This window comes from Eretmochelys imbricata, chromosome 1 (assembly GCF_965152235.1).
Source record: "Eretmochelys imbricata isolate rEreImb1 chromosome 1, rEreImb1.hap1, whole genome shotgun sequence".
Classification (NCBI taxonomy): Eukaryota; Metazoa; Chordata; order Testudines; family Cheloniidae; genus Eretmochelys; species Eretmochelys imbricata.
In genome coordinates, this window is record NC_135572.1 from 214,099,869 (window position 1) to 214,170,302 (window position 70,434).

General features: G+C 54.4%; 1 protein-coding gene across 1 annotated transcript; it reads right to left on the minus strand.

Annotated features, from left to right (window-relative positions):
* Positions 1–14,739: 14,739 nt before the first annotated feature.
* LOC144267128 (syntaxin-binding protein 2-like) lies at positions 14,740–34,382 on the minus strand. Its single transcript, XM_077820873.1, has 19 exons — positions 34,346–34,382; positions 31,806–31,855; positions 30,778–30,859; positions 30,101–30,177; positions 29,052–29,130; positions 28,214–28,317; positions 26,922–27,070; positions 26,505–26,589; positions 23,461–23,591; positions 23,210–23,317; positions 22,155–22,212; positions 21,581–21,646; positions 20,774–20,854; positions 20,299–20,437; positions 18,858–18,964; positions 18,238–18,327; positions 15,919–16,004; positions 15,356–15,513; positions 14,740–14,819 (listed from the first exon to the last, which is right to left on the minus strand). Exons 1-19 carry the CDS (start codon positions 34,380–34,382, stop codon positions 14,740–14,742), a joined length of 1,767 nt encoding a protein of 588 aa, XP_077676999.1.
* Between the last annotated feature and the right edge of the window lie 36,052 nt (positions 34,383–70,434).

Below are 70,434 nucleotides of genomic sequence, written 5' to 3' on the forward strand. Positions count from 1 at the left end.
GGCTTTGCTGCTGAAGTTTGAACTGACCTCCGAGGCGTACAGGAAACAATTCCGGGGTGTACGCAAGACCCCAGGTGTCACTTACAAGGAGGTCACCAATCTGCTGGGGGAATATCTCCGTAGGTGGGGGAAGGGCACAGGGTCCACTACCGCAGCGGAGGTGTGTAACCTGGTGGAGTTGGGGCAGCTGTATGACATCTGCCCTCCAGACCTTAAGATGTGGTTAGTAGATCGGAAGGCTAAAGATCTGCGCAGTGCAGGGGCACTAGTGGATGAGTTTGTGAACAGCAGATAGGGGGCAGGAGGGAGACTGGATGGAGCTGCAGGAGGATCCCTCCTTAGAGAAGCTGAGGGCCCTTGCTGGCCACAATGGTGCAGGATCCCAGGGGGAGGACCGCTGGGAGAGATTCCTGTGGGAGAAGGGATTCCTGTACCGGGAATGGGCTGGTTCAGGGCCAACTGAACCTTGGAAAGCCAGGAGGCAATTGGTGGTCCTCCCCCAGAGGTATCACCACAGACTGTTGTACTTGGCCCACAACATTCCCCTTTCAGGGCATCTGGCGCACCAGGCAGAGGCTGCTGCAGAACTTTTGGTGGCCCGGGGCCTTTGACGCCGTCCAACAGTATTGCAGGGCCTGGGACTCCTGCCAGAGAGTGGGGAAGGCCCAGGATAAGTTTAAAGCAGCTCTGAGACCTCTGCCCATCATAGAGGAGCCTTTCCAGAGGGTGGCCATGGACATAGTGGGGCCCCTCAGCAGCGCAACCCGGTCGGGGAAGAAATACATTCTGGTGGTGGTAGATTTCGCTATGCGCTACCCCGAGGCAGTGGCCATGTCGTCTACAGAGGCAGACACCGTGGCAGATGCGCTGCTCACCATTTTCAGCAGAGTGGGGTTCCCCAAGGAGGTCCTTACAGACCAGAGGTCCAACTTCATGTCAACCCTGCTCCAGTGCTTGTGGGAGAAGTGTGGGGTCCGACACACCTGGGCCTCAGCGTGTCACCCTCAGTCCAACGGGCTGGGGGAGAGGTTCAACGGGACCCTAAAGATGATGCTGAAAACCTTTATGGACCAGCACCCACAGGACTGGGAGAAGTATTTACCCCACCTGCTGTTCACATACAGGGAAGTGCCCCAGGAATCCACAGGGTTTTCCCCTTTCAAGTTGTTGTATAGGAGGAGGGTGAGGGGATCCCTCGACTTGATGAGGGACGAGTGCGGGGGGAAGGCCTCCCCCGATGGAGTATATACTGACCTTTCTGGAAAAGCTCGTGGAGCTCATGGGCTTGGCCAGGGGAAACCTAGCCAGGGCACAGAGGAAGCAGAAGGTCTGGTACGACCGCTCAGCACGTGCCTGCTTCTAGGCTACCAGGGAGCAGGGGATGCTTCTCATCCCCATGAGGAAGCACAAGCTGCAAGCTGCCTGGGACGGCCCCTTCAAGGTCATCAGACAGGTAAATGAAGTGAAATATGTAGTGGAACTGTCCATCCGGGCACAGCGCCACTGGGTGCATCATGTCAACATGATGAAGCCATACTGGGCCAGGGAGAAGTTGGGGCTGGCTGGGTGTGGGCAGTGGGAGGAGAAGGGAGAGGATCCCCTGGTGGGACTCCTCCCTGAGGTGGGGGCTGACCCCTCGCTGGAATCAATTCTCCTCTCAGACCAGCTAACCCCTACTCAGCAGGCAGAGATCAGAGAGGTGCTGCCTTCACACCAGCAGCTGTTCTCCATCCGGCCTGGGCTCACTAACCTGGCTGTTCACAAGGCGGAAACAGGAGCCAATCTTCCCATCAGGTGTTCCCCATTCAGGGTCACTAGGAAAACAGCCCAGGACCTGGAGAGAGAGGTTGGAGACATGCTGGCTTTAGGGGTGATCCAGCCGTCCTCCAGCCCCTGGGCCTCTCCCATGGTGCTGGTCCCCAAGAAGGACGGGTCGATCCGGTTCTGTGTGGATATGGGAAGTTCAGTGCCATCACCGTGTCCGATGCCTAGCACCGATAAAATCTCTAGACAAGTTGGGGGGGCGCTGATGTGACGAAGTGGGACTGTTCTTAATGGTTCCTCTGAATAGTGTGGGTGTGCCTCAGTTTCCCTATGCAGTTCTTAAGTATCTAGGTGGTGGGATAAGGGTGTATGATCACTGCAGAGCCCTAGAGGGGAGCTGTGTGCAGGAGTCTGGACACAGAGAATGGCCGACACCCTGTTTCCTGGCCACTGATGGCCTGGGCCCTTCTCCCCTGCAAGGTGAGAGCTAAAGGATTGGAGAACAAGGGAATCAGGTGACCTCCTGGCCCGGGAAAGGAACAAAGCCCAGAAGAGGAGGGGCTGGAGGCAGTTTCAGTTTGAGGCTGGCTGGGACATGGAGTGAAGGGCAGACGTGGTTGTCTGGCTCACTGCCCCCCAAAATGGACCCAGCTGAGGGGTCCTGTTCTCTGCACCTACAAGCTCTGTTTTAGACCATGTTCCTCTCGTTTAATAAACCTCTGTTTTACTGGCTGGCTGAGAGTCACATCTGACTGCAAAGTTGGGGTGCAGGACCCTCTGGCTTCCCCAGGAGCCCCACCTGAGCAGACTCACTGTGGGAAGCGCACGGAGGGGCAGAGGATGCTGAATGCTCCGAGGTCAGACCCAGGAAGCTGTGTGAGCTGTGTGTCCTGCAGACAGTCTGCTCACAGACAGGAGACTTCCGCAGAGTCCTGACTGGCTTCATGGGGAGCAGTTCCAGAGCATCGTCCGGGGACTCCATGACAGCTATCAAATCCCCCCTCACTCTTCTCTTCTGCAGACAAAATAACCACAGTTCCCTCAGCCTCTCCCCATAAGTCACATGCCCCAGCTCCCTACTCATTTTCATTGCCCTCCACTGGACTCTCTCCAATTTGTCCGCATCCTTTCTGTAGTGGGGGCCCAAAACTGGATGCAATACTCCAGATGAGGCTCACCAGTGCTGAATAGAGGGGAATAATCCCTTCCCTCGATCTGTGGGCAATGCTCCTACTAATGCAGCCCAATATGCTGTTAGCCTTCTTGGCAACACGGGCACACTGCTGACTCACATCCAGCTTCTCATCTGCTGTAACCCCAGGTCCTTTTCTGCAGGTCCTTTGCACCAGTTCCTTATCCATCTTTCAATTCTCAGATTAAAGCCCATCTTCTCCAATTGAACTAATAATTTCCCAATTGTATCAAATGCCTCACTGACATCCAGGTAGATTAGATCATTGGTTCTCAAACTGGGGGTCACAACCCGGTTAAGCGGGGGGTCACAAGCCCCGACCCCAGCACGCGGCTGTAAGTTGCGAGCCCCGACCCCTGCGCCAGGCTGTCAGCCCCGACCCCTGTGTGGAGCTGCGGGGCTACGAGCCCCAACCCGGGCACACGGCTGTGGGTCCCGACCCCTGTGCTAGGCTGTGAGCCCTGACCCCGGTGTGCGGCTGTGAGTCCTGACCCCAACCCCTACGCCGGGCTGTGAGCCACGACCCCGGTGTGCAGCTGTGAGTCCTGACCCCAACCCCTGGGCCGGGCTGTGAGCCCCAACCCCGACAGGGAATCGTGGTTGCGAGCCCCGACTCCAACCCCCACACAGGGCTGCAAGCCCAGACCCCAACCCTGGCCAGGAGCGGGGCTGTGATCCCTGAGTCCGACTGCCACATGGGGTTGCAAGTCCTGACCCCAACCAGGAGTGGGGCTGTGAGCCCTGAGCTGGGGCATCCAGGACACTGTGAGCCCCGATCCCTGAAATGGGGTTTCAGGCGGAGCCCGGCTATGCTGAGGGTTATCAGCCGAGAGCACACACAGGGTTGTCAGCCCCGAGCCCCGCCACCCTCTGCGTTTTAGTCTTAATTTAAAAGCAGTGAGTAAAGGTAAATTCATTTTAAGCCATAGGGTTACATTTAGTATTTAACATAGTGTTAAATATCAAAAATGTGTTTTTAATTTTTAAGGCGGGGGTCGCACTCAGAGGCTTGGTGTTCGAAAGGGGTCACCAGTACAAAAAGTTTGAGAACCACTGGATTAGATCGACTGCATTTCCTTTGTCTAAAACCTCAGTTATCTTCGCAGAGAAACAGATCAGGTTGGCCTGGCAGGACCTACCGATTGTAAAACCAGGTGGTATTTTATCCCAGTTACCGTTCACCTCTTTGTCCTTCATTACTTTCTCTCTCAAAATTTGTCCCAAGACCTGGCAGACAGTTGAGGTCAAATTAAAAGGCCTGTAGATACCTGGACCACGTTTTTTTTCTATTTCTTAAAAATAGGAACTATATTAGCAATTCTCCACTCCCCCGCCCCGAGTTTACAGAGTCATCAGAAATCCTTGCTATTGGGCTTGCAGTTCCATGTGCTAGTCCCCTTACTCTGCATGGATGGAGCTTATGGGGTGCTAGGGGCTGCAGTGAGTGGGGTGGGAGGACCCAGTAGGGGGCACTCACCCCTTCTAGTCTGTGCCGGCCCCAGCAAGGTGTTCAATTTGTGCTATTTTGGGGGTTGTAAATCTAAGCTCCTGAGCGCTTGTTACTAAGGAGCCCATGTGCAGTGCAGCCTGGTCATAGAATCATAGAATATCAGGGTTGGAAGGGAGCTCAGGAGGTCATCTAGTCCAACCCCCTGCTCATGCTCAAAGCAGGGCCAATCCCCAAGTTTTGCCCCAGATCCCTAAATGGCCCCCTCAAGGATTGAACTCACAACCCTAGGTTTAGCAGGCCAATGCTCAAACCACTGAGCTATCCCTCCCTCCTGGCTCCCTGGCCCAGATCCCCACGCTCTGTGCAGCGCAGTGCAACTAGATGTGGGATTCTTCACTTGTCCTAATCTACTGTGCTGTGTGGCTGTTAAACAGCTGCTCCGTCCCACCCCAGAGGTGGCTGCATCTCAGTGCTGGGCAAAGGATCCCTGAAAAAATAGCCCCTGCGCCCCACCCCAGAGGTGGCTGCATCTCAACCCCAGGGATGAACTGAGTGACTGGAATACAAGTGACTCTAGTCCTGGGAGTGACCAGGGCTGCTGGGCCTCTTGCCAGGGAGGTGGGCAAGAGATTGGGGCCCTGAGGTGGTGCAAGGCCGGGGCCGAGATTCTTCTGGCCGTGGGAGCCCAGTGACTCAGTCAGTGCCCTGCTCCCAGCCAGCCCTCCCCATTCACCGAGCCCTTCGTGCCAGCCATGTCGCTCTGAGTCGCACTAGGTGCCACTCGATAGGTCACTTACAATCACACGGTTTCTTTTCGGTGCCTCGACTGGGCAGCGGGGAATGAGAGGTGGATAACTGATTCTCCAGGCCAGGACTACAGACCTGCTCCCCCGCTGTGCCAGGGATGCCCCGCTGGTCCCATCTCTGCCCCAAGAGCCTCCCCCTGCAGTCCCTGGCAGGGAAGGGATTGACCCACGGCCAGCACCCAGCAGGCCTATGTGTGACATGAGTTTGGGGGTCTCAACCCCGTCCCTAGGGGGATGGGTCCATGCTCTGACGGGGATTAGCTGACAGCCAAGGACTGGCCAAGAGTGCCCTCCCCGCCTTCTCGGGCAGGGCAAGGGGTGGAGTACAGAGTGATCTGCTGTGGGGCCCAGGCCCTCAGTCTCTGGGGCTGGCAGCACTGCCCCAGTGATGAACCTCCCCCAGGGGCAGGGAGCAGCTGCCGGGTCCAAAGCATCCCAGCAAACACTGGCCATTCGGCACCAGCCAGGGGAAGGTCTCGCACCCAGGCCATTCTGGATCAGAAGCGTGTGTGGGGAGATGGGAGCTGAACACGGACCCCTCTCCAAACTCCCAGCAGCCCCCAGGGCCTCGTCCCTGTGATCCCTCTACCGCCATGGGCACAGGGACCCTCAGCTAGCCCCCCCATAGGGCCCAACAGTGGGGAACCCAGCCCCTTACCTGGCTGGTCCCTCCCACGGCCTTGACGCTGGCCCCAGTTCAGCCCCGTTCCCCCACTCTGCAGGGCTCTGGAGAAGCCTCCACTGGCAGCTTTGCGGCTGGCGCTCTGTGGCAGCTCCTGCCGAGGCCCCAGGGCCCAGGCCGGGCAGCGCTGCCCTCCCAGGGGGCTCCTTAGCCAGGGCCATGCAGACGCCTGGGGCCCAAAAGCCAACCATGGCTCCCCAGCCGGGAGCGGGTTTTCTTGACACCTGAGTACCCCAGGGGGCCAGATCCTAAAGAGCAGGAGGGGAAGATGCAGAAAGAGGAGAGCTGTGCCCGGGGCCGTGGAGCGGGGGGATGGGACAGAGCAATGTTTAAACCAGAGGGGCGGAGGGCGCGCCCCATCTTCCTCAGAGCCCTGGGCTGGCCTGTGCCCCCTGGCCCCAGGGGTGGGGGCTGGAAAGTGACTTGCCTTGCCCCAGAGTGCCAAGGCCACTGGCTGTACCGGAGAGACAGGGCAGCTGCAGGAAACCGCCCTCCCTCCCCGCCCCCGAGCTGGGCTCCGTGGGGCCAGGATTCAGGCCTGGGGAGCTTTGGGCCTTGTGGAGGGGACTCCAGCACTGGGGAAAGGGCCAGCTCGACTGCCCCAGAGCCCAAGGCTTGCGTCACACCCCCATCCCCCACGCCAACGGCCCTGCCCTGAAGGGACCCATCTAGGGGCAGAGCGGAGCTCAGGCTCTGTAGCCCCAGCGTGCCAGTCCCACAGCCGGCAGGCAACACGGGTGCTGTCCCAACAGGAACTGGACTGAGCCCCTCTCCACAGCCACCACCCACTGTCAGACACTGCTCCCCTGGGACAGATTCGAACCCGTGCCCCAGAGAGGAGAGACGCCCCCTACCCCGCCAGCCCAGAATATTATTATTCATCTTACATAGCACTGTCCAGCAAAGCACGTCCCAAAGGAGGTCAGTGTCATCATCCCCACTGTACACATGGGGAAACTGAGGCAGAGGGCAGGGAAGGGATTTGCTCAAGGTCACCCAGTGGCAGAGCCAGACATAGACCTCCAGCCTGCTGCATCCCAGTTCAGTGCTTACCCACTAGGCCACACTGCCTCCCTTGAATCATAGAATCATAGAATATCAGGGTTGGAAGGGACCTCAGGAGGTCATTTAGTCCAATCCCCTGCTCGAAGCAGGACCAATGCCCAATTAAATCATCCCAGCCAGGGCTTTGTCAAGCCTGACCTTAAAAACTTCTAAGGAAGGAGATTCTACCACCTCCCTAGGTAACGCATTCCAGTGTTTCACCACCCTCCTAGTGAAAAAGTTTTTCCTAATATCCAACCTAAACCTCCCCCACTGCAACTTGAGACCATTACTCCTTGTCCTGTCATCTTCTAAAAGAAGACTCTGTGGCCATAGCTCGGGAGCGGCTTTCCCTCCACGCACTGCCAGGGGAAGCCATGAGATGTTTAGTATTGTCTGTCCCAAGTGTGGGGAGGCACGAGCCACCCCGGGTCCCACACAGGTGCCTCTGTCCAGATGGCACGAAGCCGAGCGGGCCCATCAGCTTTGGTGCCCCTCTTGCCCCCCAACATTCAGAAGTCACTAGTCAGGCTTCAAAATCATGAGCTTTGCTTAAAAAATCACAAGATTTTAATATTTGTTTGCATTCTGGCGTGGCTGTGTTTGGGAGGTGCGAGGTCTGGGGCTTCTCCTCCACGCCGAGGGTGGGCACTTTATCTAACGAAAGCGAAGATTCTTCATTACTGATCCCATTCCAACTCACCCACCCACCCACTGCTGGGCTCACCGTGCAATGATGGGCGTTGGCAACGCTGGCCATTTAAGGGTTAAAGTGTGACAGGGTGTTGGTCTACCCTGGCACTAGAAGGGCAGCAGGAAGAGCAGCAGCCCCACAATTGAGCTGCCTTGGAAATTTGGGGGTGTCTGTGGAACCCTTATGTTTTCACCCCTTGCAAAAAATTTTCAAAAGCCAAAAATGTATATGTGTGTGTGTGTGTGTGTGTGTGGTTTTTTTCATCCCCTCCCATCCACTTTCCAGTGGCAAATGAGAAAAGGACAAAGGGCAGAGAAATGGGGGAGGGAGGGGTAATTTTTCGAAGGCTTTTTTTAAATTGCTCATCAAAATCTGAAATGTTGAGAAAGAAGCAATTTTTTTTCTACAACACTGTCAAGAAAAAGGCCAATTTACCAACAAAAAAGCTCAGGCTTTAGTTAAAAGAGGAGCGAAAGAAGCAGGGCTGAAATAGGTACAGAATATAATGAAAGGAGGGGGGTGCTCCTATTTGCCCCCCCCTTCACCTGCCCCAGTGTTGCAAGGGCAATGGGACGCTCTGTGAAAGCAAATGTCAAGGGAAGTTACATAATTAGCCAGGGGAACTCACTGCCACTAGATGTCACTGACATTACGAGCCTGGAAGGATTCAGACAAGGATGGTGGGGGTGGGGGAGCAAGGGTGTCAGGACAGAATTTAGAAAATAGGGCACAAGGCCACTGCTGACTGTCAGGATGAGGGGGATATGCCCCCCTTCCCTCCCCCCCCCGACTGGTTATGTCATCATTAGCCACTAGAGGGGGTTCTTGTACCTTCCTCTGAAGTAGCTGGTGCTGGGGTGGCTGGTTCCATTGATCTGATTTGGGGAAGGAGGCAGCAGGGAGAGGGCGGGGTACTGGGCTAGATGGGTCCTGTGACTCTAGCAGACCAGGTGCCAGCTCATGCCCAGGCCTCACTGAACATTGACAAATGCAGAGCTTGACCCAGCCTGTGTGTTAGCCGTGTGAAAACAGCTGCTGATCAGCGTGTGTGGAGTGTTTCGACTTGTGGAATTGCTTGCAGGATTGATCTCTCCCATAACCTCTGTAGCCCGTGGTATAAACTTAGAATGAATGTTTGCATCGTAAACCTCTGTAACTGCTCCACACCACTGAGTTTGCAAGGCAGCTTGCGTCCACCTAACACTGCGTCTACACTAAAATTTGGCTCCCGCTGATGTAACTCACCTGCTTTGCCGACTTAATCATGCCACTTCCCCCAGTCAGCGTAGTTAGGTCAATGCAGTGTCAGTGTACATACTGCGTTGCTTACATTGACTGTCCCGCAATGCCCCACACTGACAGTACAATCGATACCACACACCACATACACAAGGAGCCAGGTGTACACAAACACAAGTGCTGTAACTACTGTGGTGGCTGCATGCAGGGCGATTTGATTTTGTAGTGTAGCCGTGGCCTGTGTAACTCCCCCAACAGGGGAGAAGCATGAATTAGTGTAAAGTGCTGGGCCTGCCCATTGAAACCAAACGAGCCATTGCAAAACATCCTCACTGTTTGCCTCTGTTGTTAGATATTTCACTGCGTGTGTGTGTGTTCTCCCTGTGTGCTGCCCCTGCTCTGTGCAGACAGCCAGCACAGCAGACCTTGAGTGAACCGCCCAATGACCACAAGATCCGTTAAGGGACGAAGGCACCCGGCCAGGTTTATTGTTGACAAGGCATGCTAATAGCACCTGGCAGACTCTACGAGGATACTAAGACATGTATGCCTGTGACAATGGACGCAGCTCAGTGAATGGCGGGACTTTCCATTGCCCCCTTGGCTGGACCAACACATTCTCTCAGAGATACCCTGATACAAACAAGCTGCCCCTCTGACTTAGATACTGCCCTCTGACCTGGCTAGTTATTGTCCACTTTTTTGTACATGTTGGTTTGATTAAAACATTTGTATTTATTACGTTGCTATTTGACCTTATCTTTTAGGAGGGCTCAGTGTGTTCCTGTTATCCTTGGGGAATGTTTTTGTGCCATTCTTGATATTGTGGTTTTTGTACCACACTTCTGGAATGTGTTTGTGTGAGTCCTTTGTGCCGAGCACTGTCCAGGACTGTGCATTTCTGCACGATCGGCGCTGGGCTGGCCAGATTCTGGGAACGTGCAAGTGGGCAGGGCCTGATGTTTGCTCACAGCAGGGAGAGGGGATACTGGGCTCGATGGGCCCTGTAGGATCCAGCCAGGCTGAGTTTCCTGCAGGGCAGAGAGAGGTGAGTGGGCCTCGTTAGATGCAGCCTGGGGGGCTGGCTGTGGTGAGGGGGTCTTGGGCTTTGGGGGGGTTCTCTGCAACAGGCTGTCTCTGTGACTGATGCTGATCACACTACGCTGCTCCCTTCTTAAAGCCCAGCCCAGCCCAGCCCAGCCCAGCAGCTGGAGCCCACCCAGTAATTAGGAAATGAGATTTAATTTCAGGCAACAAAATGCCACAAAAGTGGTGGGTGAGCCGGCTTTGAGCTGTGCGGTAAGATGATAAGCAGCATCACACGGGCTGGTTGCATAATTGTGAACTTGGCTCAGGCTGGTCGCCTTCCCCACCCCCCGCCCAGCCCTGGAGGTTGGAGGCCGACTCTGGGGAGGGCTGGGGGACGAGATGCTGGGTCCCTGCCCGGGAGAAGGGGTGTGCGCTGGGCATCATTCTGGGATTGCTCAGCCCCCAGCATGGCCTGGCCCAGGGCAGGGGGCACCGGGCTGCAGTCCATACCCACAAGGGATGGGCAGGTTGGGGACAGGGCTAGCTCAGCCTGGGTTTGGTGAACTCGGATCTTTAGACAATATTTCCTCTAGGGCCCATTGGATGCACCCGTACTGCCTACAGGGGGCACTGCTGCTGCATGGGGGTATCACCCACCCGCACCTCCTGCCTCTCACTGCCCCACCCCAAATCACCCCCTGGCCCCTCCACCCATGCACTGTATACAGCTTGCAGTTACTGTAAACCTCTCCCCCTCCCTGCTACCCCCACTGCCTCCCCCCAGTCCTGCTGTAAGCCCCCCAAGTCACCCCGCTCTGCCCCAAACAATCTCCCTCCAGCAGGGTCTGCATGCAGGTCTCTGCAGGATGAGCTCTTCTGCAAGACTGGTGCAGCTTCACCTGTCCCTGGGTCCCAGCTCCGCCCTAGTCATGATCCCCCCAATCCAGGCGCAAAGGTCTTGGGGGCCCTGGCACAGCTGGCACTGGGAGACAGGGGCATCTTGGCACCCCATTCCCACCAGCCCCCAGGGCTGGGACCAGCACAGTGATCAGCTCCCCCAGGCCCACTGCATGGGCTGATGCGTGCAGCCCTCTCCAGCTGCCCTCACCAGGGCCTGGGGCAGAGCATGGCAGAGCCAGGGCAGAAGGGCTGGGCCTGTCTGCTGGACCCACCCTCCCTCCTCGCACCAAACAGGCGCATGGCCAGCTGTCTGCAATTATTAGCAGGAGTATGGGGGGAGAGAAGGCTGGGCAGAGCAAGGGGGGCTGGGAGGCAGGACTCCTGGGTTCTGTGCTGAGCTCTGGGAGGGGAGTAGGGTCTAGGGGTTAGATCAGGGGCTGGGAGGCAGGACTCCTGGGTTCCATGCCCAGCTCTGCCCCCCAAATCCATGTGAGTCACTCCCGCTCTGGGAGTCTGTTATTGAGGTTTTGTGTCACATGGGTGCTGCTGGGCATTTTCCAAGCCCCCTGGGGGGCTGGGATCGTCTTTTGCCAAGCCTGGGGCACTCTGAGGCTGGCAGGTGCTGGGGAGCCATGGCAGGGTGAGATGGGTAGGGGCACAGGAGGGGTGCAATGCAGAGTCTGGGCTGCAGGGGGGCGCATAGGCTGAGAGTGTCTGACCTGGCTGGTCCCCTCCTGCTGCAGAGAGGAACTGCATTTTCTCCCTCTGCTTGTCTCCCACCCAGGGCAGCCCCCCGCTGGGCTGGGAAGCAGCCGCCTGCCCTCCCGTGAACCAGCCAGGGGCACTGGGCTTGAAGGGGTGCTAGCCTAACGTGGCCTAGGCCAGGCCCAGATGATCACAAACAGGGCGCGCCCAGCCAGGCCATCCCTGCGCCAAACCTGGCTCAGCCCCAACCCATGGCTGCATGGCCAAGTCAGTGCCCTCCAGCCCCCCACCCTCCCCAGCTGCCTGCAATAGCCGTGCTGCTCTCCCCCCCTCCGCCCCTCCCGCCCCAACTGGCCTGGCTGGGACACCGCAGGTCAGGACGGGAGGGGTCACAGGCAACCAGAGCAGTGACTCTGTGCATCACGACAGGTTTCAGAGTAACAGCCGTGTTAGTCTGTATTCGCAAAAAGAAAAGGAGTACTTGTGGCACCTTAGAGACTAACCAGTTTATTTGAGCATATAACCAAATAAACTGGTTAGTCTCTAAGGTGCCACAAGTACTCCTTTTCTTTCTGTGCATCACGAAAATCTCCCAGGACCTGGGTAAGGCGGGTTTGGTCCTTAGCACAGCACAGCTCACAGGCCGGAAGCCTCCTTCCCACCTCATGGGGTGCGTGACCATGTGTGACTGGCTGAGTGCCCCCTGGGCACCAAGGGAGCAGGGGATGGGCTGGGAGAGGGCAGGAGGGGCCACAGCCTGCGAGCAGGTTGAGAGGAGAAGTTAGACAACCCCCAACCCTCATGAGTGATGGGTCTGATCCTCCACCACGGTCACCCCTGCTCTGGGCCCTGATCCCCCATACTCCTCCGGGACCTGGGGCAGGTCCTTGACCTGGCACTGGTCTCTCACTGTCTCCAGCTGGTGGGGGTGGGGTTGCTGAGGGCGCTAACCCCCATGCCCAGTGACTACAGAGGCAGGACGAGTCTCCGAGCTGAGCCGGGGGAGCAGGGTGCGGGAAGGGTAAGAGAATGGGGCTCTCCCACAGCCCCTCCTTGTCTCCTTTCACCTTCCAACGAGGTGGGGGTTGGGGACACTGCCACTGCACCCCCAGCTGTTGGCACAGGCTAAAGGGTGCCAGAGGGGAGCCCTGGCCTGGCTGGCGGGATGAGCCTACACAGCTGCTCACACAATGCAGGTGCCAGCGCAGGAATAGGGCCCCAAGAGCTGGGGGCCAGCAGCAGCCAGGGTGGTGGGACCCTGGGGCAGCTCTAGGCACAGGAGGATGGAGGAGGTGGGGGTTGGGGCAAAGGCCAAGCCCTAGAGGGGGACCAAGGAGGCAGGTGTTGTGTCCCACATCTGAGCGGGAAGCAGGGGCTAGTGGTTAGAGCAGGGGCTGGGACGCAGAGGGCTGGGTTCCAGTGCTGATTCTGGGAGGGGCAGGGGCTGGGTGGGTATGGTTCCCTGTGGGGGCCAGCCTGGGGGCTGGGCCCTGGTGCTCGCTCAGTGCCTGTCCCAACCCCACACTAGATGGGGACCCCATAGCTGGCTTGAGGGGACTCCTGAGGCTCCCTCCTGGTCCCTCTGGCACACGGACCAGAGGCAGAACAAGGCAGTAGGGGCAGGGGGCCACAGGGAACTATGTAGGTTCTGGGGCACGGCTGGGTGAGCCAGCACTGCACCAGCAGGGGGCGACCACAGGCCAGAGCAGAGCTGCCCCCAGGCCCTGGTCCAACAGTGAAAGGAGCAGCCACTGCCCCACCCTATTCCCAGGTGCGGGGAGGCAGCGCTGGCCTGGTGACTCGGAGCCAGGACACCTGGGACCTGCAGCAGGGCTGGAGGGGGAGTTGGGGAGATCCCGCTCCCTGGGCCCTCAGCCACCCGCCGCTCTGTGCCCTCCCTTTCCCCGCCTGTGAACAGCAGCAGAGACCTCGGCCAGCCTTTGGCAATGCACTTCATTGGCCCAGGTACATGCCCAGCAGGGCAGTAGCCGGGGGCAGGGCCAGCACTGACTTTGTGATAATGGGTGTGGGGGGTGGGCAGGGGCTCAGAGCTGCGAACAAACAAACTCTCCCCCTGCGCCCCCCACCCCCTGGAGGTCACTCCCAGTAAAGGAGGTCACTGCCTTTACCTGGGATCACTCCTGCCAGTGCTTGCCCCAGCACAGCCCGCCTGGCAGGCAAGAGGGAGAGGATCTCTAGGGCCCGTGGGATTCAGGGGGTGAGGCTTGGCTCAGGGCTTGATCAGACCCAAGAGGGCTGGAGCTGGCTGCCTCAGATGAAGCTGGGGCTCCAGGTGCCCAGGGCGTGGCTCTGATACCCAGGGAAAGGCAGTGGGGAGGTGTCTGCCACTGGGCAGGGGCATTTGATCCAGGCCCATCAGGTGGCGAGCCCGTTCTGCCCTACTGCTAGGGTGACCAGACAGCAAGTGTGAAAAATAGGGACAAGGGGTGGGGGGTAATAAGAGCCTAGATAAGAAAAAGCTCCAAATATCAGGACTGTCCCTATAAAATCGGGACATCTGGTCACCCTACCTGCTGCTGACCAAGCCTGGACGCGCCTCCTACGCAGTCCTGGCTCCACCCCCACTTACTTACTTACTCTGACTGCAACTCCTGCTAGGACCCCTCCCCCCTTCAGGAGCCGAGGTCCCCACTGGGGGACAGGGCCAAGAGGCCAGGGTGCCAGGCTGTGATGGGAGGGGTGCAGGGAGCCAGGGCTGGGCCAGCACCTCAAGGCGGTGAATGGGGATGATATGGGGGCAGAAGGGGGGGTTCTCTTTAACTCCTTGCAGACTGGACAGACACAGCCTGGGGCTCAGTGGCTGGGTCACACCCCCCGCCCCAAAGCCAGATGCTGGTAGCAGCCTCTGTGCGCCCCCCATCACTGGCAGAGGGGTGACAGGAGGGGGAGGGAGAGGGGCTGTGCTTTGGGTCCCAGGGAGGGGAGGTAGGAATGGCTGAAGCTGGTAGAAAATGGAGCCTGACTCTTCTCCTACCCCATCGGGGGCAGGGTGGCCACGGGGCACAAAGGGTAACGGCCCTAGAGGCTGTGCCAGAGGGAGGAAGCCTGGCCTGTCCCCTGCCCGAACAGCCAAGCAGCCTGGGGGTCCTCCCCCCGCCCAAGAACTGACACCGCAGCCAAGAGTAGGGGGGAAGGTGCCTTGTTGAGAAGAGCAGGTGGAGCTGGGGGCAGCAAACTGTGGGGGGCAGAGTCTCTGGGGGGAGGGGGCTGCTTCTAGGCCTCCTCGGGGTCCAGCTGGTTGAGGGTTTGGATGTCATCCAGGAAGCGCTTGGGGGTCAGGATGTGACTGGAACCTGGGGGAGAGAGAGGTGGTTGGCAGTGGTGGGCATAGTGAGGCAGGTATGTGGCTGGCATCACCATCACCCCCATCCTTGCAGCTGGACCCTGCTCTAGTGCAGGGGGGGAGGGACTGTCTCCTATCCCCCTTGGCCTGGCACTGCACCCCTCGTGCCGCTGTACCCTGCACAGCCAGGCAAAAATCCGCGCGCTGACAGTGTTCCTCACCCTTGGGTCTTCGAGGGGTGTGTGCAGGGGGTGAGCCATATCCCTATGGGAGTTACTGGGGGTGCCTGACTGGGCCCCCACACATGGTCCCTGGGCAATGAGAGGCCTGGGGAGACAGAGGCCAGGAGATCAGGCGGCTAGATACAGGCCATGTGGGGCAAGCACATCTGTTCCCAGGCCCCTGGGTGTGGGAGGACAGAAGGTAGCATGGGAGCCCTGTGGGTGATGGGCAGGCAGTTCTAGGGTCTCCCCCTCCCAGGGGGTCTCAACTCTCCCTGACCTGGGCATTCCAGCCGCCCTTTCCCCCAGGACTCGCCCCACTCACCGATCACCACCTCCCACTTGCCCTTGATGGCCGGAGTCACTTCGTAGGCACAGCGCATCTCAGACATGGACACCCCACCCAGCACGTAAATGATGAGGCGCGGGCCCGTCTGGTACTCGGCCGCTGGCTTGTTCTTGTGCCGATGCCTAAAGTGGGCGCTGCGGGGAGAGAGGGGCAGTGTGGATACCAGGGGCTCGCTGAGGGAATGCCAGATGGAAGGGCAGGGCCTGGAGGAGGCTGCGGGGCAGGCCCTGCCCAAGGGAGTGGGACAGGAGTCCCAAAGCAGGCAAGAGGGAGTAGGGGAGGGTGGCACCTGCGCTGGGCTGGGGGTCTGTCTAAAGCTCGGCCAGTCCCTTTCCTCCATCCTGGGCCCTGCTGTGTTGAGGGACTGCTGGGGTGCGGGGTACATGGTAAGAGGGTTCCAGGGCTCCAGGCTCTTGGACATCCCCTCCCCCGTAGAGGGCAGGGTCCTGACCACACTCTCCCAGGCACAGAGGCTCCTACACTCTGGAGTGTGTGTGTCAGGGCTCTGCCACCCACAGCCCAGCCAGGCTCAGCCTTACCTGACAGCAGCCTGGGAGCTGGTAGTAGGGACCGGGTCTGACAAAAAGGGCCACAGATTCTTGTCCAATTTGTCCTCAATGATGTCCTGGCAGGGGGTGGGGGGGTGGAGGGAGGACAGATCATCAGGGGCCAAGCAGCAGGAACCTCGGATCTGGTGGCCAAGCCAGGCCCCATTGGGGTGGAGGGGCTGGGACGGCTCCTCACTGAATGATTGACAGTCCCTGGGGGGAGCAGCCTGGGGCCCCCTTTCCAGGGCGGGCATGGGGAGCCAGCAAAGAAAACGCTGACTCCTCCAGTGATGCCCCCCCATCTCCGCACATCCCCCTCAGCTGCTCAGTGCCCTGCTGTGAACTCCCCACCCATCCACCGTTATGAGGAGGGCGGAGACCTCCTGCAGCCAGATCCAGGGCCCCTCATTTGGGGGGTGGGGGGAGAGAGGCAGGGGGCTGCCCTCAGTGCCCCTTTCCTGCTGAGGGCAGATCCAGGCCCTGCCTCTTGCTCCATGAGGTGTGTCCCAGGCACGCAGGGGGCCCAGGATATGATACATCCTTATGCCACATAATAGGGGCTTTTACATTAGTCTGCTGCATTGACTTGTACAGGGAAGCTTAAGGCCTGCCAAGTTGTGGCTGGCGCAGAGAGGGGGCACCCCCATTGGGTTAGGCGTGGGATTGAGGCTACCGCAACTGCCTGCCCCAAAATCCCACAGGAGGAACCGTCACAACGCTGGAACAAGGGCCTGGGAGCCTCCCACCTGTGATCTGCCAGGGACAGGAGCTCCGGTCGGGGGGTTAATTCTTGGCCTGGAGGAGCCCCAAGCCAGTAGGCTGAAGGCAACTAAGTGTGCCCCCCCACCCCCTTGAGGAGTGCCCCACAGGACAGGGCGATGAGGGGCTCAGCCCCCTGAAAGGGTTAGGGGATGGAGTGACCATGTCACCTCTCACAAGCTAAGCAGGTTTGGGCCCAGGCAGTCCTTGGATAGGAGACCTCTAAGGAAAAGCTACTGGGTGCTGGGGGGTGCGAGTGAGTCAGCAGAGGGTGCTCTATGACCCCAGTGCGGCGCTAGGGGGCGCTGTACTGCAGGGAGCAGGCGGAGGGCTCAGCAGGGGGCACTCTCCCCTGGCAGTCAGTGCTGCCCCAGTGCAGTGCTAGGGGGCGCTGTACTGCAGAGAGCAGGCGGGGCGGGGGTCTGCAGGGGGCGTGACCAGTACTGTGCTGCAGGAGTTCATCCTTTAGATGAGCGTCAAACAGCTGCTCCTCACTGGAGGTTAGGCCAAGGACCCTGCCAGCCATTCAGATTCCAGTGCCAGTCATGACAGTGTGCTGCCTGGATCCCCTGCACTTCCAGCCCCACACACTGATCACCTCCTGCCCTAGACTCTCGGGCAGCGCTGCTGGGCGGCTGTTAAGAGCTGCCTGCCACTCCTTAGGAAGAATTCAGCCCCAGTGAGGGACCGCTGTATAAACCGCCCATGGCCCACCCCAGAGGTGGCAGCATCTCAGCACCGAGTAAGACAACTCCCCTGCACTCGTGTCTATGATTTAAGACCCCTAAGGACGGCAGCAGGAGAGGACTCTCTGATGAGCCCCTCACATGGCTACAGCCCTGCACAGATACAAAAGTGTGGATGTGCATCAGCCCGCGATCCACAAGCCGCCTTTTACCTGTATCCGCATCCTCACCGGCAGCAGCTAGTGAGGTTGGGGAAGAGGTCTCGCAGGGAAGGGGCAGCGTGAAGGGGGCAGGGTCTGGAGGAGAAGGGGCAGTGTGTGGGCGGGGTCTTGAGGAGAAGGGGCAGTGTGGAGGGGGTGGGGGCTTAGGTGAAGGGGTGTCTCGTCACGTGCCCTCTTGGGGGGGTCACGAGTAACAGTACACAGCAGCAGCAGAGCATGTTGCATCATAGTGGGGTGGAGGGGTGGGACGCTGGGGCCCCACCCACTCCAATCCCAAATCCTGCTGCCCAGGAGCTGGTGGGGACACTGGTGCTGCTTGAGCTGCTGGACAGGAAGCAGAGCGACGGAGCGAGTGGGTGCCGGACAGCCCCGACTCCGACCTGTCGCCCAGCCACTGGCTGCGGGCCAGCGGCCCCGAGCGCGCTGCGTCCCCCAGGCTGCCTGAGCCGGATGCCACGGGCCAGGTGCTGCTGGGGAGTAGAGCCCTGCACGGTTGTATCTGCAGCTGATCCACTATCCGCAGAAATGGTGCGCAGATATGCAGGGCTCTACACATGGTTGACCCCAAACCAACCCCTCCCCCTTGGGCCCAGCCTGCCAGTTGCAACCCCACCCCCAAGGCCAGGAAGCAGATGGCCCGGTACCTCCATGATGTCCTTGAGCATGGGAGTCCAGCGGGAGAGCTGGTAGCTGGATTCCAGCCGCACCTTCCTCTCCGGTTGCAGCTGCCTGCTCTGGGGGAGGAAGGGAGAGGGGGTGAGAGGCAGCAGGGAGGAGGTGCGGGGTGGGAACGGGGGCAGACAGGGAGAGCGCGGCCTACCTGAGTCGCGCCAGCCAGGCTGGCAGGGGAGAGGCAGAGAAAAGAACAGAATGGATCACTGAGCGAGAAAGAGAGAGAGAAAGAGAGAGAGAGAGAGAGAGAGAGAGAGAGAGACTGATGGGAGAACAGAGCTGCTTCCCCCCATTCGCCGCATGGTCACCCCAAGCAGTGGTCACCAGCTCCAGCTCGCTGGCTATCTGAGGTCCTGACTTCCAGTATCCTCTGCCAGGGCAGAAGAAGTCACCCCAGATGGGGAGTAACTTGGGGGTCACCCTCCTATGGGGAGGGCGTCACCCCACTGTACAGGGACAGAGGCCACCTCTGTGCTGGGAGTAGGTCACTGCCATAGAGGGGCATCTCCAGGATGGCCTGGGCTCCCCTGTGCAGCACAGATCTGCCCCCTGGCATGGGTACAGCTGCTGGCCCCTGGCCCCAGTCCCTTACCCCAGGCGTGAGAGAGATGCCCAGGAACTGCAAGTTGTTGATGATGTCTCTCTGCTGCTGGATGTTGGCATGCTGGATCAGCTTGGTGAGGTTCTCCTTGTCCACACCTTCACGGGGAGAGACAGGTCAGCGCTAGCACCCCGGGACGCACCCACAGCCCAGGCACATGAGTCCGTGGCCCCAGGAGTCCTAGTTCCCTGATCAGATCCTGAGATCCTGCTCTTCCCACCCCTCTCAGAGCTGGGGGTAAACCCAGGAGTCCTGGCTCCCAGCCCCCCTCTAACCCACTAGACCCCACTGCCCTCCCAGAGCTGAGGATAGAATCCAGGAGTCCTGGCTCCCAGCACCATCCGCTCTAACCCACTGGACCCCACACAGTTAATGATCGAATTTAGGTTCTTGCTGCTCCTCCCTCAACAGGTTCTCTCGGGCGCTGGGGTCAGGGGTCTCTCTAGTTCCCCCTGGCAGTGCAATGGGAGCCCCCATCCCCCTGATCTGGGCTCCCCCTTCTGCAGCCAGTCAGGTGCAGAGTCAGAGCCAAGGCCTGGCTCTTAAAGGCTGTGAGGCCTTGAGCTGGAGGGAGGGCAATGTGCCCCACCCCTGCCCCCCCAAACCATTTACTGCTGCTTAGTGCAGACGGAGAGGCCTGGCAACTCCACAGCGCCCCCTGGCCAGGAAACTGGGCAGCCAGGCAGCCAGAGGAGCCACATGAGGGCACCCTGGCCTGAGCAATGGGCACAGGGGCAGTGCCTGAGCAGGGTTACAGGAAGGGTCCCGGAGCAGGGCCCTGCCCCACCGAGCCAGCATGGGATAAGAACCGATGGGGGAAGAGGGACTGTGCCAAGTGTCAGGGTCAGGGAGGTTCCCCAGACCCTGGTGAGTTTGGGGATGGGGCTGGATGCAGCAAGAAGCAGGGAGCTGCTGCAGGGATGACACAAGGGGTGGGCAGGGGACTGGTTGCAGGAGGCTCAGAGACACAACATGGTATCTGAACAGCCTGCAGGACGGGAGGGAAGTCCCCCCTCCCTGCAGAGAACGGGCTGGGGGACTGCTCCAGGTGTGTGTCTCCATCCTCCCTCCCTCCCTGCAGAGAACGGGCTTGGGGGAGCATGGAGGGTGGACACTGCTCGGAAGACAGTAGCAGGGAGCAAAGGCCGCCAGATCTGACCCCAGATCTGACCCCAGATGGGAGCATGGGCGTGGCGCACTGGCAGGCTTGCAGGCACCGAGAGGTGGGCAGAGGGAAGACAGGGCTGTAGAGCCAGGCTGGACACAGGCCCTGGGAAGCGGCTGGCCAGGGGGCGCCCTGCATAGCAGGAGGGCTTGCCAGTCTGAGCAGTGCTATTCCCCACCAGCCCCACAGGCCTGGGCCCCACCTCCAGGAGCACCCCCCTGCAGCAGCAGGCCGCGCAGTGCTCCCCCTGCAGGCCTGTGGCGTTACCATTCTTCAGGAAGATGTAGATCAGGATGATGCGGATCTTGTCGTAGGCCTGCACGCTGGGGTCCAGCAGGACAGGCAAGATGATCTTCATGGGGTCCTCGATCTTCTCCCCGTCCACGTCCGTCCCCATAGCCAGGTCCTGGGGGCAGGGGGAAGGGGGCGCACACACAAGGCCCAGGTCAGGCCACTCTGCTTCCTCCCGCCCACGCAGCAGGATGGGAGATGTGACGGCCCCCTGACCCACAGCTCGCCTACCCCGTGCCAGGGCCCCCTCCTCCCTGGGGTCAGCTCCCTCTGGGGTGAGCAACTGGCCCCCAGGGAGTAACCCGAGCCCCATGTCCTCCTTCTGCACCCCTGGTGCTGCATGGGCGGGCTGACCCTGGCTCCAGTGAGCCTGCAGCTCTGAGACCCCTCTCTCCGGGCTGAGTCCATGAGCCAGACTCTGCCCCAAGCCAGGCTCTGCCCACAGACCCACCTGCTCCAAGCTGCACAGCTTCTCCACTGTCCCTTTGAAGTGCTGCATGCAGTGCTCGGCCAGGTTCAGATGCGTGGAGTACTGCGGGGAGAGACCGGGGCACAGGGGGAGTTCACCGTATCACTGGCTGGTCCAGAGCACCTGCACCTCCCAACCCACAGGGAGGGCCCCTCGGCCAGAGGGGCAGCCCCAGTTGGCTGTAGAAGCCGAGCATATAGGGATTGTTTTGCCCAGCCACCATATAGGGCTGCCATATAGGGATTGATGTGCAGCCACCTCTGGGGTGGAGTGGGGCAGCTGGAGGGGAGGATCAGGAGGAGGGAGCAGCTTCCAAAACAGCCCACGGCTTCTCTGTTAGTCACCATGAGGTTGGGGGCTTGGAGATCAGCAGGTGTCGGGGTACCTGTGCCAGTGCCAAGGAGCTTTCTGTTGGCACATGGCTCAGTGGCACCAGGAGTGGCTCCAATAGGCTGGTTTGGAAGCCCACCAAGGCCCCCTCCCGAGAGCTGCAGCAGCAAGGCACGGGCTTTACCCAAGGGCTGCCCTGGGTGGGGCTAACGTGGCAGCTCTGGGCACTGACAGGCAGGCTGCTGCCCATGGTGCCACACAGCACCTGGGGGGAAAATGGCTCTGCCCAACGGGACAGGTCAGCAGCTCTCATCAGGCAGTAAAGCGGAGTGCCACAGAGTGCCCTGCCCCCCAAGAGAGTCCCTACTGTCCCTCACCAGCCCCACAGAGCACCCTGCCCCTCCCATCAGCCCCACTGAATGGCCTGCCCCCTGCCCACGAAAAGCCCAGCCCCGTTACCCTGTTCAGCTCCTTCTGATACTGGGGCATCTTCTTCAGGATCTGGGACAGGTCCTCGATGTTGGCCTGGAGGGAGGCGGTGGTGAGATCCCGGCCGCTCCCAGCGCTTGGAGCCCCCTGCAGGGCAGAGGCAGCAGGGCGGGTCACTCAGGCCATGCGTGGCTGCGGCTTAGGTTAGACCTGCCCTTTCCAGGCCAGCTGGAGCGAGACAGGAGCCCCGCAACCCGAGCGCCCCTCAAGGTGTAAAGCAGCAGCGGGCCAGGGAGATGCCAGCGTTGGCTCCCTGCAGCTCTCCCTGCGCGGTCCCGATCCTGCTGTCTGACCCCGCCCCATGGGCCTCTGCCCTCCCCCACTGTGGGGAGCTCCAGAGCTCTGGCTGGGGGGCAGGGGACTCCACATACACCTCTAAGCCCTTTACAGGCAAACCCTGGGAGCAATGGGACAGCCCCCCCGCCCCCGCCAACCCCTCCTGGGGCAGCAGGGAAGCCTCCCCTCCCCATCAGTGGCAGTGGGATGGGTCCCCCTGTCCCTCCGGCCTGAACTCCCCAATCGCTCCCCCCAACCCCTGCCGCACCTTGTCCATGGTCAGCCTCTTGCTCTCACAGAAGGTGCGCAGCAGCCCCGTCACCTTCCTGCAGCAGGGAGAGGGGTCAGGACGGAGCCAGGCACTGCCTTGGAGGTAGGGGGTACCCTGTCCTATGCTACAGGGGATGGAGCCCCCGCCCCACAGGCACCAGGGTTCTCTGCCTCAAGAGCCTCAGGCAGGCTGGGGGAGACCCTCTTCCTAAGTTACCCCAAGGCAGAGTTCAGTGCACCTCTGGGGGCTCCTGGCGCCCTGCTGGGGGGGCCTGGGGGCAGCAGCAGGCCCAGCAGGAGGTCGGTGAGGGACTCACTCAAGGGAGCTGTAAGGTGCATGGGGAGACCCTGGGATCGGGGGAAGACAGTGTCCAGGCGGATCCCCAAGAGGAGATGTGGACAGTGGATCTGGAAGGGAGCGCTCAGGGGTCCTTTGGGGAGAGGGGCTGGGTCCAGGGGGTCTCAGCACTCAGAGAGGAGTATGTCTGAGGGACAAGCTCCAGCACTGGGTGGGAAGGGGAGGGCGGGCCCTGGCACTGCGCAGGAGAGGGGTGTGTTGCGGGGGGTGGGTGTCCCTGCACTGGGTGGGAGAGGAGTGTATCCAAGGGGTAGTGGGGTTCCAGCACTGGGTGGGAAGGAAAGGGGAGGGGTGTGTCTGAAGGGGAGGATGGGGGAAGTCCCGGCACTGGAAAAGAGGGGGAGAGGTGTGTCAACGGGGTGGGCTGTCCTGGCACTGGGTGGGAGAGGTGTGTCCAAGGAGGGAGTCCTGGCAGCGGGCGGGGAGGGGAGGGCTGTGCCAAAGTGGGGGTAGGGGGTCCCAGCATTGGGTGGGGAGGGGAGAGGTGTGCCGAAGGTGGGGGGGAGTAGCAAGACCCGGCACTAGGCAGGGCACAGAGGGGTGTGTCCAGGGGTGTCCTGGCATTGGGTGGGGCACGGAGTGGTGTGTCCGGGGGGGGGATGGGTCCTGGCCCTGGGTGGGGCACGGGGGGGTATGTCCAGTGGATGGGCAGGGCATGGAGGTGTGTGTCAGGGGGCAGGGCCGAGCGCGCTCACTTGGAGACGTCAGCAATGTGCATGTGGCGTAGCTGCACCCAGAGTTCGTCGTCTTCGTCCAGCAGCGCCTCTTTCTCCTGCGAGTCGCTGATGCCCGTCGTCTCGTACCTGCAGGGGGGAGATGGGGTCAGGCTGCGGCACCCCTCGCCCGAGCGTGGGGGCTGCGGAGCAGTGCAGGTGCCTGGGCCACATCCCCCCCAGCCCGCCTGAGGAGGGGTGCGGGGCGACCCCTGCTGGCAGCCAGGCCCTACTTGTAGGTGTCTTTCTCGATGCTGAGCAGGTCGTAGGCCATGGCCTGGTAGGTGAGCTCGTGCAGCAGTGGGGACACCAGATCGAAGCTTCGGTCCACAATCAGCAGCTGAGAATGGGCTTTGCCGGGGCCCTGGGGCAAAGGAGAGAGAAACCCGTCACCTCCTGCTCTGGCAGAGGGTTCCTGGCCTGGCTTACACGGCACAATCCAATGGGCCCTGGTGGCCTGAAACTTCACTACCCACCCTCTCTGTGGCCCAGCCCCCAACCCCAGGGGGAAGCCAAGAGACACCCCCCAAGCTAGCTGGGACGTGCCCTGGGGTCCTGCCCTGACCAGCTGCACTGCAACGCCCCCCTGCAGGGACGGGCTACCTACCCCTCATGCAAATAGCAATGCCCCCCTCCCCCAAGCATGCTCTCTGCTCGTGCCTCTCCACCAACGGGAGCATGCCCCTTACAAGGCAGCTCCCTGACTGCCCCCTGCTCCATATGCTGTGTGGGGACGGGGGGAACTACACCAGAAGGGCCTGGCTAGTCTATCATTAACCAACACGAGGCCCAGAGACTCTTTGATACAAGGTCCCAGAGGGGAACGACAGGACATTATCCCTATGCCCCACCTTGCATCTGAGCTGGGACCCCATATGAAGCTCTAGCTCCCCAGTCCCAGCCTGTGTGGCCCCCCAGCATCCAGTTGGACAGAGACCACTCAAATGGTCAGCATCTCAGACCCACATCATGGGGGGGCTGGCCCAGCCCCCGCTTCCTGCCTGATCAGCATGCACTGCCCTCTTTGCGCAGCAGGTGGCGATAGGAGACCAGCCCTGCGCTCTCATGGCAGACGGCTCTGAAACCGGCTCCAGCAGCCCCAGTGGAACCCAAGCCCACCCAGGAGCACCTCGGCAAGGGGCTGCCTCTGCTCTTTGCTGGGTAGCACAGACAGTCAGGGGTGGGTGAGGTGGGGACGTACAGCCCCTGATGCTATCCCAACTGTCCCACCTCAGTACGTGGCCCGATTTTCAGCCACGCTCGGGAGCAGAACGTCGGACCGGCCCCCACCCACCCGCCTGGCAGGTCTCCACAGCTTCTGGGTAAATGGGTTGAGGCTGACGGGGGAGCGCCTCTCTTGGAGGAGTATCTGTCCCCCACCACTGTAGCACTATCATTGCTGCATCCTGCCCCCCCATGCACGTGGGGCTGGGCAGGGCTGTCACCCCATTGCAGAGGGGGATGGAGGCCCAGAGGTGCTGGGTGACTCACCCAAGGTCACACAGGGAGTCTGTGGCAGAGCAGGGACATGAACCCAGAGCTGGCACCATCATTCCCCTCTAGCCCTACCCAGCCTGGATGGGTTGCTATGCTCAGCCCCCACCCCCCACGGGACTCTACTCACACCCTTTGCCAGTTCGGCTCTGCTGGAGGGATCCCCGAGTACAGATGGGGGCTGGCGTAACCACCGAGTCACCCCACCCTGCCCAGAGCAGAGGGGTGGTTAGTGCACTGGTGGGTGCCACAGCACTGCCTGTGCCAGCTACCCCTCAGGGCTGGCTGCTGGGAAACATCAAGGCAAGAGGGACTAGTGCAGACAAGGCCCCAGGGTGCCAGGACCGCGGGCTGGGTGGCTTTGGAGACCAGAACAGTTGGGTTTCTTAGGCACCTGGACCCCAGCCTGGGCAGCCCAGGCCACTGAAGGTTAAAGCAAGAGGCCGTTCTGGTCAGCCCAGAGCCTGGCCGAGCTGCAGAGAAACCTATTTTCAGCTCCGGGTCTCTCACTCAGGGCCTGTCTACATGTAAACCACTCCGCTGCTCCGCTTCAGTGACTCCACCTTTCCCATACCCCCAAGAGACGCAGCGGCACCGACCCAATTGCCTCATGTAGACCAGGCCTCGGCCTGACCTTGGTCAGTTCTCAGGCGAGAGCGCCCAGCTTCCCGCACTCATCCCCCAGCTCAAACCTTCCCAACCCTGTGTTCTCGAGCTGGGGGCCCTGCTCCAATTCCCTGCTGGGAGCATCCAGCCAGGAGCCATTGGAGCCGGCACGGCCTTTCTGGCCCCCAGGCTGATCTGTGTTGGATTCTCTTCATTTCACCAAGACAGGGAGGTGACACCCCCGACCCCCGGCATGACTCTTACCTTCCCCGAGAATCCTTCCCCTTCACCCCCTGCCAGAGAAGCCAGGAAATATATAGGGAAACTGAGGCACGCATCAGATTCATAAAAGATATTACAAACATTCCCAGTTGGTCACAGGTGCACAGTCTCCCAGCGGCTCAGCAAAGGCTGGAAGCAAGAGCAGAGGCAACAGGAGGGAGAGATCTGGGCAGGCCTTGGATTTTACATCACTTTGCTTCTCCTAGGGGGGTAGGAGCTACTGGGTTTCCCGTGTGAGAATCCAGGGAAGGGTGGGTTTGAAGCTCCCCTCTGCTGGGGGTGGGACGGGGATGGCAGGAGCTAGGGGAAGCCCACAGGCCAGGGCTGACTTGTGGCTAAGGCTCGGGAGAGCTGGGTTCTATTCCTGCTCTGGCAGACTCCCTGTATGCCTCAGTTTCCCATCTGTAACACAGGCCACCCTGCCTCCCCTGGGAGGCTGAATTCATTAGTGAGATTGTGATACCATGGTGATGAGTGTAGGAGCACACACAGACAGGAGTGTCCAGGTGTGGAAGAGGCTCTGTGTGCGAAGCTTAGTTCTCTGACCGAACTGCCCTGTTTATAAACAGAGAGATTGTGCTGGGCACACACTTCCCCAGTTGGTGCCTCAGTTTCCCCATCTATACAGAGGGGATAAGGACACTAGCCTTTGTAGAGCACTTTGAGATCTGCCCACAGCCAGTGTTAGAGAAGGGCTGGGGCCATTAGTCCAGCCACACAGGGAATGCTATTGTTCTGCCAACCCCTCAGGATCTCCAAGGGTGTCTAGACCCCACCCCTCCCCCCGCCAGGATCTCCGAGCAGGTTCTAAATCACTCCTCCTTCCTTCTACTTCTCATGTGCTCCCCCGTGGCTCTGTCCCATGGCAAGGGTGTGGCCGACACAGCTCGCTCACCTCTCCCATGCTGGGCTCGTATGCCTTAAACGCCTTGAGTTTGGCCAGCACAGCGTGCGCCAAGTGGAAGTTATCTTCATGGTCCCTGCAGCAAAGACAAACCCTGTAGGTCAGAAACAGCTCCTCCCCGAGGGGCACATGCACTTCCTGTAGGAGGTAACCAGGTACCCTCGCCCTTTGGGCACACTCACTTCCTGTAGAGGATGGCTGGGTAGTTCTCCATGGCTCACTCACTTCCTATAGGGGATAGCTGGGTACCCCTCCCCCTGGGCACACTCACTTCCTGTAGCGGATGGCCAGGTACCCTTCTCCTTCTGGGCACGCTCACTTCCTGAAGAGGATGGCTGGGTACTTCCCCATGGCACACTCACTTCCTATAGGGGATAGCTGGGTACCCCTTCCCCTGGGCACACTCACTTCCTGTAGCGGATGGCTGGATACTCCTCCAGGGTTTCACACAATGTGGCAATCTGCTCTGCCAGCATCTCCAGCTGCTTGTTCTTTTCGAAAAAGCGGTAGGGGCTGAACCAGTTGTGGAAGGTCTTTGGCTTGTCCAGGGAGTACACCTCGGGGACGGGGGAGAGCAGAGATCAGACCCCGGTGCCAACTGCTTGCAGCCAGGCCAGCTGTGTCCCATACCGCGCCCCTAAGATGCGCTGTTGGATCAGGCCAGCCTGGTGGAGCTGTAGCAAGCCCCTAGTGAGGGAGAGATCCCTTTGCCAGTGCCACTCCTGTTGTGGTAGAGGGATAGCGAGCCAGAGATTCATGCACCAGCCTGGGATGAAGATGCCCCAGGTTCAGGTCCTTACTTGGCTGCAGACTCCCAGGTGCCCTCAATGTTGGGGGAGGGGGCTTGGCGACGCTTCTCGTCTGGCGAAAGCCCCAGCATAGCCACGGGCAAACCCGGCATCAAGGCGCGTCTGCCCCTGTCGCTTATTTCACTGGCCGAACAGAACGAGCCATTGGAACAAATGTGCTTGGACACCAATAAACAGTATCGGCCCATGAAGGGTTTGCTGGCGCAACGGGACGGGTGAGCCAGCAAAGCCTCCTGACGGACACTCAGCTTATACCAGCCAAAGCTTCTCTTGGCTCAGCTGGCACCGGTACCCCAGACGAAATCAGCTAGAGTGGTGAAAGGACTGCTTTGCCCGCGTAACGGCATCTACCCAGGGGCTCTGCCACCACAGCTGCATCAGTTACAGGGGGGATTTTTTCTCTCATGTCCCTGTAACAAACCCATACCAACAAAGCTTTTGTGTGTAGCCCAGGCTCATGTCTCTCTGTGCCTCAGTTTCCCCATCAATGCAATGGGGCTGACACCACAGTCCTGCCCCTCAGGGGCAGGAGGGGGGAAATCCACTGATGACACAAGGAGGGGATGGGGTGGTTGGGTAAAGGGCAGGCGTGTGGAGTATCGGACTGTCTTGCAGGCCTTGTATAAACCATCAGTAAGAGCTGGTAAAGCCAGGGAGGCAGGGCCCTCCTCCCCCATACATCTACCATCCCCACCAGGTGCAAGTCAGCGATTCCACCTCTCACAGGGTGTGAGCAGCCAGCTAGTCCCTGCTGCCCTGTGCTGGCGTCAAACCCGGGGCCCTAGAAGGGAAAGGTTCCCCCCCCAAACCACATGAAACAATAAGGGTGTGGTGTCGTACGTCACCATCCGCCCCGCGGACCTGCTCCTCCAAAGCCCGGCCACCCCTCACCTGGCTCTCATAGGGCAGGAAGGCCATATTGATCTCCTTGAGGGTTTTGATGACCTTGGTGATCCGTGACTTCCTCAGCTCCTTGAACAGAGGCTCAGGACAGGCTGCAAGGCAAAGGCAGTGGGTGGGAGTGACAGGCACAGGGCTCAGGACCCCCAGCACAGCGCCAGCCCCCACGGACGGGGCCAGGACAGGCACAGCAGGGGCAGTAGTGCTGCACGCCTGTGGGGAACCTGGGCAAGCCAGCAGGGCCACACAGGAGTCAACGATGAGTCCAGCCCCCCCGAACCAGAGTCATGCCGGGTTCTCGCCTTCTGCAGCATCAGTAGCGAGGGGGAGCCACAATCTTTCCAATGCAGCCCCTGTCTCACACCCTGCCCTCAGCCCCCCCGCAGGGCTGAGTGACCGGAGTGTACAACTCAGGATGATGCACAAGGAGGAACGGGGACTTGGGCTCCCCCTGCCGCTGTAATGGGGAGAAGCAGATATGACCCTGACTCACTGGGTATTCTGGTGGTGTCCCATCCCTCCACCAAGTTGGGACTGATGGAGCAATGCATGCTGGGAATGGTAGCCAGAGGCCGCCTTTCTGGGCACACGCTGCAGGTGTCTGTGAGCCGTGCTGGCTGGAGGCAGGCCAGTGGGGGAAAAGGGGTGGAAGGGATAGGTGGGGTCATTCGGTCTCGCCTGCTGGGGCTGCATCCCCCTGCAGGAGGGCAGAGCATAATCGGGGTGCTGTGCACTGGCCTGCCGGCAGAGAGAGACCCCCCACCCACAGGCTCCAGTGTGCTGCTGCCCAGGCTCCCAGCTGGAGGATCCCCCGACCCCCAATACTCACAGCTGAGGAAGAAGACGTGAGCTGCCTTGTAGTTGAAGGTGGGGGTGCCCTGGAAGTCATTGATCAAAGCCTGCACCGACTGCAAAGTGGAGAGATGGGGGTTGTCAGCACCTGCCGAGGCCCCTCCCTGCTGCTCAGATGGCCCAGCCCATGCCCAGGCCCTGGGGACTCAGGGCCTAGCATGATGCCATCGGGAGGTGGGCTGGTTTTCACCCCCCTGGCTCTGGGCTCCCTCCCTGCCTGGAGCAGGGCTTGTGCCCATGTGCCCGGAACATCCTCAGGGCCCAGCCACATCTCTTGCTGGCACAGAAGTGTCCATGCCCGGCCACAGATGAGGCCTGGCATTGCCTTGCTGCTGAACTAAGTGGGCTCTGAGCAGTGTCCAGGGAACAGCCGGCCGAGCAGCAATCCCAGGCAACTACCATCAGGGCCCCCTCCCTCCCTGGGCGCCATGCTGGGCACCTGCAGCTTCGCCACGCCAGCTAGCCTGGCAGGGTGTTTGGAACCTGTTCAGACCCCTCGACCGGCCATTGTGACAGGTGAGAACCTGGCTGCCCTGTCCCAAGCCCAAGGCCCCAGCTCGCAGTCCTCTCCTACAGTGCTCCCTCCGCGGGCAGCCCCTGCGGGTTCTGGGCTTCACCCTGCTCTGCCAGCGCCCCCTGCCCCTGGTCTCCCTCCACTCACCTCCCTGCTGCAGATGCAGGAGCCTCCTCCCCAACAGCCCCTGCTCCCTGAGCCTCTGCCTCAGCGAGTCTCCTTCGCTTTGAGTCTCAACTGAGGTCGCCTCTCTCCACCTGCTGCACCTGCCCATCCAACCCCCACAGGACTGCACTGCGGAGAGGTGTGGGGGACAGTCTGTGCCTCACGTGGCAAAGAACATGAAGCCCAGCTCTGGGGAAGCAGCCTCTTGGGGAGCCCTGACTGGCCCCATTCCCATCCTGACGTTGTGCTGCGCATCCCCCCGGACAGCGCCACCTCCAGGCAGCACTAGGAGCTGTCCCGGGGTCTCCCCTGCTCCCCATCCAGTTGCCCCAGGCCCGAGCTCCTACCTCCTCCACTGGGCTGAGCAGGTAGACGGCCTCCAGGCTGGGGATTGGCTCCCGGCACTTGTTAATATCTTCCACAACTAGGAGAGAGCAGACACTGGGCGCGGGTCAGTGTGTCCTAGCCACCCGCCCCAGCCGCTCTCCACCAGGATGTGGGGAGGGGAAGCCAAGGGGCACAGAGATGTTGGCTGGCAGCAGGCCGGGGCATTCCAGAGGCGACAATGCAGCAGCCGCTTTGATGTGGGGCCGTGGGCTGCGATGCTGCCACAGTATGGAGCAGGGAAGGAATGGCCCTCTGTACTGTGCTGGGGGCACCCCGCTAGAGTGCTGGCTCAGCTCTGTGCCCCTCAACCCCAAGGGCTCCTCCACCCTAAAGCAGGGAGCCAGCATTCGCCCTCCCCAGCCAGGACCCTGCCCACAGCATTGGGGAGGAGCAGCGAGGAGTTAGCGGGAGTCTGAGAAAAGCGGTGAAGAGGCTCCACGGGCTGAAAGTGCCGGGCTAAGGGAACTAGACCTGGCTGGGAAGGTACCGATAGCAAGGAGGGCGTCTAGGGGGCTGCAAAGCGGGGAAACTAGATGCAAACGTGAATGTAGACAAGTCAACTCCCTGACTGTGAGGTGTATCCAAGGGGGAGGGGAGCCCTGGCGGGGGGAGCAGACTGGAGGGAGGGGCCACTCACGTGTGATGCCTTCGTCTACGATGTCGGACATCATGCAGCATGATGAGAGGATGCGCGTGCTGGGGTGGTCCATGATCAGCACCTGGGGTTGCGAGAGGGGAGCGCTCCACTTCGGATGAACTAGTCACTGCCCTGAGCCCAGCTGCCCACCATCATCATCCACAGCACAGCCAAGGGAGCAGAGCGACTGCTAATGGCAGAGCCCTTCCACAGCCCTTTCACAGCAGAGCAGCAGGGCCGGTACCAAGCCTGCACTTTGCTGAGCTGACCGTGCTAAGGACTGCGTGAGGAGCTACAGGGAGAGCGGCTCCGAGCAGAGTGGCTGGTACGAGATGTAGGAGACAAACCTGGGACACCCGGCCATTCAGAATGGTTCCATCCTCCTAGACTGGAGGAGATCAGCCTCTTCGCCCAGGTGACAGGGTGAGTGCAAGAGGCAGGGGCAGAACAGGAGTCCTAGCTCCCAGTCCCCTGCTCCGATCCACCAGATATCCGCTCCCCAGCCCTCGGACAGAACCAGGATCAGGGCACAGAGAAATGGAACGAGGGGAGTCTCCGTGTTCCCCTAGGAAAGCCCTGTAGGCCATTGGCCCAACATCTCCACCACCTTCCTGCCGTGCCGAATGCTCCCTCGGCCTAACCCGCTGCTCCACATCCCCCAGCCCAGTCCATGCCGGGGGCTCAATAACCTGCCTGCCCAATGGTGCATACTGCCCCCATGCTTGGCACTCTCCTGCTCCTCCTCCCACCCAGGCTGATTCACTGGTCCCAGTGGTCTGATCCGGTGTGTGTGGGGGGGAGATATGGGGCTAGCTGGACAAGCTGGGTCTGATCCAGCGCAGTGGGAAGGCAGACATACCCAAGCCTAGCTGGGGACGGATGATGGGCTAGACAGAGCAGGGATCTGATCCAGCCTGGAAAAGCTCAGGTTCCTAATGAATCTCAAGAGGCTGGACGAGGAGGAGCATGATATATGGATACAGCATATCCCCAGGGGGACACCAGGGCAACAGGTTCGGCCTGCTTACCTTCCATTCTCTTTCCTTCTTCACGCTGTGAAGGACAACGCTGAGGATCTCTGCGAGTGAAAGAGATGAGGATCAGTGGTGGGGCTCGGATGGGACGGCTGTGCCCTGAGCCAGTACCCACTGGCTGGTGGAAGGACCCCTCAGGGAAGTGGCTCAGAGCCTGCTTTCAGGCCAGCTAGCGATGTGCTCCTAGCCGAGCCCCCAGTCGGCGATCGTGGTGGGGTGACAGGCTAGATGGGCCATGGGTCTGATCCCTCTTCCTTTCTGCCAGGCTGGATACGAGCACAGCTGAACTAAGGATCTGGCCCCGTGCAGCAAGAGAACAGATCCTGTCCAGCACCTCTTGACTGGAGGGGATCCAGGGACCCTCTACAGTGTGTGGGGGACAACAACACAACAAAGACTTCAAATCCTGAGTCCTGCACATAGAACCCCTCCAAGGCATGCCCCGCTCAGAGAACTGCCGGCCTGTCTCCTGGGCACCTTCCACGGCCCAGCTAAGCAATTAGATAGTCAGCTCTTTGGGCCAAGCACCATCTTTTTGTTGTGCCCAGCATAATGGTACCCTGATCCATGACTGGCGCTCCTGGGCACTACCGTAATACACCTAATGAATAATGTACAACGCCTTGCAAAATGGGGCCTTGGTCCATGACTGGGGCTCCTGGGTGCTACCATACTACATCTGTTTGTTTTACCCCTACGAAGCACCTGATTCTGGCTGGCCCTGTAGGGCAATAGCCCCACGACCCTGACCTGTGCTCTCACTCTCACTCTCACTCCCACTCCCGGTAGCTGGTGTGCGTGAGTGCACTGCCCAACACACTATGTTTCCACCATAACTCAAGCAATGCCTCTCCCTACCCCACCTCTAGCCCATCAGGACTTGGCTGCTCGGTCCTAATGAGTGATTAGCTCGGTCCTAATGAGCTATTCTGCACCAGGACGCACTGGCCTCCCTGCTGCTTTCCTGCAGTTCCTTTACACCTGTGGCATGCGGACGCCCCGTTCAGCAGGGCACGTGGAGCTCTAGTGCAAGGTAAGGGGCCGGCAGCACAGCCTGGATCCAGACATGGTGAAGGCAGACATGAACCTGCTTTCTCCACGCAACTCCGCCCAGGCATTTTGACCCTGAACTGCAGTTACAGCTCCCCACGCCAGCCCTGCGCTGCCCCCATCAGCTGTGCCAGTGCCCCTCACTACTGACTGGAGCCCCTGCAATCCCAGCCCTTTCCTTCCCCCCATTCCCAGCTCTGCCAGTGCCCTTCACTCCTGTCCACAGCCCTCTGCTATGCCAGCTCTGGTCTGTCCCCCACCAGCTCTGCCTCACTCCTGACCCGCAGCTATTGCAGTCCTGGGTTCCCCGCCTCACGGCTCTGCAGATGCCCCTCACTCTTGTCCGCAGCCTTCTGTTATTCCAGCCCTTTGCTCCCCCCCGATTCCCAGCTCTGCCAGTGCCCCTCACTCCTGCCCGCAGCCCCCTGCTATGGCAGCCTTGGGCTACCACCCACTCCCAGCTCCGCCGGTGCTCCTCACTCCTGACCCGCAGCTATTCCAGTCCTGGGTCCCCCCCCCCCCCAACGGCTCTGCAGATGCCCCTCACTCCTGACCCGCACCCCCCTGCTATTCCTGTTCAGAGACCCCTCTTGAACCAGGGCAGTATGGCCCACCCCAAGTATTCAAAAGTCACGTGTCAGGCCCTCCTAATTGTGCGATTTAGTGAGGAAAAGCTAAGAGAAGAGCTAAGGGTTATTAGCACCACCGGCCGTCCTGAACTGTGGGCCACTTTTGCTCTGTCCCAGTTCTGGGGGCAACCATGGAATATCAGAACTGAATCCACTTTCCAAGAGTCTTTTAAACCCCAAGTCTGTGGTCTGGATTTAGCCACAGGCCCCGTCCACTGCAGCCTGGGCTGGAGATTCAGCAGTGGGTCTGGGCTTCTGAAGTAACAGAAGTGGGTTGGGCTTCTGAAGTGTAAGGCTTTAACTTGCTCTCTCCTACATTATAGCTATCGCCTACGCCAGCTCTGTGTTGGGGCCGGGCAGAAGTGTACTGCTTCACTACGTTACAAAGCGGCTATGATGTCATTTTTCTCCTCGCGCGCAGCCGTTACCCATTCTGACAGGCTGTTTATAATGCTAACTTTACTAGTTTTCAGCGGTTGTCGGGGGGGGGGCCGCGGGGGGGGTGCAAGGTGGAAGTTTCGCTTAGTGCACAAAATATCCTTGCACCGGCCCTGGTGGGAGTCATCCTGATGGAAAGAGATGACGACGATGACGCCCCCGCAAAGTGCAGCTCCTATGAGAGGGGGCAGCCCTTGGGGGTGGGGCAGACAGCCTCCTCCCCTTCCTGGTGTATGACAGGCAGGTGGGGGGGAGCTCTCTGCTCCGACTGACTCCTAATCCTCCCCGAGGGTGAGACACCCCCAGGAGCGCCCCTCCCAGGGCCCCCCAACTGGGCCCTGCCCCCCCAGACCCACACCCAACCAGATTCCTGCCCCCGACCGGCTCCGCACTCAGACCCCCCGGCTCCGCACTCACTCTTGCGCACCACCGCCTTCAGCCCGGACGGGGCCATCTCCGCCTCTTGCCACGTCCCCTCGAGCCCTGTGGGTAGAAGTGGGACTCAGCTGTGTGCGGGGTGGGGTTGGAGTCAGGACTCCTGGGCTCTGCCCCGGCTCTGCTCTTGACCTTGGGCACGCCCTGGCCTCTCCCTGCCATGCTCTGGGGAGTGTCTGTGACACTGGGCGACAGCCCCTAGCGACGCTGAAATCAGTCACTGGTGGACGGGCCCAGCCCCCCCTAGTGTCACTGATGGACGGGCCCAGCCCCCCCAGTGACTGATTTCAGTATAAAGCAACTGGGGTGCTGGCGGGTCGATGTCTGCAAGGCTGAAGACGGCCGAACGCCGCAGCCCCCCACTTCTGGCGCTGCGAGGGCTGGCCCTGGGCACCAATGGGCAGGCGACCGGTGACAGGGCCACGCAGGTCCCCACTGAACCCCCACCTGGTCACGTGGGGCGCAGAGGGAGGCGGGGGCCTCGGGCAGGGTTAAAGCGAGGACCGGGTTGGGGTAGTGGGGCCTCAGCCCACTCCAGTCAGGGCCCCCCAGTGAGCTGCAAGTCCCCCCTCCACCCAGCCTCCCCCCATCAGCCAGGCCCCTCGCCCCCCCTCCACCCAGCCCCCCTCAGCCAGGCCCCGTGTTGAACCCAGGAACAGGAGCAGGTCGAATGGAGCGAACGGCCTCTGCCCGTCTCGCCCCGTCGGGAATGGCGTCCTTCAGCGCTGCCGGGGGCGGGGAGGGCCGGAGGGAACGGACTGTACCACTGCTCAGCCAGTCCCGGCCCTTCCTGCACGGAGTGGCGGGAAAACATGGTACAGTCCCAGCCGGGGTGGAAACAGTCTGAGGTAAAATTGTCCTGGGAGCTGCCAATGGCGGGAAAAACCGGTTGGATCCAGTTATGACTGGGCCATGATCACCGTAAACAACAAGATGGCGGTCACAAGATGGCCGTTCAGACGCCATCTTGGATTGCTGCTCTGTCTTTACAAACCCCGTATTGAATTTAATATACACATATTTTAACAGACTATAATCCTATAACAAAACACATCCAACAGTATACAGAGCAGTATAAACAAGTCATTGTCTGTATGACATTTTAGTTTGTCCTGACTTCGCTAAAGCTTTTTGTGTAGCCTGTTGGTGTACCCCCTGGAAGACCTCTGCGTACCCCCAGGGGCACCCGTAACCCTGGTTGAGAACCACTGGGTTAGAGAAACGTGTGTGTGTGCGTGTGTGTCTAGGAATCAGGACTCCTGGGGTCTATCCTGACTGCGAGCGGAGTGGGGTCTAATGGTTAGAGCAGAGAGCTGGCAGGTAGGATTCGTGGGTTCTAGTCCAGGCTATGCAATTGATTCATTCTGTGACATGGTTCGTTCTGCCTTGTCCTCCTGTGACATGTGGAGTGCAAAGACCTTCCCCAGCCCTTCCCTTCCGGCTGGGTGGTGCAGGAATTAATGGCCGTAGAGCCTGGGCTCTAAGATCCTGGAGCAAAGCATCCTGGAGAAGGAATTTGTTCCCCAAGCTTGACTGGCTCCCTGCCCCATCCCTCCCTCCGTCAATCAGAACGAATCCCTCATGGCAGAGCTGTTGTCTGGTTACCCGCAGTGCAGACCCAATCTATTGTGTCCTGGCTGCTGCTCAGCTCAGGTTAACAGCATGGTCTGTTTCTGTGAACTCCCCCAGAGCTTTCGAATGGAAGTGAGAGTCTTCTTCACATCCTGCTCTAAACTGTGAGGAGTGTCGCTCTGTGGCTGTTCAACAGCTGCTGCATTCCTACCCCAGAGGTGGCATCATTTCAGTGCTGGGTGAGTGATCCCTGTGTAGTGTTGTTGAGTGCTGTGGCACATCTGCTATGCTCCATCCAGAGCTGTCTGCATTTCAATGCCAGGTGAGTGATCCCTGTATTGTGTTGTGGGGGGGAGGGATAGCTCAGTGGTTTGAGCATTGACCTGCTAAACCTAGGGTTGTGAGTTCAATCCTTGAGGGGGGGTGCATTTAGGGATCTGGGGCAAAAATTGGGGATTGGCCCTGCTTTGAGCAGGGGGTTGGACTAGATGATCTCCTGAGGTCCCTTCCAACCCTCATGTTCTATGATACGCTGCTGCGCTCCACCCCAGAGGTATCTGCATTTCCGTGCTGAGCGAGCAATCCGTGTGTTGTTATGCAGGTACTATGCTCCACTCCAGAAGTGGCTGCAATTCAGTGCAGGGTGAATGAAAGTCCATGTCTCATTTTGCAAAGCATGGGTTCTCCCAGCAAGGGTGCTGTCTGTCCCATGTTCCTGCTCAATAGACTCTGGATTCTTAGTATCAGCAGAGCTACATTTTGAGCAGTGGTGGAACCAGGAGGCAGCTGGGTCATTGGTGGTTCCACCTTCAGTTCTACCTATTGGCTTGAAAAGGCACCACACGTATACCTAATGGCTGCTGAGGGGGGCAGTTGCCCCCCGGCCCGCTATTAGCTCTGCCACTGATTCTTTTTAAATGTTCATTGTGCTGCTTCCACCAGCCACTTTGATTTTGTTTTCTTTTACAGACCCAAGCAAAACGCAAGCGGCAACCTGGCTAGAAGCAGATCCGTGGAATTGAACAGACTCATCCAATTACTGAGCCTTCCCAGAGCCGGGTGCTGCCCTCACGATACATCCAATCTAGAGGACCTGCTAAGCTCCCAGTAGATGTAGCCTAGAGCCAAACGCAGGCCAGGCAAGGTGGCTTCGCCCATGGAGTTCAGGTCCAGGGATTCAGTAGGGAGTAAATGGCCAGCACTGGATGCTTCAGGTTTTGGTGCCCACCCAGAGACGGCTGGGGGCTGATTTTCAATTACACCCCTGCAGCTGGCCCAGGCCAGCTGACTCCAGCTCCCGGGACTCGGGCTAAGGGGCTGTTTAACTGCGGTGTAGCCTTTGGGGCTCAGGCTGGCGCTTCGACTCTAGGACGATGCGAGGTGGGAGGTTCCCAGAGCTCGGGCTCCAGCCGAAGCCAGAACGTCTGCACCACAAATAAACAGCTGCTCAGCTCGAGCCCTGTTAGCCGGAGTCAGCTGGCCCGGGCCAGCCGTGGGCACATAACTGCAGTGTAGACACACCCTAAGTGCCCACAAGCCCCCCTGGGAGCTGCGGGTATTTAGCACCTCTGAACTCTAGGCCCCAGGTGTCTCAACGTGGGCACCCAAAGTTAGGGGCCATTCAAAATCTTCTTGCCACTGTCTTCCCCCACCCCACACTGCTCCTCAGACGTTCCTGTTAACTGCTGGAAATGGCCCACCTTGATTATCACTACAAAAGGTTTTCTCCCCCCGCTCTCCTGCTGGTAATAGCTCATCTTAAGTGATCACTCTCCTTACAGTGTGTATGATAACACCCATTTTTTCATGTTCTGTGTGTATATAAATCTCCTGACTGTATTTTCCACTGAATGCATCCGATGAAGTGAGCTGTAGCTCACGAAAGCTTATGCTCAAATAAATTGGTTAGTCTCTAAGGGTACGTCTACACTACAAAATTAGGTCGAATTTATAGAAGTCGGTTTTGTAGAAAGCGTTTTTATACAGTTGATTGTGTGTGTCCCCACACGAATGCTCTAAGTGCATGTAGTCGGTGGAATGTGTCCACAGTACCGAGGCAACTGTCGACTTCCGGAGCATTGCACTGTGGGTGGCTATCCCACAGTTCCCGCAGTCTCCGCCGCCCATTTGAATTCTGGGTAGAAATCCCAGTGCCTGATGGGGCTCAAATATTGTCGCGGGTGGTTCTGGGTACATATCGTCAGGCCCCCGTTCCCTCCCTCCCTCCGGGAAAGCAAGGGCAGACAATCGTTTTGCGCCTTTTTTCTTGAGTTACCTGTGCAGACGCCATACCACGGCAAGCATAGAGCCCGCTCAGATCACTTTGGCAATTAGGAGCACATTAAACACCACACGCCTTATCCAGCAGTATATGCAGCACCAGAACCTGGCAAAGCGATACCGGGTGAGTAGGCGACGTCAGCGCGGTGACGTGAGTGATGAGGACATGGACACAAACTTCTCTCAAAGTACGGGCCCTGACAATGTGGGCATCATGGTGCTAATGGGGCAGGTTCATGCGATGGAATGCCGATTCTGGGCCTGGGAAAGAAGCACAGACTGGTGGGACCGCATAGTGTTGCAGGTCTGGGACGATTCCTAGGGGTTGCGAAACTTTCACATGCGTAAGGGCACTTTCATGGAACTTTGTGACTTGCTTTCCCCTGCCCTGAGGCACAAGAATACCAAGATGAGAGCAGCCCTCACAGTTGAGAAGCAAGTAGCAATAGCCCTGTGGAAGCTTGCAATGCCATACAGCTACCAGTCAGTCGGGAATCAATTTGGAGTGGGCAAATGTACTGTGGGGGCTGCTGTGATGCAAGTAGCCAACGCAATCAAAGATCTGCTGATATCAAGGGTAGTGACCCTGGCCTGTGTGCGGGTGTTGGTCTGGCTCCAGGGCTGGGGAGGGAGGAGGAGACCCGGGAAAGAGGACTGGGCTGGCAGCTCCAGGCGCGTTCCGAGCTCCGCGGAGAGGGACGTCAAGGCTGGCTGGACTGGGTCTGCGCTTTCCTCCGAGCCAGGCTCTGGGCAAAGTGTTGGTGACTGGGAGACCCAGCGTGTGCGTGATTACCCCAAACCTTCCTGCAGGCGCCGGGGGACTGGGTGGCACCTGGAAAGACCGTGGAGGTGTTTCCTTTGGGCCAGCTGTGGGGCTGGGGCTGCTTTGCAGCCGAGGGCGGTGTGGGGCTGCGTGGGGGCTCCTGCATGGGCCCTGCTGTCCGCCAGGGGACGGACGGATGGGCCTGCACAAGGGGCCTGGGTTTATACCTGGCACAGACACAAGGGCTAGCGCCGCACAGCAGCTCGTGAGGATCTGACGGGCTCCATCCCCAGCCGCGCCCTGACGTGGCCCAGCTCTGTGCCTCAGTTTCCCCCTCTGTAGAACAGGACGATAGCGACACCAACCCTCCGGCTGTCCCGCTGCAGGACTGGGCCCTTGGTGGCATGGTTCTGGAGGAATAGCTTCATGCAGCCAGGGAAGGCTGGCATCAAGCTGTCTGTGTTTTCAAAGGCCCTCCAGCTCCCTCCCCTCCCCCTGCACTCTGGTGCGGATTACAGGGATCCCGGGGCGGTTTTTTTATTAGGAACGCTTCCCAGCCGCTGCTCCAGGCCCAGAACACGGTGTGTTCGCTTTCAAACCTCGCACTACGTCTGTCAGCCTTTTACAAGGCCAAGACAAGAGCTGGGGACGCAGCCAGGGCTGGAGCTCTTCTCCCTGTTCCTTTCCCGGTGTGCCAACCAGCCGGCTGCACCGTGCCGCAGCCAGAAAGTTCCTTTCCCTTAACGCTCAGTGGAAACCCTTCCTGCTGCCCCTTGCCAGCCACGCCAGCGTCACTCCCACAGACCCTGGTCGTCGGCGGGTGGGGATCAAACCTGGGGCCTCTGGAGCTTAGTGCATGACTCTGTCGCATGAGCTAAAAGCCCCCTGGCTGGTAGCGACGGCTGCAGAGCAGACTCATCTTATCTCTCTCTCGAATGGTCTTGGTGCCACTCGATGGGACACAACCCCACACCCAGAAGGTGCGTGGGTTACATCAGCTGGCGGAGGAGTAACTTCATGTCGAGCTTCAGATCCCCGTCTTGGGCTTTGATTGATTGGGGAGGGGAGTCGCCAGGCATGCTGGGGTGGCTGGGAGGAAATCGAAAGGAGCTGTTTGTGCTGAATTGCCCCCCCCCCGTCACCCCACATTCTCCATCACAAACCCCGGGGCAGCAGCAGCTTCCAGTACACTGGGCTCCCCACAGCTCCCACCGGGGCAGACCTCGGCTGGGGCAGTTTGTCCCAGCCCTGTTCAGGGGCACAGCACATTCTCCAGCCCCGTTCCTGGAGCCGTGGTCACTGACACAAGCAGTGGATCTGCCCCAGTGACTTCAGTGCAGCTGTGGGACTCAGCACTGCAGAAGAGGAGGCCCTAGGTAACTAGCAGCTGAAGCGCCAGGATGAGAACCCTGGGCCCGAAAGCCGCCCTGTATGATGTCCCCAACCACTGTCCAGAGGAGAGCGCTTGCCCTGGCTCTGGGACTAGGGCTTTTAATCCGCTCTGGGTGGCTCCATTCCCCAGCGGCTCAGGCTTGTTCCTACCAGAGGGGTTTATTGCAATCTCTGTTTGCCTCCCGTTAACAGCAGGCGGGAGGGAGGGAGAAGCTAGGAATTGCACACCCACCCCGCAAGGCAGGTCGGTCTTTCCCAGAGGCTTGGGGAGAGGCTCTGCTTTCACTTTGGCCTGTTTGCTCCATCTGACGCTGTTGTGGGCCGGATGTAAACCAAGCTGGCTGGGTTTCAGTTCAACACTCATTGCAGGGCCTCTTGGAGAGGCACCAAGTCCCAGGGTTAAACAGGGCGCCCTGGGGCTCCCAGCTCCCTGCACAAACAGCAAGATCTCATACCCAGTGTGACGAAGGGGGACTGTTCTTAATGTTTCCTCTGAATAGTGCGTGGTTGCTCAGTTTCCCCTAGGCAGTTCTTAAGTATCTAGGTGGTGGGGTAAGGGTGTATGATGGTTGCAGATCCCTAGAGGGCAGGTGTGTGCAGGGGTCTGGACACAGAGAATGGCCGACACCCTGTTTCCTGGCAACTGATGACCTGGGCCCTTCCCCCCTGCAAGGTGAGAGCTAAAGGGGTTGGAGAACAAAGGAATCAGGTGCCCTCCTGGCCGGGTAAAGGGACAAAGCCCAGAGGAGGAGGGGCTGGAGGGAGTTTCAGTTTGGGGCTGGCTGGGACATGGAGTGAAGGGCAGACGTGGTTGTCTGGCTCACTGCCCCCCAGAATGGACCCCCCAGCTGAAGGGTCCAGTTCTCTGCACCTACAAGCTCTGTATTAGACCATGTTCCTCTCATCTAATAAACCTTCTGTTTTACTGCGAGAAGCAGCGTGGGGCGAGGGATGTGCTGGCCACGGCTTTCTGCAGCCCCCGTTGGCCTGCAGTGGGGAACCGCGGCCAGTGGGATCCGTGCTCGGCCAAACCTGCGGACGCGGCCGGTAAAGAAACTGGCCCAGCCCACCAGGGGGCTTACCCTGGGGGGCTGCGTGCCAAACGTTACCGACCCTGGTGCGACAGCAATCTCCCGTACAGCAATGGCTGTTACAAGACAGAGTAGGTTAGAACAACCCAGAGTCTAAAGCTCAGGTGTATTTGAGGATCTGGGCCAGTACTTGGCTGTTTCTATAGTAATGACCCCTGAGCAAGCAGTGTAATGTACATGCTTATCACTGAGCTTGTCCAGAGGCTGCATAGAATCATAGAATATCAGGGTTGGAAGGGACCTCAGGAGGTCATCTAGTCCAACCCCCTGCTCAAAAGCAGGACCAATCCCCAATTAAATCAGAATGACGAGATGTCCTGATGTGTAATAAAAACACTTCGAGTCATAAAAAATCAACCCAGCCTACTTTACAGGGTCTGATCCTTCTCTCCCTTAAAGCATCTGAGCAGTAGGAGAATGGCTAATACAGGCCAGTATTATGGTTGTTGTATTCTATTTATAAAAGTATAATAATGGCCAGTATTATAGTTGCTGTATCGTGCTATAAAACAACAAAATAAATAGAAAAATAAAAAATACAAATGAATGTTTTGAATGAATTTGGGGGAAAGAATTTACAGCACAGTACAAGGATTTAAAACATTTAAAACATTCCTTTCTTTCTCTCCAGTATTATAGTCTCTCTTGTTCCAATTTTGGGTCGCAGGAGCGAGAAGTATGAAGGCCCTACCATCAATCAAACATTAACCCCACCCCTTGACCCTGTAAGCCCTGCACACAGGTCACTGGAAGTCCCACCTCATGGGAGTATTACTTCCAGGGTCAAGGCGGACACATGTCCGGAAGCAAGGTGTGTCATGTGACCCCTGTAAGAACTCCTCCCACTGTCCTCTGCTGATCAGGATGGATTTTGCCCTGACAGGAATGACTCGAGAGAAGATTTGACCAATCAGGGGGAGTTCCGGGGTTTGTGTGACCCCTCTAAGAACTCCTCCCACTGCCCTATACCAATCAGGAAGAGTTTCAGCCGCTGGGGACCACCCCGAGAGGAGATTTGTCCAATTGGGGGGAATTCTGGGGCGGGGTGACCCGTCAGGAAGTGGCTCGTGTGACCCCTCTAAGAACTCCTCCCACCACCCTCTACCAATCGCGATGGGTTTTGGCCACAGAGGACAGCCCCGAAAGGAGATTTGACCAAAATAGGGTGGGTTCTGGGACGGGGTCAACCGCCCAGAAGAGGGTCGTGTGACCCCTCTAAGGACCCCTTCCAACGTCCTCTGTCAATCAGAGTGCAGCACCATCACCTCATAAGTCCCAGCGCTGGGAAGAGGAGGCCATCTCTTACCAAGAAGACGTGTTTTAGAAATTGTGGAAAGGCTGAGAGGAAACGTGGACTCCTTTACCACTCCTGTGAGACCTTCAGACTTTGTTTTAGCCCCGAGGACCTTTGGAGTTGTGTGGAGAAAGCGCTACAGCAGCGACAGTTCTGAAGAGGATGAGAGAGAAGCCAAGGGGATTCCTTTGGCCCAGCCATTGATGGATATGCCAGAATCCGACCCTGAAGCCCAACTGCTCATGAGACACCCCCATGAGCATGGTGGCCTCTCGTCATCCGCCACCCTGGAGGAGGAAGGTCATCATGGCGTGGGGGAGGCACTGGCAGACAAGGTGAATGGAAAAGACGTAGCTCAGGTAAATGAATGATTAAGAAGCGACGGTCGATGATTGGGTGTAATGGGGTTAGGAACCAGGGGTTGTGTAAATCTAAAAACAAGCAGTGGGAACTTACACTTGTTTCTTGTCTGAAAATCTCTCGACAGCTTGACGATGCCTTTCTAGAGGACCCGGAGGCCCTGGACGGCGTTGCATCAAACAGCGAAGGTGAACCAGGCCCGCCTTGTTTTTGCTCAATGCCGCTAGAAATTATTGAAGATGACTCCGAGGAGGACGGCTATGAGGAGTTTAGGAGAGGCTTGGCATGGAACTCGCTGAGCCAGTGCCACATCACGAGCGTAAAACTGTTATGCGGACTATTGTACACGTTGCTGTTTATGCTGTTCTTCATCACTGTCTTAGGGAAAAGCTTTTTGAAAATGGTGAGGGCTGTGTCATAAATGCCCCAGCCCAGTGGCACCATGCCTGTGTGACTTGGACTTCAATGGATAGAAACTGCAAGCTCTGGGGCCTGTGTGCTGAGCTGTGTTTGGAAAGCTTATTGAACACTATTATTGCCATAGGTTATGTTATGCAACATCTGTGCCTAAGCCAAGAACATTTAGCGCAAGCGGTGACCTTGAGAAATGCTGTGCAATTCAGTGGAGACCCTGACCCTGTTTTAAAGAAAATGTCCAAAATGGAAGATGCCTGCTTACAGTGTTACATTGACCGTCTGGTCCACACAAAAACTGACAGAACCCTGCTTAAGAAAAAGACTATTTGGAAGAAATCTAAAAGGATTAATTGAGAGAATGATGAGGGGACAAACATGCAATATCAAACTTGGTCGCTGTACATTTTAAAAAATCGAATGAAAAAGGCTTTGTGATTATCTGTGTTTCTGTTAGAAGGTCTCTGGCCCTTAAGTGAGCTAAAAGTTTTAATGGAGATCTGGGTTTGTTTTCAAGAAGCTGTATGACTTTTAAATTGAAAAAAAAAATGGTTTGTGAGAACCTAGCTCTTGTGTCTTTGTGTAAAAGAGACCCATTTACAGCAACAAGCTGTGAAGTGGGAGGGGAACAAATCCTAAAAATGTGTTTACAGTGTAACCCTTCTGCCCATCAGAGTTGGCAACAACAGGGTCTAGGTTCAGTATCTAGGAGTTCTATTCCAGTAACACAATGCAAAACCAGGTCAAGCCCCCACCAGTGGGGCACTGAAGATCCCCTACGACAAGTTGAAATCACTGAATACTGTGTTAAATAGTAGTGGGGCTCAGAGCTGTGGCACCATGAACCCAAAGTGAATTCAGCTCTGCAGTCTGTAACCAAACTCCTAATAGAATCAAAATTCTCTCTGATATTACATAATGGAGAGAAGGTGCAATTGGTGTTTAGGGCCCTCAGAAGGGGGCTCACACCACTAGGCACAAACCTCCATCCTCAAACTCTCTCAATTCACTGGCTTTTGCAATCCTTGTCCCTTGCCTAGCGAGTGCTACTTAGTTGATGGCGAGTCCCTCCGTCATAAAAGGCCAAGTACAGTTCCACTGTCCTTGATTCACATAATCAGGATAACGACACTTTATTCTTCCTGCCCCAATAACAGAGACACTGGGGATCCCACAGCAGCCAAAGCGACCGTTTGGGCTCCTGTGGGCTCATGCTAGGCGGGGTGGGTGTGCCTGTGCAAACGAGATCAGCTCCTGAAGTCCTTTTCCACAACTCACCACCAGATGTCAGGGTAGAGCTCATCCCGCCTCTGCTTACAACACGAAAACAAAACAGGGATGGTTCAGACATGTGTTTGAGTACAACAGAGTTGACTCATCCTGTTGAACTGAATGGTTTTAACCACACCCCCACTGAATAGTGAAGGTAACTGTGATTCCTCACCCTTGTTGCTATAGGGATAAATTTGATGGGTGTGCACCCATAGTAAGGGAGGTGGGTGGGTGAGTTCGGATTAATATGAAATGAAATAAAACCTCAGGAATTCGCAGATGCTATTGGGCAGTTTAAATATAATCCCTGGAGTTGGCAGAACTCTACTGGACAGTTTAAAGGACCCAGGAACTGGCAGAACTCTACTGGACAGTTTAAAAGGACCCAGGAACTGGCAGAACTCTACTGGACAGTTTAAATATGACCCAGGAGTGGTTTTGAATGCTATGGGTCACTCTTTCTAGCAATTCAAAGCCATTAAAAGTTTAAAATACTATATTTACCAAAAAAACCCAAAACAACCAACCAAAAATCCCCACCACACACATTAATAATCAAGGTGAGCCATTTCCAGCACAAATCCAGGTTTCCTTATAAGGTAAGTGATCACTTTAGATAAGCTATTACCAACAGGAGAGTGGGTTTGTTTTTCTTTGGGCGGGGGGAGGGAGAAAACCTGGATTTGTGCTGGAAATGGCCCACCTTGATTATCATACACATTGTAAGGAGAGTGATCACTTTAGATAAGCTATTACCAGCAGGAGAGTAGGGTGTGGGGAGAGAAAACCCTTTGTAGTGATAAACACTCATTTTTTCATGGTTTGTGTGTATAAAAACATCTTCTGTATTTTCCACAGTATGCATCCGATGAAGTGAGCTGTAGCTCACGAAAGCTTATGCTCAAATAAATTGGTTAGTCGCTAAGGTGCCACAAGTACTCCTTTTCTTTTTGTGTTTTAAACTCTCTCTCTCTCTCTCTCTCTGTGTGTAAAAAAACATAGGTGGGTTTTTTTTAAAGTATATGGCTGCAAACTGATAGTAATAGTGTGTTTCAAACTAACAGGGTGTTTTTTTACTGTGCAAAATGTGTTTTAAACTGGATTTTAAAAGTTGATTTTAAAAGCAGTTTGGTTTTTATTTTGCAAAATGAGGTGTATTTAAAAAAAATGTTTGCGGGTTTGTTGTTTTTTGTTTTAAAGTGGTAGAAATAAACTCAAAACTCCTGTTTGTTGTGCAGCCTGAAATGGATTATTTTGTTTGAAAGCTCTGATTTTTAAATAGAAAAACACCCTAATGAATATTTTATTTTTAACTTTACAAGACAGTTTCATGTGATTTATAATAATAATAATCAATCATCATAATCATCATCATAATATTGTCTGCTCCACCGTACGGTGAAAACATGAGAGACCCTTAGACCAGAGGGTAAACAAGCTTAAAAGAAAAAGAAAAGAGACAGCTGAAAAGAAAAATTCCCCAGATGGATGGATGAAGCCCAGTAAATATATTGTGTTTGTGAGGTTATGAGGTTTTGTATTTTAAGTAAATACATCGGTGTGGGTGAGAAAGATGGTAAAGTTAAGTTTTGTAATATGTCCCTTCCCCCCTAATCGGGTATGTGCAGTTCTCCTGACAATGCTGTAGTCAAAGCTACAGGGACAGCTCCACCAGACCAGCCAAAGAACCAGAAATCTGCTTTGAGAACTTTAACAACTCAAAACAGCACAAGAGTGCAGATGAAGCATCAGGGCAGTCCAAACCTCAATTACGTCAAAGCCAAGGACAAAACAAAAAACTCTGGTGAAAACCAACCACGCAAACACAACGCCAGTTCCTCAGCGGCCACCTCCACACCAAGCCCTGAGAAAACTGTGAGTGAAAACGCCCACCTACGATGCTTCGTTCAGAAGACTGAGGGACGTTGTATCCTCGGGGGTTCTAAAAGAACGGTATTCTAAAAAAGGTTTGGGAAAATATGATGCTTCGTTCAGAATACCGGTGAATGGTGTATCTTCAGGGGGTCTAAAAGAACGGAGGGCTGGAAAGCACATCAACAAAGCAAAAGCTTTGGTGGGTGACTTTTTGAAAAATATTTCAATTTTTGGCTCTGCGCAGGCGTGACTAGTCATGGAAAGGGGCACCCGCAAGGATACACATCAGCTCAGGTGTAAACAAAAGGGGGGATAGCACTTGGTGGACAAACAAATGGCTGCCAAAAAGTTCCAGGCCAGGATCACTGTAAAAATTTTAAAAAGAGCTAAAGAGGTAATGGGGAGGGGGGACAAAAAGAGATGCCCTCGACTGGAGGCTCTCAAACTGGCATGTCTGAAAATGGGGAGGTGGAATCAGACTCTCACACAGAGTCTGGTTTAGAAAATTCCCCAGGAGGGCTCTCTAGAATGATGGGTCCCCATCTTCTCCCGATGACCCTCACGGAGGCGCCTCGGAGTCTGACTCTCAAATAGCATCTGATGTAGAAGATGCCGCTGATGGTCCCGTAGAGGAACCCCCAAGTAACCCTGAAAATGCAGAGGTGTGTATGGAGAGAGTGAGAAGTTGGCAACGTGAATTACCTAGATTTGGGGGGTTGGTGTATTGTGAGGAATTTCATTTTGTCAATCTTGAGCGAACAAATTCAGCTCAGCAGGTTGTTGAAGCCATACACAGGGGGATACAGTTAGTTCTCGATGACGTTAATGGTAGGGTAGGCCCTGATGATTATGTTCAGTTACATTTAGAGAGCTGTAATTTAACTAAGCCGTTGTTTTCGGTCTGAAGAACTAGGGATGAGCTGTCTGCTGAGGATTTCTTCAATCAGACCTCAAAGCTGCCACAGAGCAATAGAGTTGCATGTCAATGGGACATTACACCTCGTTGTGACAGTTATAAAAAAACAGGGGTGGGGACCGCTCATAGAGTTTTAAATTCTATCCTCAGTAGTCAAATCATCCATAAAAAAAAAGAGACAATGTTTAGTAGACCTGACTTACACGGGTACCCATCTGTGTTTTGCGCGTGGACTCTTGGCTGTCATGTCCAACCATAAACCTACGGACGCGGAATCGTTAGCGGGGGCGAGAAAGTTGCATGAGAAACTGGGCTGGTCAGATCAAAAACAGATTATGCTCAGTAACGTAGCAATATCTGAACAGCATTTAGGAGTCAACATACAGGTGGTGCTGTATGCGGCGAAAGGGGCTTTTTAAAAATGGGAGGGGGCAGTTTACCCCAAGACTTATTTCATCCTGTTGCACAATGAGCATTACTAGGGGGTTCTGGTTGTGAAAAAGTTGTTTGGAGCAAAAAATTATGGTGAGTTTTGCCCCACGGTGCACAGTCACGGCCACTCTTGCAGGTCCAGCTCCTGCCTCTGCTTGAGCATAACATGCTCAGACAGCGTGGATGTGCAGCTGAGGTCTCCTCGCTGTAGACTGTATTGTCAGTCCAGAGAGCATTTAGACAGACACATCGACTGGGCGTTGACAGAACAAGTTGAATGCCTGTCTAAAACGTTGTGCGATAAGGGTCAGTCTTATGTGGACAAGCGGCACAGGTGTAAAGGGAGGCGCTGTAAGCGGGGTCAGGCTTTGATCGCTGGTGATGTAGACGGTCACCTCGGTTTTATGGACAGCCTTAGAAAGCCCGAATCCTCAGAAAAGTGTATTTGTTATGATTCTGAATACACATAGGAGACTGGGTTGCACACTCCCAATTACATTTTTGCTATGTCCCTCAAGCCGGAAAAGTCCTGGGAATTTAAGGGTGATGAGTGTCTTTCTATGTTTGTTCAGACCTTTATTGGCAAAGAGTTCCGGGTCTACACGTTCCAGGCGCACAATTCCAAAGGTTACGATGCATACTTCATCATTAGACAGTTACTGAAGGAAAAGATGTGCCTAGAACTGATCACTCAGGGTAGTAAAGTAATGTGTGTGGAAGGTAAGGTCCTGGGCATTCGTTTTATAGACTCTTTAAACTTCTTGCCCATGAAGCTTGGTAAGCTCCCGCAGGTGATGGGGTTTGAAGGGTGCAAAGGGTATTTTCCACATTTTTTGAACACTTTAGAAAATCAAAATGACGTGGGGCCTATGCCCGGTGTGGAGCACTATGGTGTAGAAAGCATGATGCCCAGGGAAAAAGCAGAGTTTCTCAACTGGTAGCAGGCCCACAGGTAGGAGACGTTTGACTTGCAGAAAGAGCTCGTGTATTACTGTCAGCAGGATGTCAAAATTTTGAGACAGCCTTGTATCCTCTACAGAAAAGAGATTATGAAAAAGATGGAGAAGGGAGATCTAGTAGAGAGAGAACCTGGTAAATTCACCGAGATAAAACTGTGTATAGATCCATTCTGGTACATAACACTGGCATCTGTCTGCATGGCTATGTACAGGTTTATGTTTTTGGAGCCTAACATGGTAGCTCTTCTCCCTCCAGACAATGATCACAGGCAGGAAAAAGATATTCGACCCCATCTGTTCAGTGGCTGTTGTATACCTCTCACAAAGAAACTATACAAATACGGCATGCTTTACAGGGTGGGGAACTACAGGTAGGCTCCTACTCTTTAGACGGTTATGCCAGTGTTGACAGGGTACACACAGCCTTAGAGTTTAACGGGTGTTCTTTTCCACGCTTGTGCCACCTGTCATTGTGAAAAAGCACAAAACCCTATGACGGGGACAACTTTTGGGTTTCTTTATTACAAGACGCAGCTCAAGACCGACTATCTGAAACAACTTGGTTTTGTAGTGAGGACTCTTTGGGAGCAAGAGTGGGAAGTGATGAAAGAAACAGACAGGGAGCTTGCAGGTTTTTTAAACTGAGCCCAGTTGCCCTAGTCTCTCGTGCCTAGGGATGCTCTTTTTGGGGGAAGGACAAACGCTATGCACCTATATTACAAACTTAACTCCAGGGAAGAAATCCACTATTATGATTTTACCAGCTTCTACCTTTTTGTAAAGAAAACCAAAGAATACCCTCTCGAACACTCTGATATAGTTTATGACAAATTTGGACCCCTTGCAAATTATTTTGGAATTGCAAAAGTTAAAGTGTACCCCACACAAGGCTTCTTTTTCCCATTGTTGCCTGTCAGAGTGGGTGGCAAGCTTATGTTCCCGCTATGCCGAACCTGTGCGGAAACCGAGCAGCGGGAGATGTGCATCCATACTGACGAGGAGAGGGCCATCCTGGGGACTTGGTGCACGGTGGAACTGAACACGGCCATAGCGAAGGGGTACGTGGTGGCAAAAATATATGAAATCTGGCTTTTTAATGAAAAATCTGATGTACTCTGAAAAGACTTCATCAAATGACACCTCCACCAGAAACAAGAGGCTTCAGGGTACTCCAGCTGGTGCACAGACGAAGAAAAACAAAATAAGTACATGAACGATTTCTACCAGGAAGAAGGCGTGCGTTTGTGCCAACACGAGATCAGGTTTAACCCCGCTAAATGCCAAATCGCTAAACTCTTTCTAAATTCCCTCACGAGTGAGATCCCGCCAGATCAACACATCATCGAGTTTGTGTCGGCAGGCCCGAAAACATACGGGTATAAGCTGTCGAGAGGAAAAGCCTGTATGAAAGTCAAAGGTATTACCCTGAACTTGGCAAACTGTCAAAAGATCAACTTTGACAGTTTGAAAGATCTAGTCCTGGACTATTACACGCTCCTGCGAGAAAACACCTCAAAAAAGAGAGAGGTGCAGCAGCCCTCTATCGTAAGGAACAAAAATCAGTGGTAAATAGAGACCAAAACCCTTAAGAAAACACAGAAAGTCATTTACAACAAGAGGGTCCTAGGAGAAGGGTTTAAACCCTGCCCTACGGATTTTAAAATGGATACGAGGTGGAAACACCCCTTTTCTGCAATTCTCGTGGGGCCTAGCAACTGTGGGAAAAGTTACTTTATAAAAAATGTGTTGGATAATGCCAAACAAAACATTGTCTGTTATGCCTGAGAATATTGGATAACCTGGCTATAAAAAGCATTGCAAGATACACATGTCTGGGCTTGTTGAAACACATTTTGAGCAAGGCTAGGCATGCCCAAGAATTTAAATGTATTTTTTACAAAATTCATCACCATCCGGTCGTTTTGCACTAAGTCGTTAGAATACAATTTTAAAATCCGGTCAAAAGATAAACACTTGCTCCGATGATGTAAGAAAAACACTCGGTGATAGTCGCAGGCGACAGAGCGGGGGTCTTGTAATTGTCTATTGTGAAACACAATGCCTGTGGCATTTTTGTTTAAAAATTTCATAATGCTTTTAGGAAACAACATGCTCTTCGGGGGGTGCCCGTATGAGTCTAAAAGCTCTCCACGTTACGCTCCGCCAGACACAAGGCAAGCCAGTGTTCACCAGGTTGGTTGTGTGGATGTGCAATACAAACCTAGGGGTCTCTGAGACAGCTTGTTGCCAGGGAGCCAAATCACAAGGGAACACATCTAAGAAATTCTTTTTTGTGTAAGGCACCTTGATAAAGACACACGAGAGCTGCACAGTGTCCATGTTCACATATAGTCAAGCAGAACGTCTCTCCTCTGATTTCTCTCTATGATGTTGTCAAAAACCCCATGCACGATCAGATTGACGGTGATGGTTAAAGCCTTCCCAAAACGTATTTCTGCTCTCAGGTTCCCGGTTTTAATCAGGGAATAGCCATCGGCGCATTCCTGGTCGGGAGACAGGTCAAAGGCAAACAAGATGTAACCCTGTGGAAACGTCTCACGGTCGATTAACAGAGAACGATCTGTCATGTGTTTACCAGCGTCTGTACCAGATTCATGTATTCTCTCACGCAGCATCCTGCCTCCAAGTCTGGTTGCAGAGGCTTGGTTGGTATCTGTTCACTATCCACATACAAGGCCACAAAATTAATATCATAATGTTTAAAATGAAAGGGATTTTTAGTGTAACTTCCACTCAAGGCATAGGACAAACCCTAGGACAAGCATTTTGGGTAACTGTCCCAAAAAACAGGTTCTCCTGGTTATTGACCCTGCTGCCCACGGGGATGCTGAACACTTTCATTCCCACACGGTCCACGGGATATTTAGCATTTGTGGTAAGCAGGGACTCCGCGTGCCCCAGACGAACGCTCAGGGCCATCCGTACTTTCTTCACAAAAAGCGATGCTGATACAATGAGCAATTTAAAGCCTTCGGCTGCACTGCCCATTAAACAGAAAGCGTCTTTACTGCGCGTCAGTTTAATTTTCACATCCACTCCGTTCAACAAATGAGACGTATCTGTTCTGATCTGTCTTTATTTCAATGGTAATGGTATCGATGTGGTGTTTTCTGACAGGAACGTGATGAGGTTTATCGTAGGTGATGGTGACAAACTCATTGTTCCTTCCTCAGACAGGGACACAGCATAACAGGGGAACAGAAAAGTCCCTCACAAACTGGTGTTCTACAATAACTGTGTGCAGATACAAGGACTTAACCCCCCCTGTGATGTCTGCCCAGAAGGGGAATTTTTGGACGCTGCGCTTGGGGCCCAAACCTAGAATGTTAGCTAGCTCCCTGCTGGTAGAAAACATAAAAGTAAAATCAGCGGATTTAAGGCTAACTTTTCTACCCACAGGGTCATAGTTCATGACCACCTCAGGCGGTGGGGGAGGACGAGCCACGGTACTGTTCATATGATCCAATCATTCGGGTATGGACGAGTAATAACCTCGTCGTAGGATAAAACTATGCCATATCTTCAAAGGTGATTTCAAAAGGGGTGTTCTCGCGGATAGTGTTCCAGCTGTGTGGGTGTTGTATTTCCACTAACCCCACCTTCCAGGCACCCGGGAGACCCAAGGGCTTAATTAGCTGTATTGTAAAGTTCGAGCTGGTGTTTTGAGGAAAAACTGCAGAGCTGGCATTGCTGGGCAAAGTCATATAACACCTGCCGTCACTCATTTTTCTCTCCCTCAGTCTTTGCAGGAGGAATCTTTTTGTTTGTTTGTGTCTAAACGTCAGAATTGAGAAGCTTCCACCCAGCTGGTAAACTTATCGTCCCCGTCCCCCCGGCAAACCATTTCACCAGTAGCTGCTTTTTTCTCCCTTTTCCTTTCTCCGCTAGAACTTTTTCGATCCGGCAAATCCTGTCTCCTTTGGGGTTTACTTTTTGTAAATCTTCAGGGTAAAAAGATCCAGTAACTGTCTCACCCTCGTAATCTTTTAATCGGTATACAGGTCTCTGGCTCCTGGTTAAGGCTTCATCCACTATAAATATCTCATTGGTAAACATCCGTTCACAACCTTTTTCAAAAGCTCCTTTGGTTTTAGAGAGTCTCACGTGGTCGCCTTTTCTAAAAGGGGCAACAACCGGTTTTATTTTAAAACCATCTCTATCAACCAGTTTCCATATCTTCAGAGAATTGGAAGGGTTAACATCAGCGGGTCTGGTACGTAGAGTTCTGTAAAAGCTCTGGTTGTAACTCTTCATAAAGTCAGGTAACAGGTCAAGGTGGCGAAAGGCGTTATGGGCTGTAAAATATCGCCACATCCTCCGCATCTTTTTCAAGTTCTGTTAAATCGCTCCACAACCCCTGCTTTGACTTCATTATCAGTAACAAAAAGCGTTAACGCTGTGCCGTTTCAACAATCTGTTGAAAGGTCTGTTTCAAAATTCTTTCCACCGATTAGTTTGTCATTTTTGAGGCACACGACCTTGGCTAAAAATAGCTTGAAAGGCCTTGGATACCTCACCACTCATCTTGTCTTTTAGGCCTAAGGCCCAGGCATATTTGGATAGAACGTCTATCACTGTTAAGATGTACTTAAAACCGCTGTTGTGTTTGGAGAACCAGTGCATACGGACCAAATCTGCCTGCCATTGCGCATCCACATCTGAAAGAACGGTCTTGGTTCTTTTAAAACGTATTCGAGCTGGTTTGTGTAAAGTGTAAGCATCCTGGTGTGAAAGCCAAGCTCCTACCTGTCTTCTATTTAAAGTTTTATGATGCTTTTTGGCCACTTGAAAAAGAAGATTGACCCCGTCAAAGCCCCCAACTTTCCTGGGGGTTTAACAGATTTTCTTTAACAGAGCCGTCTGTGGAGACATGACTCTTCCTGGGACCGTCTTTTACAAACACAAGTATGGAGGGGGACACGTTCATTCTGACACATTTAAATAAGTTTTATTAATCGCCTGGTTTAACACAATCTTTTACAGCCGCCTGAAAGAAAGGACGCCATGACCCCTACCATGAGGGAGTCTGAGCTGGTTCATTCTTCCATTTTTGTCCTTTTCTGGATTTTCCTCTTGAGATCTGGGTCTCAGACAGGAGCAAAAACAGCTGATGCGCGATGGATTTACTCCCACAGGGCTACCGATGTGCAACTTCTCAAAGGCCTCTAGAAAGGCATCGTCGAGCTGTTGAGAGATTTTCAGACAAAAAACAGTGTAAGCACCCTACTGCCTGTTTTTAGATTTATGCAATGCCAGGTCGATTCCGAACCCCATTACACCCCCATGATCGACAGTCGCTTCTTAATCATTCATTTACCTGAGAGCCATCTTTCCCGTTCACCTTGTGACTCCCCCAAGCCACAATTGCCTTCCAACTTTAGGCTGTCACACTCACTGGGGTGCCTCACAAAGGTTTGGATTTTGGGGTCAGGTTCCGACGTAGCCATCAACGGTTGAGTCAAAGGGCCCTCCTCGGAACTGTCACTGCTGTAGCGCTTTCTCCACACAACTCCAAAGGTCCTCGGAGCTAAAACAAAATCTGAAGGTCTCACGGGGGTGGTAAAGGAGTCCATGTTTCCTCTCAGCCTTTCCACAATTTCTAAAACATGTCTTATTGGTAAGAGATGGCTTCCTCTGCCCAGCGCTGGGACTTATGGGGTGATGGTGCTGCACTCTGATTGGCAGAGGGCGTTGGGAGGAGTTCTTATAGGGGTCACATGACCCTCTTCTGGACGGTTCACCCAATCCGAGAACCTGCCCCATTTTGGTCAAATCTCTTCTCGGGGCGGTCCTCTGCAGCCAAAACCCATCGCGATTGGTAGAAGGTGGTGGGAGGAGTTCTTAGAGGGGTCACACGAAGCACTTCCAGACGGATCACCCCACCCCGGAACTCCCCCCAGTTGGTCAAATCTCCTCTCGGGGTGGTCCCCAGTGGCTGAAACCCCTCCTGATTGGTAGAAGGCGGTGGGAGGAATTCTTAGAGGGGTCACACAAACCACTTCCAGACAGATCACCTCACCCCGGAACTCCCCATGATTGGTCAAACCTCCTCTCGGGGTGGTTTCCAGTGGCTGAAACCCCTCCTGATTGGTAGAGGGTGGTGGGAGGAATTCTTAGAGGGGTCACACAAACCACTTCCAGACAGATCACCCCACCCCGGAACTCCCCATGATTGGTCAAACCTCCTCTCGGGGTGGTTTCCAGTGGCTGAAACCCCTCCTGATTGGTAGAGGGTGGTGGGAGGAATTCTTAGAGGGGTCACACAAACCACTTCCAGACAGATCACCCCACCCCGGAACTCCCCATGATTGGTCAAACCTCCTCTCGGGGTGGTTTCCAGTGGCTGAAACCCCTCCTGATTGGTAGAGGGTGGTGGGAGGAATTCTTAGAGGGGCCACACAAACCACTTCCAGACAGATCACCCCACCCCGGAACTCCCCATGATTGGTCAAACCTCCTCTCGGGGTGGTTTCCAGTGGCTGAAACCCCTCCTGATTGGTAGAGGGTGGTGGGAGGAATTCTTAGAGGGGTCACACGAACCACTTCCAGACAGGTCATCCTGCCCCGGAACTCCCCCTGATTGGTCAAATCTTCTCTTGGGGCGTTCCTATCAGGGCGAAACCCATCCCGATTGGTAGAGGACAATGGGAGGAGTTCTTAGAGGGGTCACATGACACACCTTGCTTCCAGTCATTTGTCCGCCTTGACCCTGGAAGTAATACCTCATGGCTTGGGACTTCCAGTGACCGGTGGGCAAGGCTTACGAGGGCCAAGGGTGGGGTTAACCTTTGATTGACGGTAGGGCCCTTATACTACTGGAGCGCCTTCTTCTGTTTGTCTCCGTTCCGCTTCAGTCCCCAAGCACTCGGCCAGGACAGATGTCACTTATGACCTCCGTTGCCACCAGCTGGACAGAGGGACTTGGGTCTTTCTTGAGGACCTGGAGAGCTGAAATGACACAGGACAACATGTTAGTATACAGACTGTCAAATCACAGCTAAGCGTGATCACAGAATCTTGAAGTACCAGAGCAGAATGATCATATGGTAAAATGTGAAACTAGGCTCAGTCCTTCTATTGGGGTGGAAAATACATGAGAGATGAATATGCCTCACTTTTCATATTGTCACCTGTGCCGGAAATAGCTGGAGACTTACTACCTCTGAATACCATGCTACAGAAGCTCTCCAATACAAAGAAAGCTTTAGCTTCCTCCATTGGCTCCCTTCCATGCTCCCAACAAGCGGGGACACCCTGACTCGACCAGAAAGTCATCCACTCTGCTGTAAATGGAAGAAGGTCCATTGTTTCAATAGCTTCCACTTCTAAGTTTATTTTCCATCTCTATTCAGGAGCCACTGTCTGAGCTCCAATAACCCTGGAATTGAACAGAGACCAGGTCCAAGCTGCTTTGTGCAGGATGCAGGGCACCTACTGGAAGAAAAATTGCTGGTGGGAAATTTGGGGGAGCAGAAAGTGGCTACAATTTCTCCTCACCTGGGGAGTCCACAGAGAGCCAATAAAGCCCAAAGAGTGGATAGCACTGGCTGCGGAGGGGGCCTTGCCAGGACAACCAGGAGATGCACGGACTCACATCACACCCTCTGCAGCTTCCTCCTTCAGAGGAAATTAAAGTTGACTTTCTACTGGGCAAGAGTGAATTTGTCCTTTGACGTGTGGCTGATGCACTTTGCACCAGTGTTATCGGTTACAGCTGCTTGTCAGCTAAATTCCTTTAGAACTCACGGATGAGCAGAACTTCAGCTGTATTTATTACTTACACATCAGCAGATGTTCCAGGTCCAGCCATTTCATACGCTGCCTGTCTGTGTGTTCCAGGATGATGCCTAAATACACAATGGAAAACAAACAACAACAATAAAACCTTCCCTTGTTGAGTGCAAAGTGATATTAGCAGCCCCTAGACAGGTCTTTGGCCTCTCCTACTGTGGGCCTAAGGGTGAGCTGTGGGCAAGAGGATGCTAGTGCAGTTTAGAGGCCACACTGAAGAGAATGAGAAAGACTTTTTTTTTTAAAGAATGTTTACACAAAACCCATTTGCTTTAAAGAGTCTGTGTTCCTCTTGCCACTGCTGTCAGTTATTGGAGACATACTAAGCTAGTGTCTTGGTCTAGTGGTCTGAGCAAAGGACTGGGGCCAGGAATAAGTGAGTTCTAAGCAGGGATCCCACAAGGTGACTGATAGGTGAGACTTAGGGCACAACGCCTGCCTGTCTCACCTGGGTATGATTGGGAGAAGAGGGCACAGGGCCAAAGCGGAGGAACCTTTTGCCTCCTTGACAAGGTGGTGTGGCCAGGAACCTGAAACAGCAGGCACTGAGGGCAGCTGGGCTGCATGCCTCCCAATGATGAAGTAGTAGTGAAGAGCACTGAGCAACACTGTGGGTGGGTCTGCACTTTGAGCGAGGGAGATCACTCCCAGTTCAATGGGACAGGCCCACTCTAGCTCGGACAGCGCTTGCATGCTAAAATTAGAATGTAGCTAAAGCAGCACGAGCAGTGGGAGGAGCTAGCCACCTTGAGAATCGACTTTGGGGTTTGGATGGGATCATACTTGGGGTGGCTAAACTTCCTGCTGCTCCTGCCATCGCAGCTACTCTCTATTTTTAGCACTCAGGGCTAGTGCGGGTATGTCTCATCAAGCTGGGAATTAGACCCCCAGCTCCAAGTGTAAACATGCCCTACGAGACAGTGTCCCAGCCTTTACTACTAAATGACTGCACCATGCTTTCCCTGCAACAATCCCAAAGCACTTTATAGCAAGTCATGATTTCCTCCGACCACCACACTGGAGAGGTAGGGATATTAACATCCCCATTTATGTATGGGAAGCTGAGGCACAGAGAGATTAATGGCTGCACAGTGGGATTTTTTTCTCTCTCCCTCAATGGGAATACGAAAAGGGACACTGGGCATCATCTCTCACCAGCTAACTTGGCTGCAACAGCCCGGATCTCCTCCCAGCTGCTACAGAAGTACGTGATGGTGCTTTTGTACAAGTTCTCCAGCAGCTCGGCATTCTCTTTGGCCTAGAGGAAATCAGGGACACATGAGCTCTCTCTGGCTAGAAGTGCCCTTTGACTGCCAGCACATGCTTTTACAAGCCACAGGTAAATCAGAAAAAGAACAGGTGACTGGGTGGACGTGGGAAAAATGGGGATCTGTGGCAGATTTACATTTTCCATCACCCTCAGTCATATATCCCACTCTGACCGTTATTTCCATTACCCATCACTCATCTCTACACCACCACACACCACTCCAGTCAAGAATCTCAGACACTTCAACAGCTCACTCACAAGGTGTCTGCAAATGTCCACCTGGAGCTCCTCAGGCTTCAGCTCAGCTGTGCTATCAAGGTGTTCATTCACTGCAGTTTGGAGCCTCTTCAGTCCCAAAAACGGGACACAGAGGTGAAACGTAGCTCTGCATTCCTGAAAAAAAGAAAGCGTGTCACACCATTTAATTGTTCCCTACTGAGTGCTATGGTCATTCAAAGGGAACTCATCTGCTTGCCTGCTCATCTATTCCAGGATAAAAAGGGATTCATCTGGATGTAATTGGCAGAAAACATGCAGGAATGTCTAATAGAGGGGAGAGCTTCCACTGCAACCTGGAGGTAGCATCAATGTCTTTTTGGAACAGATCTACCTATGAAAGCTGCTTCACCAGGTCTCTCTTCTGTTCTGGGGAGGCAGGGGCCTGGGGTGCAGAGACAGACAGGAATAGAGAGCTGTCGGGCTCAGACCCATGACCTATCCTGGATTCTGGTGAGGCAGCCATGGAGCAACCTGGCGGGAACTGACTCAGCAGGAGGGCAATGAACTAAGGGGAGAATTTAGGCCTCCACAGCAGGCAGGAATAGCAGAGCTCCCCTGGCATTGGGAGGAAGATTCCTTTGCCTTAGTAAATAAGTCACTCTCGGTCTTACCACTGAAACCCTGGGGTTCGGGTCTTGCAGGTGCAGCAGAAGTGTGACCCAGCTCTGTCTAACCTGCTCGGCGAAATAGCCCTTCCATTTTCTTTTGGTCAGGCGGGCCAGGATGCCAAATAGGACAAAGGACAATAAACGAAGAGCATCGTCCTCCTACAGCCAAGAAAGCCCCACAAGTTAGTAACTAAGGGACAATCACATCACGTACCTCGCACAACCATCTCTTCTACGCTAAAGTTGAGGGATTCCAACTACAGCTAGTCGGAAACACTTTCATGCACGAATTTTTGATTTGAATTTGCTGATTCATCAAACTATTTTAGTGACAGTTCCATTTTGATGAAATTCCTCCAGAAGCCAGGCAGGGGTCCTTAGAAACCTGCCTGCTGTCTTGACAGTGCACCCATTCAGCTCCTTGGAAGCCGATCTAGCAGGCTGACTGGGATCGTGGGCTTCCAAACCCACAGCGTCTGGGACCCTGGCTCTCAAATTTGCAACTCCCTGGCACTTCTAGCTCCCACAGTTTCCTGGGTTCCCAGCCCCTGGGTTCCCAGCACCGAGAGCAGACTGCCCGGACCCAAGGCTTTCAATAGAGCTCGGTTGAGAATAGTAATTCTGTTTCACAAAGAGTTTTGAAGTTTGGGGAGAGGGAGTCCCACAAATAGGAACAAAACCAAAATTTGAAATCTCAAAATTCTCTGCAAAAACGGAATCATTCCAACCCTCTCACATAAAAATGGTATAGAGCAGGCCCAACACTCTCTATTGTACCTTGGAACCCCCTTTTCATGGTTATCTAGCTATCTAATCTAGTATTCAGACTTTCTTTGAGGTTCTCAGTGGCAAGAAAGAAGAACAGAAGGGGGAGACTGTGGGAGCAGGGATGTCATCCCCATCCTCCTAATGTTCTCCTCCTCCGTAAAACACCTCTCTTCCCTGGGGCCGAAACATCTCTTCACTCTGACATGAGCAATGCCCAGGGAGTAAATGGAGTCTAATCAAGATTGCTTGAACTGGGGCTGGAGAGTTCTGGTCACATACGTTGTCAAAGTTGGTCCGGATCTGTTGGGTGAGGTCTCTGAAGGAAGAACCTATGTCCTTCTCTTTCAGCTCCTTCAGGACTTTGGCCACTGCTTTCATGCTCTCGCCAATGACTTCAGAACTGAAAGGGTCACTTAAGGCCCTGATCAGTATGACCATAAGAAACTTCTTGTGCTTTTTCACCTGGACAAAAATATGACATTAAAAAACACTGATCACTGATCACGCTTCTAATACGTTTTCTTTAGCACTTATGAAGCTGTGGGAATTTCATCTCCCCCTCCCACCCCCGGAGACCTATAGCTATATTTCAGACCAGGTTCGAGCTACAATGAGCCAAACTTGGTGCCATAATACACCTGTGTCATCCTATCATTAGATTCCTAGTTACTTAGATTCCAAGGCCAAAAGGAACCCTTGTGATTATCCGGCCTGACCTCCTGCATAACACTGAACTTCCCCGAAATAGTCTCTGTTGGAACTAGAGTGTATCTTTTAGAAAAACGTTCAATCTTGATTTTAAAATTGCTAGTGACAGAGAATCCACTACAACCCTTGGTAAATTGTTCCAATGGTTAATTAAAATTACCATTAAAAATCAATGCCTTATTACCAGTCTGAATTAGTCTAGTTTCATTTTCCCCCATTGAATCTTCTTATACCTTTGTTTGCTAATGGGAAGAACCCATTCTCAAAATGTGTTCCCCATGTGAGTAGTTATAGACTGTCCTCAAGCCACTCCTTAACCTTCTCTTTGTAAGGCTAAATAGATTGAGCTCCTTGAGTCTATCACTAGAGGTATCTTTTCCAATCCTTTGAGAATTCTTGTGACTCCTCTGAATCCTCTCTAATTTATCAGCATCCTTCTTGAATTGTGGAGACCTGATCTGGACACAGCATTCCAGCAGTGCTCACATGAGCGTCATATTCAGAGGGAAAAGAGCTTCTTTACTCTTATTCAAGATTCCTCTCTTTATGCCTCTAAGGATCATTTCAGCCCTTTTGGCCACAACTTCGCATTGGGACACCTTATGTTCAACTGATTCTGTGCCATGACTCAAGTGGTTTTCAGCATCATTGCTTCTTGGGATAGAGTCTCTCATCCTGTAAGTAAGGCCTGCATTTTTTATTCCTAGATGGAGACATTTACACATGGTCATATTAAAGTGCACAGATTGTTTGCTTATGCCCAGCTTAGCAAAGGATCTAGCTTGCCCTGTATTGACTGCAAAGAGGTTACTCGGGTATGTGAGAGAGCAGAATTTGGCCTAGTGCATTGTGTGCAGCCTCTGTAAACTCCGAAGAACTATTTCCCTTGGTTTCTCTAGTTATGCTGCATTCTAGTCAGTATTCTCTCTTACCTTCTCAGGTGCCCCATAGACTAAATTTCCCAGGCCTCTAACAGCCATCTGCCGGACAATGCTGTTCCTATCATGTGACCTTTCTTCCAAGATGCGTAAGACTGGCTTAAGGAACTTCTTCTCCCTGAGCATGGGATCACTCATTAGCTGAAAGAAAATCAACCTGTCCATTAGCCCCAATAGGATCGTTAAGATTGGGAATAGAATTTGAGCAGACATGTCATACGCTAAAAACAACAAGGAGTCCTCCTACAGCCCCAGTCTTGAGGATACAGACAAATATGGCTACCCCTCTGATACTTGGCACATAATACACTGTAACTTTAGTATTCCACACAAATGAGAAAGGTCTACAAAACATGGAGCTTTCCTTTTGGGCACTAGAATAGGGATCCACTCACCTCTTGAGAGCCTCTTAGTGTCTGGGTATGGTATCACAGTCCTTTTCTCACCCCTGGTGCACCCTGCCAGCCGTCCTCAGTGAGCCTTCTGTGGCTCAGGCCTCTGGCTGAGTCCCAAAGTCCAAATGAACCCCTTCTGGGGTAGTCCAGAACAATCCCATTGCCCTCACTTGGGTCTCCAGCCCCAACTCTGGGTCCTTTACATTCTGCCCTTTGTTCAAGCTCTCCATTAGCATTGTCCCCTCCATGGGGCTTATGCCACTGTTGGTGGTAGGGGAACCTGGGCCTGCCCCTAACTCTGGGTTCCAAACCATGGATCCTATAAACAGGAGCTAGGCACTGCTTGATTTCAGGTCATTGTCGCTTCTTCCTACCGGCCACTTTTAGCTTCACCCTCACCTCAGGGTTAAAGTTCTTCGGGACTCTCTTCCTGAAAACCCAGCTTAAGTAAAGGCTGCCAGAATCAAACTCTGGCTGTCCCCCGAATTTCTGTGGCCAGAGAGCAGCGCTCTTTCTTGCCCCTCCAGTTCCTGCCAGGAACTGACCTGCTAAGGCCCTTCAGCTCCTTTTAGCCGAGCCTCATGGGCTCGGATTGGCTGCTTTCATGAAGCCTCTCTAGACAGACCCAGACTGGGGGCTCTTTTCCTGGGGCAGGGTGTAGTAGGACCACGGGGCCTCTTGTAAGGAGCCTCAAAGCTCAGGTACAGCCCATCACAGGCACAGAGAGGTTGTTTTTCTTAGAAGCGGATGAACCCCGAAGATAGTTGCTTAGCATAAGTGGGAAATACGATGCAGATGTTGGAGGAAGGCTGTGGAAAGGGAGGATGCTGCGGCAGGTATCACACTAGCCTAGGACTTAGGAGACCCAGGTTCCATTTCCTGCTCCCTCAAAGACTTCCTGTGTGACCTTGGGCAAGTCACTTAGCCCTTCTGTGCATCAGTTCCCTGCCTGTAAAATAGGAAACATAGTGCTTCCCTACCTCGCAGGAGTGTGGTCGGGATACAGACATTAAAGAGTTTGGAGGTACTCAGATACTAGAGTAATGAGAACCTAAGATAGACATTCATGTAGTTGTAGGTTGCTTGGTTGGTAGTATTAGGACACTAGGTTCATTCAGAAGATCTGCTGAGCGAAACCAAAATCAGGAGCTGTTGGTTAGGATCAGCACTAGGACTTGGCAGAAGAGGTCCAGTCATCCCAACTCTGTCCGTATCTCTCTCAGCCAGCACCTGTGGTTGTGTAGCTAGTATAGGCAATGACGGCAATAAAAACCACAGAGAGAGAAGGACTCCGAAAGGTATCGTGAAGTTCCTGGTGAGGTTTCCATATAAAGGAGGACCTAGTCTACTGTCTAAAATGACAATTACTCCTATGAACAGAACTGTACAACTCCCGAAAGAAAGGCAGACAACAGTCTAATTGTGAAACTACTCTTCAGAGCCCTGTGTCTTACCTGGGCAAGGAAAGCTGTGCTGGTGACTCGGTGGTTTTCTGTGGGGGAATTCACCCAGGGGAGGAGGCTCTGTATGATCTCAGGTGTTATGAGTCCAGATCTTAGCAGAAGCCTGGAAGACAAAAGAAACCGCTCATGGGCTAGATTGCACACTTCAAAAAAACTCAGCTGCTCTGAGCAGACAGCTCTGATATCTAGGAGTGGGAGCTGTGTGTTTCCACCCAGGACACCCCCCCCCCCCCCACAAAGCTTTAAACGGGAGGTTCCCTCTCAGCCACTCTATTGGCTACTAATTCCCAAGGATAAAATGATGCCTCCTAGATCTCTTACCTCACCAGCAGACACACTCCCTCATGGTGAGTCTTGGGGTTTTCCAGAAGAATCCAAGTTCTCTGCTTCCTGAGCGCTCTCACCAGTCTCTCATTTCCACCCTTGAAAAGCACAGACTCGAATGCTTTGATAGAAAGCCTGGGGAAAGAGAGGCACAGAACTGCAGCAATCAGGAGGAAGGTGCAGCTTGAACAGAGAGTCAGGAAGCCCCGGCTACTTCTCAGGTCTGCTGTTCAATCGGCAGTTCATCCATTGGCAATGTCCTGGACACCAGTGTCCCTGGAAGGACTTGATGCTGGAAGGTAAGTTTCAGTCTCATACATCTCATAGGACTAGTTTTGCTAGGGACAAAATTTTGCAGTCCTTTTTCTCTTTCTGCAAGGAGTATGGGCACTAGCAGAGTAAAGTGATATGGAAAAGGTGCCACAAGTACTCCTTTTCTTTTTATGGAAAAGGTACATGATCAGGACCCAGAAACAGGGGGCAGCGAGTGTGGTGATCACTAATGGACATTCTGGGGTCATATCTCCAGATATGAGGTGACAGAGTGCTGAGGGTTTGCACTTGAGTCAGCACTCTGGTCACTATTCCTACTAATTCCGTTCCTCACAGAAGGCCTAATTGGATAGAGGTGTACCTGATTACAAGGTCAGACTGGGGCTAGTGAGTCAAGGAACCAATCATTCCATTAACAGGGAAACTGTGTAAAAGGACATGGGCAGGAGCCCTTTGAGGGGAACAGACAGAGAAAGAAACTTGGGTGACCAGATATCCTGATATTTGGGGCTTTATCTTATACAGGTGCCTATTCCCTCCCCCCCACCCCACACCCCTACCCCCGTCCTGATTTTTCACACTTGCTGTCTGGTCACCCTAAGAGAAACAGAAAGACAAAAAGCTAGGAGAGCCTGACAAAGTGAGGTCTCTGAGTGGAAACACCTTACCCCCCACCCGACTTTTGGAGAAGAGTTTAGAAAGTTGAGATACAATATAAAGGTGCTATGTATTGGTAGGGAGATTAAATAGACTATATGTTGGTGCTTAGAAGGAAAAAAGTCTCAACACGGTCTGTGTTTGTGGAAGATGTGGGGGTGCAACACCCCTCTCTGTCACAGCTGGGGGCTCATCAGGGATTTCCCTGTTATCTATGCAAATGGAGAGCCTGTTGGAGAAGCCGGTGTAGAGGTTTGGCAGTCCGGTGATGGAGGGAACACTGAAACAAGTGATGAAGCAGCAAAGAGAAGTGTGGAACAGGGGTTCTCAACCTTTCTGTTTCTGAGCCTCCCCTCACCCTCAACATGCTAGAAATACTCCATGGCCCAGTTCCAGGCCTCTGCCCTGCCAGGCATCAGAATTTGGGGCTTCTGGCTCCGGATTTTAACCCCACAGGGTGCAGGGGCTCGGGGCTTTAGTGCAGGTGCTGGGCCTCAGGGCTCCAGCCCGGCTGGGCTCAAAGCTTCAGCTTTCTGCCCTGAGCCCCAGCTAGTCTAAAGCCAACCTTGCTTGGCAGACCCGCTAAAACCGGCCCGGTTGAGAACTGCTGGTGTAGAACAGTGGTCTCCAAACGTTTTGGCTCATGCACCCCCAGGGTGACCTGCTGCAGACGCGCCACCGATGGAAGACCTGCCGCAGGCGGGCAGCCAAAGGGGAGCACCAGCCTTGGACGTGCAGAGCTGCCGCCGAAGGAAAAAAACGGCAGAGTGCTGTCCGGCGGTGCTACTAATGCCACGCTCCCCCCGGGATCATCCCGCGCACCCCAGTTTGGAGACCACTGGTGTAGAAGACCCGACAGACCTTCCAACAATCCCACCAGGCAGAAAAACAGCCTTTCCTTGCCTGGTAGGTTTAACAGCAAAAGAGCCGTCAGGAATTTATACGGGAGCAAGCCCAGGTCTGGCAACAACTCCTCCAAAGTTTGGTGAGTCCTGTGACAGGAAATGGAAACCAGGAACAGGAGATCAGACTGTAAAATGGGACCTGCGAACAACCCCAATGTGTTTTTGGTTACTCTTTAAGGAGCAGCAGTGAGACCTCCTAGGGACAGAACAATGTGGGCCCTTCAACAGACACCCTATTTAACCGGGGAAGCACATACAGGGCTTTTAGTGATGAGCAGGCAAGAGATTATGACATGATTAAGGCAGCCATGCTGGACGAGGTGGGGCCTGTCCACAGAAAAGTACTGCCAGAAATGTAGAGTTGAAAGATGGATTGAGGGATTATGCCTCTGTGCATTTGGACAGGAATTAAAAGATTGGGCCCACTCATTGGTAAGGCCAGATACTCAGACTGTGGGAGAGATCATGGACTGCATGATTCTGGAAGTTTCTTCAGAGTCTCCCTGAGCATCCCCGAGGATGGGTTCTGTGGCGCCAGCCAGTTCATCTGGACCCCACAGTTAAAGTGAGAGGAATTTACAGAGGCGGACATTCCCAGAGTGAGTCAGTGGTTTAAGGGACTAGATCTGAGAAGGACCAGAGTGCCTACAGCTGGGAAGGGCAGCAAGAAGAAGAGGGAGGAGCCTCAAGGAACTGTAGTGGGAGCTTGGCCTACAGTGTGCTTCCGACATGGACGTGAAGGACATCTAAAAAGAGACTGTCCTAAAATGGACTGTGGGTTTGCCCAGTTTTGTGGTTGGGACAAGACTCCCAGGCAGGAAGGAAAAAAGAAAGTACCTACCGTATCGGTCTGGGTAGGGAGGAGCCAGCAAAGGGACTAATGGACACAGCTTCATCCTGTTTGCTAATCAGGCAGGAGTTAGTGAAACCCCACTGGATACTTCCCAGAGGTAGGATCAAAACTGAATACCAGGTCCATGGGGACAATAAATTCTGCCCAGTGTCCATGGGGACGATAAATTCTGCCCAATTTTAAGGACTGAATATTAAGGGGAAGTTTAGGCAGAAACATGTAGCGGTAGTGGATGGATTGCCCCACTGCCTTCTACTGGGCATGGACTGGAATCCCTTTCTAACAGGGACACCAAGGCAGGTATGGAGGCCCAGGAGGGTGGAAATAAAACCTGAAGGGCCAGGTAAAGAGGAAATATATGTAAAGGGGCTGGAGAAACCTAGACACGAAAGTATAGAAAAGAGGGAGGAGAAAGAAAACAAAGGTCAAGCGTAAAGGTGACTTAAGATCATCCGTTGGGGTCAAACAGTCATCAGAGCCCTTACCACCAGGATCTCAGGAGCAGGCATCCCTAGAACACTTTGGAGGGACTCGGAGCAGTCTGTGTCCATGGAAGAGGCCGGGGCACAGCCTACCACCCCGTCACATATAGGTACCTAAAATGACCTGCACATGGGCCAACAGCATGAGCAGAATATATACTCGTGTCTGCAGCGCCTGCAATCACATAGCTAGGTACCCATCCATCTGAACAAATTCAAGTTTTGTGGACAAAACTGAGGCACCCATCTTGAAAACCTGACCCACTGTGGCCACTACCTAAGATCAGCCTTACTGGGCCAGTCCAATGGTCCATCTAGTCCAGTACACTCTCTTCCAACAGTGGTCAATGCCAGCTTCTTCAGCAGGAATGAACAGAACAGGGCAATCATGAAATGATCCAATCCCTGTTGTCCAGTCTCAGTTTCTGGCGGTCAGAGGCCTAGGGACACCCAGAGCTTGGGGTTGCATCCCTGACCATCTTGCCTAATAGCTATTGATGGACCTGTTCTCCATGAACTTATCTAATTCTTTTCTTTAAAAAAGCCCAGTTATACTTTTGGCCTTCACAACATCCCTTGGCAATGAGTTCCACAGGTTGACCGTGTGTTGTGTGAAGTAGTACTTCCTTATGTTTATTTGATACCTGCTGCCCATCCGTGAACAGAGCTGAGATCCTGGTTTCCTAGGAAAATTCAGAGACATTATAAAACCATGAAGTCTGTAATTTGAGCACCTTGTTGGCACGGAATAAAGAAACACAACAAGAAGAGAAACTAATCATGTTGTGAGATTGGTGGGAAATGTACATTAATGTGCTACCAGAGCTGAAGTCAACTGAGGACTCAGGAATCTTAGTGTTAACTGGCGAGGGGCACAGAGTGGGTGCCGAGGGACCTGGTACGTACATTCTAGTTCACTAAAAGATTGCCCCATGAGTCTCAAATAAAAGCCCATGTCACCAATATCATTGTCAAACGCATGTACAGATGCTGTGTAAAGAGTCATGGATATGCATTGAAAATTACATTCTTAGGATCTGTGTCTCGGGACTAGTCACCAGGAAAGGTGACAAAATGGTTTTCTTTCAGGCAAGAAATGTTTATCCATCTGTTTGTTTACATGTGAACCCTACATGCTTAATGTACATTCAGTTGAGAAGGCCTGTGAGAACTTTAAAGAAAGAAAAGTAGCAGGAAGTAGACAGGGGGTGGAGACCCAATTTTGGGGTACACATCAAAGGTTTGCTCTAGTCTATTTGGGGGACATCTTTCACTTAGGAAGTAGATGGACCGCGAGTTTGCTTCATGAAAGAGGGGTCGCGATCAGGCTTGGTTGAGAACTTTGGGTGAGAAACATCTTTAGACAGGAGGTTAACCTGTTGGTTAAGTTTAGTTTCTAGGAGCAGGTTAGGATTTCATTTGAAATGTAACCATTTTTTGCTTGCATTCTTACTGACGGTCACTGGAATCTCTGTTCTTTGATAATCTCCATTCTTGTTTTCACTAGAAATATATCTAAGTGCTGTGTGTTTTGCAGTACAGAGTCTAAGTATCGAGTACAGAGTCTAAAGTAGAAGTAATAAACTGGTGTGTACTGTTCCATTGGGAACAGCAGGCCTGACAATTCTGTGGGAGTTCAGTGGATAAAGGGCTGGACACTATACGGAATGGTCAGAGGACTCGGGGGTGGGTGTGTGCCTGTCATTAACCTGTACAAAGAGACTGAGGTCTGAGGAGGCCTGGGTGGCAGTGTTTGTTTTGCCAGAGCCTGGTAGTTTCAGGGAACTGACCCACAGCAGGCACAGACAAGACTTCCTCACTCGAAGGGCACGTGGTGGTAAGGTGCCTCATAACCCTGGGAACTCCTGGGGAGCGTCACACAACTCTCCTGGAATTCTCTTGGTTTCTCTCCCTTCCTTCTAATTACCGGCAAGGGTTGCCCTCAGTAAGTTGTAGCCCTTTTCGGATTTCTCTCGGGCTGCTTCTCGTTGGCAAAGGCAGCTTTTGTCCGAGGGTTTGGCTGACCTGCTGCAGGAGAAGAGGAAACAACTCTGGGAGCAGTTCCCGCACAGCTTTGCTCGACTGCAGGGCTGACACCACCTCAAAGATGGCACATGTTGCCTGAAAGGAGAGCATGGTAAAAAAGGAGATCTCTTCCCAACACCATCACACCCTCTCTCCCCGTCTGATATCTGCTGTACGAAATTCTCCCTTCTGCCAGTAACTTGAATGACAGCGAGCAACTTGCTTAACTCGTGGCTCACTTTCCCACATCTGTACAAATGTGTATGACTTCCCAAGGCATGCTGTGAGTCCAAAGGAAGATTTGCAAAGAAACCTGCTCCAAAGACTTTCTAATGGCCAGATAGTATTAAGTAAATCAGTAACGTATCTAAAACTGCCGTATTTGTTCCACAGGCAGCAGAGCTGGACTCAGGGAAACACTCCATCAGAGGAGAAGTGCCCACACAGCAATATTATACCACACTTCCAGCTTTCCATCAGCAGGATTATCGCAGGGCACAGGAAAGCCTGAAAGACGTGTCTGCCATCTAACTTACTAAGAGAGGTTCAGCAGCTGCCAAATGCCTGTCAATTTCGGTCTCTGAGGTGATGCTGCCTTCTGTTCTTGTTGGAGTCTTTATCTTCTCTATTAGGGCTCGTAGGACTTGAGTGGCAAGCAAGGGGTCTCCCCCCAGAGATCTCCACTGCTCAGCGGTGTCACTGCAGTTTAACAGAAGTTACAGGTGAGCCCTGGACACTTTTGTGGCTCATCCTGAATGCGTCATATTTTAGCAAAGACCAAATGTTCTCCTTGCCTATGATGAGAGAGTTAGGAGTCCTGTCCTCCTTTAACGCTCCTCGTGTTTAAATATTGAGTTTCCAGTTACAGAACTAAGTTAAGTGACCTAGTCCTCCTGCAGCCTAACCATTAATACTAGACTTCAGAAGGACAGGACACAGAGCGCCAACCTCACTTCCTGTTTTCTCCACTTCCCAGTCAATATGGAATCATGAGCATGTGGCTCCCAAAGATCTAGGGTTTGGAAGGCAAGTGGATGAAAGAAAAGCCAGATTCCTACTAGATGGACATACAACTATGAGAACGAATGTTCATGGCCATCCTAGGTCCCCTTCACAAATGGCGTCCCTACCCTCTGTTTGCCAGAAGCTGGGACTGGGCAACAGGGGATGGATCACTTGACAATGACCTGTTGTGTTCATTTCCTCTGGGGCATGTGGCACTGGTCACGGTCGCAAGACAGACTACTGGGCTAGATGGCCTTTTGGTCTGACCCAGTATGGCTGTTCTTATGGTCTTAGATTCCAGCACTGATAACTGATACCTCAGTTAGAGATCTTGAAATGAAATGATGGATCTGCTTCCAGTCCACTTTTAAGTACCAAGGATGGCAACTCTGCTCTAGCAGCCACACCCTCACTGATACCAAGCAGAGGTCTGATGATAATATTGGCCCTAGTCTTTGCAATCAGCCAGGGATTTGCACCTGAAGCTGTCATGCTACCAGGAAACCAACAGCCACTGCTCATTTCCAGAGTGAGCTCAATTCAGGCGTCTAGAGAGGTAGATGTTTCCAACAATACACTCCAGTTATACCAGTAAAGATAGATCTTTAGGATGTCAAAGCAGCTATTCATGAATGGAAACAGAATGACACTTAATTTCTCTCCGCACCCCACCTTAACATGTTCTT

Bases quoted from the DNA above. Each gene is read 5' to 3' on its own strand.
- LOC144267128 (XM_077820873.1), bottom strand. From the start codon at position 34,382: ATGGCCCCGTCCGGGCTGAAGGCGGTGGTGCGCAAGA. The intron at 21,647-22,154 runs GTGCGGCAGGGG...GCCTCCCTCCAG, and splicing joins AGAGGCTGACCATGGACAAG to GCCAACATCGAGGACCTGTC. The intron at 16,005-18,237 runs GTACCGGGCCAT...ACCCCCTGCCAG, and splicing joins TGCTCAAGGACATCATGGAG to GACATCATTGAGGACAAATT.